A 72,089-nucleotide genomic window follows, 5' to 3' on the forward strand; every position below is an offset into this window, starting at 1 on the left:
TCATTTAACCATTGTTAAGTTAATCTTACATAAACTTCTTACCATTATGTTTTTTTTAACATACAATAGGAAATTTGGTTGAATGTGGCCTGTGAATTATTATTTATTAAATTATTTTCACATGTATTATAAATAGAACGAGAATTACCCAAATTAAAATGTAATAATGAAAAAAAAAAAAATTCAAAACATAGTGACAAATGTGATGCTCAGAATTTATTTTGCTTTATTTTTATTTTTGTATGTTTTCCCTTATTTTATTTTATTTTAATTGTGCAAATAATAATTTAGAAATATCAGAAAACTTCAAAATTTTCAGATACTGACATAAGCTTTGTGTTTACAGGCATTTTCTCTGTCTTGGAGATCTTTTGTTTCTTGGGGAATATCTTTGTTAGAAGTTCAGATGCACTTTGATTTTATGAACTATATATTATATTATATTATATAGGTGTGTATTGGCCAAAACAATGATGTTGAGAGCATTTGAACGTATATGCAAGCATAAGCTTCACATATTCTGTTTGGCCCACTCTGATAAAGACATTAGCTATTAAAGAAAATTAAAAAAAAAATCATATAATCAACAGCTAATTTTTATTATTTATATTTTTTATCGACCGTTTCGGACTGAGTATAATCTGAATAAGCCTTCGAAGCAAGTTTCATTTAGATTTCTTTCAAGGAATTTATATTAATTGAAAGAATTGTACTTGAGACCTAAAAGGAACATATAAGTCTTAAATCTCAAGCCACTAAACCAACCTCTTGAAGTTGACCCTGATCTGTCAAGGAGACTACTAAATAGTGAATAGAGCACCAAATATGGAAGACAAAAATACAATCAGAAGAAACACGGTGCGACAGATGAGAGGTAGATTAACTAACTACAATATAGATACACTTACCTGACTTCCTTTGAATCCAAAGTGAAAGACCTCTCCCAACTTACTACAATTATATGTAAAAACAAATTGTCACAGCCTATCTCATATTTTTCAACTAAAAATGTTTGAGATCTTTAAAAAAAAAGAAAAAAAAAAAATCAAATTGACCCACAATAATATAGTATAAACAATATTATTTTTTGATTTGTTACACATGATTATATAGACCTCACTCATTTATTCTCTACAAATTTAAACATCTAAATTGTTAATCTCTCTCTATATTTTTTTCAACAGACATGTTTGCTTGCATGATTATGAAGTCTGAAATTTGTTTCTGCTACTTAGGATTTGCATTTGGAGGTTTAACATGAATTCAAACTTTAATGTGACGTGGGTGAATGAATATGATCCGTATTTTTTCACATGAGAGGGTTCTTGTCGTGTTGTACCCATAAGGCACAATAGGTTGTGTTCGGCAATTTTCATTGTATTCGAAGAATGGATTAAAGAGAAGAGAGCCTGTTTAATTACAAAAATCAAAACAGTATATAAAAATAAATAAATAAAAACAAATTCTGATTTGTTACTAAAACAAAATCAGAATCTGAAAAAGAAAAAATAATTAAAATTGAAATTAAATTAATTACTTATCTTATTAATTTCTCGAACAAAATTTTTGATCAAGTCTAGTGTCTAATACTGTGTCCTTAAGACAGATTCGTCTTCTCTACGGTACTTTCAGATTGTGGACGTCTATCTCTCAGGATAAAATTATCAACCGTGAATAGTAACAGCACTACAAACTATTCACACAACGAACACACTTAGTGTTTACACTCTTTCTCACAAGGAAAATAATGCAGCAAAATACAAAGAGAACAACAACAGAATTAAGATGAAAATTCAGTGAAAAAATCAAATGAGAGCTTGCCTATTTCTAGATGACTTGGTTGCTGTTCGGTTTGAATCCAACAGGTAGCAAGCCTGTTTGAATAGATATAATACCTGTTCGACACTGTTTGAACATATACAACCTGTTCGATTTGAATTTTGAACAGATAATTGAATCTGTTCGGTTTATATTGGACCGATATGGACCTGTTTGGGTGTAGGAATAATCTGGACACCATTTTGGAATTATTTTCAAAATTTAAATTTAAAAAAAAAGAGGTAAGAATTTAATTTTAGAAAATTAAAAATCTAAAATGTTTTTGATCCAAAAAGATAAGCGGCGACGACTATATTTATTTTTGGGTCCAATGGGTTTAGTCCATAATCTCTCATTTCTACAAACTTGAGGTGCCCCTTGGGGCCCTCCACAAGTTACAAACTCAAGCCTTATAAACCCATAAAAAGTTTTTCCACCAAATCAATGTGAGATAAGCCTTTAATTCAAACCTTTAAGGAATTTCCACCAAAAACTCCATTTCTATGGAGCTCACTTTGGTTTCAATTTTTTATTTACCCGATAATGATTTTGAGCAACCAAATATACTACATAAATCACAATACGACATAGAATGCATTACCACTTAGATCCGCCAACTTTGGCGCATGGGTCCCACCTAAAAATTATACCAAAGTTGAGGAAAAGACAAATTTTTTTCCACAGTTGAGGAAAAAAATTGATTTTTCCAAAACCATTTCTAACAGGTTGTTGTGAGGCCTTAGGCAGATTCATTCCGATTCTATTTTAATGATTTAAATTGTTTACCTGTAAAATTTATCAAGTAAATTATTTATGTAAAAAATTAAGTTGAACATTAATAGCCACATTATCAGGTATTAATTCTTTTAAAAAATTGATTGGTCAATTATCAAAATCATGTTTGCCATTCGTTTTTTAAAAAATAAATGTGATCTAGTCATGTGACAACAGATATCTAATCAATCTAATTTTTTTTTCATAAATATTTTACTCGACAAGTCCTTTAAAATAAACAGTTTAGATTATAAAAATAAGCCCAAAATAAATCTACCCACCCTCCCAGTAGCTTGTTGTGCCCATAAAGACACGACAATGACTCCTTCCATTTTTAGAACATTTTTTAGTTATTTTTTTTAATAATTTTTTTTGAAAGTTTCAAGTGCCCATGAATTGTCTTTGATTATTAGTACCTGTCAAAGTGTGGGCACAACTAACATTAGTGATTGTTTTTGGTAGGATTGTGAGATTAGTTTAGAGTGTATTAATTATTTTTTGGGTCTCTTGTGCTTACCTCATTGAATAGTTTTTTCATGGTTGGCACCTTCATATCATGCTTATTATATTAGTTCAACTTCATTTTAAATTAGAAACGTGCATCAAAATATTTTTTTAATAGATCATTAATGATCCTTTTACTATTTTTTTCCCTTAACCCCATATTCTAACTTATAAACTAACGGGTGATACTACACGCATCAATTATTGTACATACTAATATATCAACTAGTGTTATGTAATTATCACTAACTCCCCTTATTATACAAATTATAAATATCCAAAACCTCTAAAATTATATCACATTATCTGTTAGTATACTAGTTAATATATTAATTAGTATATATAACATAATTCATAAACTAAAGAATCAAAAGAATTACTAAAGAATCAAAAGAAAAATATTAATTTCAATGATTACTCAAATCTTCATCAAAGTGCTCACAATCAACGATGTACGAGAGAAGATGACATTTACCAACCTTAAAGTTTTCCACCATCTTATATTTTCTAGTGACAGTCACAAAAAAAAAATAATAATAATAATAATTAAAGAACTGCGAGAGAGAGACAGAGAGAATTTTAGACCAATTAATAATATTTAGAAAACATTCATCTAATCAATTCGTGATATGATTAAATTTTCAATTTGTTTAAAAAATGAAATTACTTATAGAAATACATTTTAAAAAAAGTTGTTGAGAAATCTATTTTAAGGGGTGCATGATATTAGATCGAAGAATTGTTTTGCTTAGTTATAAGGACATAATTAATGAAGTTATCTAGTAAAAAGGAAAAATTACCAGTAAATTCCAATTGAGGGAATGTTGCTCCATTTAAAGTTGTGTTTTTTCTTATAAACCATTTGGTCCTATTTAGCTAGTAAGGAATATTTCCTTTTGATTTGTTCTAGTGAGGGTTTACCTATTTACCCTTTTGGTGGAATTACGGTGAATTCTACTTTGTTGATGTGTTGGATGTGTGTTTAGGAGAGGAGGGGGTAACGTTTTTACATTGTCACTTTTCTCTGTGTTTTTTATAGTGATTTACGGTGTAGGAAATTTCATTTGTTGATGTGGGTTTCTTGCAACATGAAAATCGTGTCTTACTGTCTGAAAGTCTGTGGTTTTGCTGTGGTTTTTTAGTACCGGCGGTGATCGGAGGCGATTTCTGACATTAGTCTGGGTTGTTGTGTTTAACAAGAGTGGCTATTTTTTGGTGGGGGTTTTTGGGTTGATGATTTTGTGGGATGTTGGCGTGTTGTGGTGTATTGTGTTTTTGTTTCATTTATTCTTTAATGGAGGATCTGGGAGGTGAAGGGGGGGAGGGAAGCCCTGTTTGTTTTTTTGTTTTTGTTTTGCAGGTATGAGGTCCAATTTTGTTGTTGTGTACCTATGGCCAAATGAATGTTGGGAGTGGAAACAACGTTCGAATTGGAAACAACGAATACGGGTTCAACATTACAACTTAAAAAAATTAGCACACACACCAATCCTCACCGGATTTACATTGCCATTCTAAATGTTACCGTGTTCATCTCTTCCATGAAGATCGCATAGGAGGAAAAAACAAAAAAAGCTATAGCACATTTTTTGGATACATTTGTCAATTTAACATTGCACAATCCCAATATTACCCCAGAACAAATGAGGCAACAAACGCTAACATCATGTCCAAAATTAGGGGTGAGCAGTGGATATACCGATCCGCCAAAACTGACCGAACCGAATCAATCTGCCGCATTTTGAACGGATGCGTGATGACGAGCGGACGGTTGCGGATTGATTTTCTCCAATCTGCCAATCTGGCAGACGGATGGGGGATTTGAGATTCTTTTGGCCGTAACCGAACCGCCAAACCGCGAGCACCCCTAATAATTTATAAGACTTTGTGTTTTCAATTTGTTTAAATATTCTGTTTGTGTTTTCAATTAAAAAAGGATTTAAATATTCTGTTGAAAAAAAGTTTTCAACTTGAATATATTTTTTGGTTTTTAAATCTATCTCTAAAAATAATAAATAGAAAATATGATATATGCTGGTTGATTTTTGTTTTCAAAAACAGATATAGATGTAATAATACAGAGACATACAATCTTTACTGCTGCTCTGTTCATGGTTTTGGTGGTTTGAATTGTTTTTATATTTTAAGAATCACAGATTGTAATACTTTATGTGGATTAGACATGCTGTGATTGTAGTATGTGGATGAGACATGTAGTGATTGTGATATTATAAAGTTTCAAAGTTTCTTACTTCGAATGAGACATGCAGTGATTGTAATATTTTTTTAAGTCATTAATTGTAATACTTTCTTCTTCTTTTTTTGAGGAAGTGCACAAGTTGAATTATATTGAAAATTTATAAAATTTTAAACCGCCAAACCGATTTGCATCCATCCGCCAAATTGCTCAATCCACATCCGCCGGATTGGCGGACGGATACTGATTGATTTTCTCCAATCCATCAATCTGGCGGATGGATGGCGGATTGGAGGTTCCGTGGCCGCAACCGACCCGCGCCCACCCCTATCTAAAACTGTCCTTACCTACCAAATGGGACTTATCGGTTCATAAGATTAAACATAGGACTAAATAGTGCAAAAGATTCTATTTTGGGATTTATTGGTGCATTACCCATAATTAAGTCTTAATTAAGATTTTTTAAACCTTTAAGTCCCATTAAATTTTTAATAGCCAGAATTGCCCTTGAAACAATGATTGTTCATCATTTATGATTATCTATAAAAGAATATAATGATTTGACATTTATTTTGATTTTCAAAATTTTAAAATATCAACTTTCAAATTGAAAAAACTAAAAAAAAAATAAAAGACCAATCAATGTGTCTGGTTTTAGTTTTCTGAAAACAGAATTTTTTGTTTTTTGTTTTTTATTTTTAGTGAATATTTTTAAAATTTCAAACAATTTTTAAAAAAATTTTAGATGCACCTTATTTGTGGAAAAAATATTTTAAAAAATTAATAAATATGTAAAAATACAAAAAATAGACTGAATTTTTGTATTTTTTTATATATTTTTGGAATTTAGTGATTTTTTTAAAGATTTTTTTTCACAAATATTATACTTTTTTAAGTGTATGTATGTTGGGTGTGTCTAAAAATGAAAAAAAAATGCTTAAAATATTAAAAAAATTCATTGAAAAAAAAATTACGAAAAAAAAGTAGAATTTTCTGAAAACCAAAATCATTTTTTTTTTTGAAAAAATTGAAAAAATTGAATTATTTTTTTGTGTAAAATAGCAAATTTTGTGTCTATAAAGGAGGATGATGATGGAACATTGATGTGCAAAACTGAAAAAAATAAATAAACGTTAAAAATGAAAAAACTGATAATATTCTCAGTTGTAAAACTGAAAAAAACTGATAATATTTTCGATTTTATTAAATAGTTGAATCAACCCAATAAGTAGAAGGGAAAAAAAATATTTAATCTCATGTTTTGTCTTTTTTTCATCAGTTAGTGAAACAATTGTCTGGAACATTAGTATACAAAATTTATAATGTTCTTAATTTTTAAAATTGGGAAAAACTAGTTTTACTAAATAGGACTTATTGGTTTAAAAAATCTTAAATAGGACCTAAATTACCATAACATTTGTAAGTACGGCTTTTAGGTAATTAACTCATTTTTAATATCATATAAATGTATTAGTAAGAGCATCTCCAACGCTTACTCAAATATTTCATCAAATTTAAATAAAAATTTGATCTAATATGATGCACTTTAATTGTGTCATTAAATCCTACTGCTCATCTGATAGGTTGTCTGGTCTAGAGTAAATTTTCCGAAAATCTTTCCAAATCCAATCATTTACCATGTGGTCGATCAACGATCCCCTCTAAAATTTGTTAAAATATTAAATACTCTTTTAATTTAATAAAATTTTTAATTTTACTTTTATTTAATATGAGTTTGATAATGCCGTTAAAGTCAAAAAAAATTTAAATTTTATAAAATAGCTAAATAAGAATTAAAGATGGTCTAACTGATCAAAAGTTATCTACATTTTGATAACAAAATTTATTGCATGTATTCGTTTTTTTTTTGTTTTTTTTTTTGTCTTGGTAGGTCACTAACTTTTTAAGACTTCCCCATGAAAATAAATAATAAATAAAGGATGCGGAATAGACGAAGTTGATTTGAGTGGGTCCACAACAAAATTTACATAAAAAAACTCCACAAGAATGTGTGAATGAATCTGACGGACCCTATTGCGGAGATTTGTCTTGAACAAACCAGACCGTGACAGCCGCAAGATGAGACCGTACGCTGTACACGTGCAGTTGTGGATTAGTTACACAAAACCGAATGAATTTTGACCAACCAAATCATTTTGGGATAAACTCCTTTCGATTTCTTTATTTCTCCATTTTTTCCTGATTAATTACATTTTATCCCCTTTAATTTAGTTCAAAAATACATTAAGCCCTTCAAGTTTAAAAATTTATACATTATCTCCTTGTATTTTGGAGTGAATTGTAAATTTAACTCCAATAATAATTTTGACAAAAAGTCAAATTTATCTTTATTTTTTTCTTCAATTTTCTTATGGCAATTGCAGCCATAAGTTTTTCCCTCTTAAATTGGGCCACCCATCCACTCCTAATGGCACTACATATTCTCTACATAGCCACTACGAGGCATTATTTCGCCACACAGCCACTACATCTTTTCCATGTAGCCCTTCCCATCCAAGGCATCCATTTCATGGCTGTCCAAAACAGCCATTACTACCTTTCTATACACAATCCCTTCAACAGCAAAGATAGTGAATTTGCCTTACAAGGCATTGTAAATGTTTGAAGAGGTTTATGTTGAACAATCTTCACTGTATTTAAAAAAAAAAATATATGTTTGTGTATTTAACAATAAACGAAATACAAAAGAAATAAAGGAAAAGAGAGAGATTGTTTGATTATAAGAATCAAACCAATATAAAAGATAAAATAAAATAAAAACTGATTTTTATTTTGTTACAAAACAAAATCAAAATCTGATATACATAAATAAATTGAAAGTAAATTAAATACCAACCTTATGTATTTATTGAACAAAATTCTGATCAAGTCCAGTGTTTAACACTGTATCCTTAAGACAGATTCGTCCTTTCCTTGGTGCTTTTAGAATACAGACGTCTATCTCCCAAGATAAAATGATCAACAACGAATAATTGCAGCACTACAAATTATTCGCACAACAAACACACTTTGTGTATACACTCTTTCTTACATAAAATTAATGCAGCAAAATGCGGAGATTGAAGCAGTAGAGAAGAACAAAATTTTTGAATGAAAAATCCAAATAAGGACTTGTCGTATTTATAGATGATTTTGTGGCTGTACAGATTTGAATGAATAGATACAAGACCTGTTTGGTTTTGAATCAAACCTATTCGGTTTGAATTTGCTAAATCTGTTCGGTTATAGAACATATAGGAACCTGTTGGGCTTTAAATTTTGAACAGATAAAAAATTGTATTGAACAGATTTGAATCTGTATAGAAATTCGGAAGAAGTGAAAACCAAATTTGAATTTTTCCCATCAAAATTTGAAATTAAAACTTTGGACAGATTTTATTTTACCAAAAAATAAAATAAAATTCAAATATTTTTGGGCCAAAAAGATAGATATTAGGTCGGACAAGCCCAGCCCAACCTCACACCACGCACCCGCCCCCGCCCTCGCCCCCAAGCCCAACCCACCCGACCGACCGGACAGGCGGCGGCGGCGGCGGCACGCGCATGCGTGTTTATTTTTGGGTCCAATAGGTTTAGCCTAATTTGCCCATAACCTCTTCCTTTTACAAACTTGGGGTGCCCCTTGAGGCCCTCCCCAAGTTACAAACCTACGCCTTATAAACCCACAAAAATTTGCCCATTAAACCAATGTAGGACAAGCCTTTATTCAAACCTTTAAGAAATTTTCACCAAAACTCTATTTCCATTGAGCTCACTTTGGCTTCAATTTCCCATTCACCTGATAATGGTTTTGAGTAACCAAATATACTACGTGAATCACAATGCGGCATAGAACGCGTTACCATTTAGACTCGCCAAATTTGGCATATGGGCCCCACCTAAAAATTTGACTAAAGTTTAGGAAAAATTTGATTTTTCAAAACCATTTCTAACAATCCCCCATATGAATGGAATTTGATGACAACGGAAATGCAACAATATGCAGAATTTGTCGAAAGGGTATAAATCGAAAATATCTTGCATCAGGATAGGTAGCTTTCGGCCTTGAATCTTCCCTAGTGATAACCTATCGGACTTACTAGCTAACCAATGGACAGGATGTCTTCAATTGTTCAGCCATTTGTGTAAGCCATGACAATAGATTTCACACAAAATATCTTCTAACACATCGTGGTTCTCACGATTGTGTTCATTTTGGCCTTGAACGCTCCTGGTTGTTCATGAGTGCTTCTAGAAAATTTAGCCTCTTTATTCTCATAGAATTGACCCTAGTTCGACACTCATATAGGTGATTCTTATTGTGAGTATCTCTTATACTCGTCTTGATTTTTATGCCTAAATCAAGATATAAGTAATCATTAAAAGCAAAGTTTATCCTTAAGCCCCTACATACAACACATGTTGCAAATATCACTCTCACCATAGGAATGGGTAGGGAATTTTAATCCCTTGGTAATTTCTAGTGAGCCACACATAACTTAGTTGTCCTTTTGAACTTAGATCTTGGGATTTTCAGTCATATAAGTAGGGTTATCATTATGATGACGCTTATGTAATAGGTTTTAATCACATTCCCTTTGATGAACTATACACTTGCTCTTTAGTCAAACATTTTGTTAATGGATCCACAATATTCTCTTTATATTTTATATAATCTATTGAGATTGTTCCATTTGAGAGCAATTGCCTTACAGTATTATGTCGACGACGAATATGTCGTGACTTACCATTATACATATGATTTTCTGCCCTGTCTATTGCAGATTGACTATCATAATGAATACAAATAGCTGGCATAGGTTTAGGCCACATTGGAATGTCTTCTAAGAAGTGGCGAAGCCATTCTGCTTCTTCTCCTGCTTTGTCTAAAGTAATGAACTCAGATTCCATTGTGGATCGTGCGATGCATGTTTGTTTCATGGATTTCCAAGAAACAACAGCGCCTCCCAGAGTAAAGGCATATCCACTAGTGGATTTTAAATCTTTAGTATCTGATATCCAATTGACATCACAATAACCTTCTAGTACTGTAGGATATCGAGTAAAGTTCAAACCATGATCACGGGTAAATCATAGATATCTGAGAATCCGAATAATCACTTTCCATTGGTCTTCTCCAGGATTACTAGTGTACTTACTCAATTTACTGACAGCATAAGCTATATCAGGATGAGTACAATTCATCAGGTACATTAGGCTTCTAATGATTTGAGAGTATTTTAACTGAGACACCGCATCACCTTTATTTTTCGATAAATGAAAACTGATATCTACAGGTGCTCTAGCTACATTCATATCATCCTTGATAAATATGCCAAGAATTTTCTCAATATAATGAAATTGAGATAATGCATACCCATCAGATGTTTTAGGAATTTTCATTCCTAATATAACATTTGTGACCTCCATATCTTTCATATCAAATCTTCTATTCAGCATTTGCTTAGTTGATTTGATCATATTTTGACTGCTTCCAATGATAAGCATGTCATCCACATAAAGACAAACTATGACATATCATTGGTTAGTGTTTTTAACATAGACACACTTGTCACATTCGTTTATCTTAAACCTATTAGTAAGCACAGTATGATCAAATTTTTTATGACATTGTTTAGGAGCTTGTTTTAATCCATAAAGAGATTTTACAAGCCAACAAACTTTTTTTTCTTGCCCTGGCACTACAATCCCTTCGGGTTGCTCCATATAGATCTCTTCATTTAGATCACCGTTTAAGAAAGTTATTTTAACATCCATTTGATGTATTTCTAAATTATATAACGCTGCTATAGCAATAAGCATGCGAATGGATATTATTCTTGTCACAAGGGAATATGTGTCAAAATAGTCTAGACCTTCCTTTTGTCTATAACCTTTTACCACAAGTCTTACTTTATACTTGGCTATTGAACCATCTGCTTTCATTTTTCTCTTGAATATCCATTTATATTCAAGAGGTTTAGAATCGGGTGGAAGATCTACCAATTCCCAACTATGATTTTGCATAATGGATTCAATTTCATTATTAACAACTTCTTTCCGTAAAGGTGCTTCAGGACCTGTCATTGCTTCCTTAAAGCTTTGAGGTTTATTTTCTAACAAGTATGCCAAAAAATCTGGACCAAAGGATTTTGATGTTCTAGCTCTCTTACTTCGTCTTGGTTCATCATTAGTTAAATCCTACTAGTCGAGACCATTACTAGTCTCTTGTGTTTGATTGTTATTAGTCTCTTGACTTTGTGTACAATTATAAGTTCTTTTATGTGAACTTAATTCTCGTCATTTCTTATAAGGAAAGACGTGTTCAGAAAACACAACATTCCTTGACTCTATAATAGTGTTCACATTTATATCAAGTATTTCTGATTTATAAGTCAGAAACCGATATGCACTACTATTCTGAGCATAACCAATAAACACACAATCCATTGTTTTTGGTTCTATCTTTGTCTTTTTTGGAATAGGAACTTCAACTTTTGGCAAACATCCCTACACTTTTAAGTATTTACAGGAAGGTGGTCGACCTTTCCATAATTCATAAGGAGTGCGGTTGGTTTTCTTGTGGAGTATTTTGTTAAGAACATAATAAGCAGACAATATTGCTTCCCCCCACAAGTTCAGCGGTAAGTTTGAACTTAGTAACATGGCATTCATCATTTCTTTAAGGGTTCTATTCTTACTTTCAGCAATTCTATTTTGTTGTGGAGAATAGGGTGCTGTAGTTTGGTGAATAATGTCATGTTGTGCACAAAATTCATTTAAAGGTACATCATATTGACCACTCCTATCACTTCCAACCATTTTAATGCCTTTACCAAGATGATTTTCAACTTTAGTTTTGTAGAATTTAAACATTTCTGAGACTTTATCCTTACTTCTAAGTAAATATACATAACAATATATTGTGCAATCATCGATAAATGTTATGAAATAATTTTTTGTCTCCTCTAGTTTGAACAAATTTAAGATCACATATATCAGTATGAATTAATTCTAGAGGTTCGATTTTTCTTTCAACCGATTTAAACGGAGCCTTAGTTAGTTTCGCTTCTACACAAATCTCACATTTGTGATTAGGATCAATTTCAAATTTTGGTATATAATCCAAACCAATTAATCTACGCAAAGTATTAAAATTTACATGTCCTAATCTACCATGTAATAAATTTGACTCAAGAATATAAGTAAAAGATATATTATTCTTATTAATAGCAAGTTTTGGTATAACCGTCATTACATTCAACTTAAAGAGACCATCACTTATGTATCCGTTACCAACATACATACCACTCTTTGTTAATATAAATTTATCAGACTCAAATACAAGCCTAAAACCATTTTTATTTAACAAAGAATCAGAAACTAAATTCTTCTGAATGTTTAGTGCATGCAGTATGTTGTTGAGGGTAAGTTCCTTCGCTAATGTCATCTTCAAGATCACCTTTCTTTATCTAACCACAGTAGAAGTAGAAGAATTTTCCATGAAAAGTTGTTCACCATTTGCAGCTTCATTGTAAGTAATAAACATCTTCTTGTCCGCACAAATGTGACGAGTTGCTCCAATGTCAACCCACCATTCCTTGGGATTTCCAACTAAATTAGCCTCAGACACTACAACAGAGAGATTGATGTCATCTATCCTATCAGAGATGTTATCAAGTTCTGTCACATTAGTTTGATTGGTGGTCTTCTTGTTTGTACTTCCGCGATCATTCTCAGGGCGGCGGCAATCAAAAGCTCGATGTCCGTTCTTGCCACAATTATAGCAGTTACCTTTGAACTTTTTATTGCCATTGTTGTCACCTTGTTTAGGACCATCTCCAGTAAACTTCCTCTTTTTGTTATGTGGTTTGTGCACTTGTTCAATCACATTAGCCTTGGACTCAATATAATTTTTACTATTCCTCTTTTCAACTTTTTGGTTATTTTTTTCAATTCTTAGTCTTACAATCAATTCATCTATGATCATCTCATTGCGTTTATATTTTAAATAATTTTTGAAATCTTTCCAAGTCGGTGGTAACTTTTCCACTGAAGCAGCGACTTAGAAAGACTCGCAAAGAGACATACCTTCAAAATAAATATGATGCAAAATTAATTGAAAATTTTGAACTTGAGAAACTACCGTTTGGGAGTCTACCATAACGAAGTCCAGAAATTTACCGACAACAAATTTCTTTGTGCCGGCATCCTCTGTCTTGTATTTTTTTTCCAAAGAATCCCACAATTATTTTACTGCTTTCGGAGAGCTGTAAACATTATATAGCATGTTGTCAAGGCTATTGAGGATATAGTTTCTGCACAGAAAATCAGAATGTTTCCAAGTGTCTACAGCGACAACAACTTGCCGATCACTTTCATCCTCTCAAAGTACTGGAGCCTCTTCATGGAGAAATCGGACCAAATTTAGAGTTGTAAGATAGAATAACATTTTCTGCTACCATCTCTAAAACTCAGTGCCATTAAATTTTTTCGATTTTTCTCCATGATTTATTGGAACTTGAACATGGTTCTTGATAGGGACCAGAGTCGTTGTAATGATCGGATTTGGAGTACTACTTTCAACAGCCATAATATCTGATTACAAAAAATCAGAAAAAACCAAAACCAAAACCAAAACCAAATTAATTTCTTAATTACTAAAACCAGAAAATAAATTATAATACAAAATAATTTTACTTTTCTTATTACTAAAACTAGAAAAATAAAATATCACAATAATTTTCTGTAACACAAATTAATATTCTGCAATTGTTAATGACACCAGTATATTGCTACTAGTTGTCAAAGAAAATAAATGGTATATTACTACTATTTGTATTTTTCAGTCAGAATATCACTTTGTGAAAGCACTAAAAAATAAATACAATGAAGACTCCAAAAAATAATCTGTCTTAAGATTGTTGGACAATCTTCACTATATTTAAAAAAAAAAAAAACTCTATTTGTGTACTTAACAACAAACGAAATACAAAAGAAATAAAGGAATGAGAGAGATTGTTTGATAACAAGAATCAAACTAATATAAAAGATACAATAAAATAAAAACAGATTTTTATTTTGTTACAAAAATAAAATTAAAATCTAATATACATAAATAAATTGAAAGTAAATTATATACTAACCTTATGTATTTATTGAAAAAAATTCTGATCAAGTCTAGTGTTTAACACTATATCCTTAAGACATATATTCGTCTTCTTCATGGTACTTTCAGAATATGGACGTCTATCTCTCAGGATAAAATGATCAACTATGAATTACAGCACTACAAATTATTCGCACAACAAATACATTTTGTATATACACTCTTTCTCACAAAAAATTAATGCAGCAAAATACAAAGATTGAAGCAGTAGAGGAGAACGAAATTTTGAATGAAAAATCCAAATGAGGACTTGTCATATTTATAGATGATTTTGTGACGGTACAGATTTGAATGAACAGCTACACGACTTATTTGGTTTTGAATCAAACCTGTTCGATTTGAATTTGTTGAATTTGTTCGGTTATAGAACAGATAGGAACTTGTTGGATTTTAAATTTTAAACAGATAAAAAATTGTTTTGAACATATTCGAACTTGTACAAAAATTCAGAAGAAGCGAAAACCAGATTTAAATTTTTTCCATCAAAATTTGAAATTAAAATTTTGAACAAATTTTATTTTATCAAAAAATAAAATTAAATTCAAATATTGGCCAAGACCTTAACAGGTTAATCAACATAAATATAACTCGATAAACAAATTACAACAATTCCATAAATAGAACGATGATAATTACAACTCGGTAAACAAAAGGAATGCTATTACGTCTTAAACAAAAACACAATCAAGTCCGAAAGGACCAAAACAAGACCTCAAAAGTACAAATAACAGAACTCCACTGCAGCAAACAACTGGATCTTCACAGAGGAGATCAGGGAGACTGAGGGAGAGGCTGCTGGCCATGGGAGATGGCCTGCCGGCCATCACCTCCCTAGCTATGGAGCTGAAGGAGGAAAAGAAAGCCCAAGCTGAACGTGAAAAGAGGTTGCAAGAGCAAGCTAAGAAGATTGAAAACTTGAGTTCAATGGTGTTGTACTCAAATAGGGATGAGAATCGTGATCAGCCCAAGAAGGTACTATGACAATGACTCACTCTCTCGCTTCCTGGTAAATAACTATTCATGTCAGTTGTCTAAATTACTTTTTGATTACGCTTTTTCTTAGATTTATTATGGTCGTAAACACGTCAAAGGTTACCTAAATCCAACATGATTAGATCAAATTATGAAACCAAAACAGTGGTTGGCCTAAAGAGTCTTCTTTATTAATTTTGTTACAATTCCATCTAGTTTGAATTTGCGTATATGAGATCCAATGACAACCTGGAATAGGTTCCATGAACCACCACTAAGCCTTATCTTAAGGAATTTTGGAAATAATCAGTATACTTTTGCCTCCTGAACATTGGAAAGCATACAATAAACTGAATTGTCAATGAATAACTTTGAGAGAAGACTTGTGCTAGAAGATAGGTCTGAAGTGGCTTTCATTTGTTTTAATTGCCTCATATCATCTGTTCCAGGCTATTTCTCTAACTTCTTGTCTTTTGTGTGGCTCTCTCTCTCTCTCTCTCTCTCTCTATATATATATATATATACATATATGTTTATTTATTATATTTATGTATCTATTGTGCTCAAATTGAATTTTTTTCCCTTGCTGCAGGGAAAGAGGCGTGATACCTGGTGCTTTGGTAATCTTTCAAGGGAGACTCTTGGGGAAGTAAGTGTTTATTTGTTACAAGCATATTGTATAGTTGGTTTTCAGGTGGTAGTGAGCCATCTTTGAACTAATTTTTGGAGTTTGTACAGAATTTTGAATACTTTTGATAAGTAGATGTTTTCCTCTTGTTTGTGTTTCTTGGTGCATTGGTGGCACTGGCACACCCTTGGTGCCTTTTTAATTTAATATACCCTTGTCAAAAAAAGAAAAAATACTATAACAGTGGCATGGCAGTGAGAAAAAATGATGGCTTATAATGGTATAGAAGAATGAGAACTGTTTCTCTAAAGGGATGGTATTCTTCTATTTTTGTTCTTTTAATTTAGAGAAGGAGGCGGGGGGCTTGTTCCATGAAAACTTATTTTTTCCCTAGAGCATCTAGCTTTAAATATAGATGAATGGTGGAAAAGATATGTTCACCTGACCTCAAGCTTGTTGGCATTTATTGCTTTGTCCAGATGAGCCAAGTTGTATTGTATGTCATTGTGATCTATTTGAACAAGAAAGATTTGTTTAAAGCTGATTCTTACATTTAGAAATTTCCATATGCTGATTTTTTTTTTTTATTTTAAATTTAAATTATATACATGCAATTATATTTTCATAAATATCTATGGGTATCTCTTTAATTTTTAACTTGGCTTGTTAGCCAACTCTTAAATATACTTTTAAAGTAAATGTGGCATTAAAATATTTGATTTTCCCAAATATGCAATAATTTAGTTTGTCATAGATATAATCTAACGTTCATGTCTTCATGGTGCTTTAGTTGAATTCAGTAGTCCATGCAAAGGCTTCTGCTGTGAAACCCATGAGATCTGAGCGTGATATGGGACCGCTTCTTCCTTTTGAAGAGCTAGTTGATGATGCCAGCATGGATAACCCCTGCAAACTGAAGGAAGAAGTCGAAGACTGTACTCTTCCAGATTCACGTGCTCTGTTACATGTTACTAACCGGAAAAAAGCACCACTCAGGAAGAAAAGTTTACTTGTGGTTTGTATAATATCTTCTCCCTCTTCATTTTCTTATTTGTCTTTTTCTCATCATTTTCTTGTTTAAGTTTTGGCACTTTATTAATTGTTTGTCTGACAGGAGAACACTGAGTTAGAAGAACTACAAGCAGAATATGAAGACTTGCTTTTAAAATTTGAAACTCAGGTTATTATCCTTGCTTCCTTGTTATTAATGTTTCTGTAAGACATTTACTTGCTGTGGTATCTGATTAGTTGCCCTTTCCAACTTGCAGAAGATTATGAGTGAGATAGAAGTTGATTCCTTAACAAGAAAGTTGGCCGAGGCTGATTTATGTCTGCATGAGAAATGTAATGCCTATTCTACATATCATCTTGATAAAAGTACTATTCACAGGGATGCAACCAAAAGTTTGAGGGAGTCAGAGGCTATTCTTGTGATAAGCAACTCCAAGAAAAGGTTTGTCAATTTCAGTCTATATCATCGCTTTGTTGCTGTTCTTTTATAAATTTCCATCTCATTGGTTTTTTATTATACGTCATTTTCAGTTTGTTGTCTATCCTGCAGATTAACATGTTAGAGGTGGAGAAGTCTTCAAGCCAACGAAATTTGGATTGTGTTGTTGAGTTAACAACAGAGCAGAACATATGCGCCACGGAGAGGTATGAAGAGGTAATCATGTGTCGATTGATTCATGCTTTGAGTGCTCTGCTATTTAAGTGTAAGAATGCAGAATAACTCATTGGTTCCTTAGTCAATTAATTTAAAAAAGGAGCTGTGAACAGAAATGCTCGATGTGAGTTGTATTGATCAATGCACTCCATCCACATATTAGAGTTATGTTCCATGTAATCAATTAGAGTTTTAGTACAGCTTATTTTCTATTGTCATTTTTGTCTAATGATGTCTTCCTCTCGCCTTATGTGGTTGCATATTTTATTGGATGCTGTATTAAAACTTCATCCTCTTTCTGTATTTTGATTTGTTATAAATCTGTCTTGCACTTGGGGTGTAGGTGGTGTAATTTTAGGAATTCGAGGTCATTAATTGTCTTGTCCTTTAGATTCCAAATACCCAGGGAAAGTTATAAATTTGTTTTCTTGTCTTGGTTTTGGTTGACTGGACTGAAGTTGTTCTATTGACTGCAAATTAAGAAAGGTTTATTGGTCTTCCTAAATATTTTTAAATTTTTATTTTTATTTTTATTTTTTATTGACTGAAATGGATTCGATGCAAGTGAATCTTCCTAAAAGAAAACACAAGCCTGCTTCACTTTTATTTTTAGGGAGATGTATGTGCATCTCAGCCTTCTCAGTTTGTGGTTGTAATGTGCCTGTGAGTGGTTGGTCTTAATGTTCTTTCTGTTTTCTTATGAATGCCTTATTTTTGCAGCTTTATGAAGAGCTTTTAAATGCACGGGAGGAGGCTAGAATTGCATGCGAACAACTTACTTCTGTGGAATCTGTCAGGACAATTGATGTATGCATCTTTTGCTTGTTTACAATTTTGCTGATGGTTCTTTTGGACTCATATTATAATATTATACTATTATTACAAGAAATTATGGTAGTTTTTTATCATATAAATGATTTTTTTCCCAAGCCTATGAAACTTATGTTGTGTTTGGTTGGGGGATTTGGGGAGGGATTTGGAAAGGGAAAGGGAAAAGGTGTGTGAAACTATGTGAAATATAGGCATGATTTATTCACATTTCACCTACCTTTTCCATTTCCCTTTCCAAATCCCTTCCCAAATCCCCCAACTAAACACAGCATTAATGTTTTGCAAGCATCATTTAGGAGGACAATTTGACTCCACGATCAAGCTATTACTTGAAGTGCAAGAAATAACATCAGAAGTACAGAACTCAAGAAATCTTGCTGAGAGAGTCTCTTTGATTGTGGATGAACTTTTCCAGAGTTTTTCTGCTATATTGAACCTTTTCACTGAGAGTAATCTTGAATACTTGGCCATTCAAAAAAATTTCATTTAGTTTGTGTAATAGTTATTTAACTATATGTCAAGTCTTCACCTTACAGAATTTGTTCATTCTGGTGCTATATTTGTAGATCATCTGTCAACTGAATCCTTGCATGACTATTCTATTCTTGTAATTATTGTGATGCAGGACTTCAAGTCTTTGGCATGCGATAACTCGATGCAACTAAAATCTATTATTAGTAACCAAGAGAGGTTGAACCACTGTATGAAGCACAAAGTCAATGAACTTGAAAATGAGAAGGTGCATGTCTACATTGAAATCTGTGAGATTATTCTCACTCTAACCATTTTTGAGAATTTTTTGTCTGGATGGTTGAATGCAGCTTCTTTTGCACAATCAATCTGTGGATCTCCACAGTCAGATTCAAGAATTAAGTCAAAAGGTTCAAGATTCTGACAAGGCATTATCTGTAAGTTACTTTCAGTTCTGTTTTATTTTTTTGGTATGTGCCTTTTATGACATGCTTAGTTTTCTTGCAGGAACTTTCCGAACAACATGATTTGGAAAAGTCTGAGCTCCCTTCTCAAATTTGAACTCTTGAAAAGGAAATATCGTGTTTATCATCTTCCTCCTTGGCTAGGGAAAAGGAAATTTTGAGAAAGGATCTCGAGAAAACAAAAACAAAGTTGAAAAAGCATTTTTTTTCTAATTTGTAGGGCGAAAAAGCATGCGCGGAGAGAGAATTAAAAAAATTGCATGCCCAAAAGTCTCTCCAGCGTGATATCAGCAAACGGGAGTCACTTGCTGGGAGGAAGCGTGATTCCATTATTGACAGGAGTTCAAATGTGTTTGATCCGAGAAGGGCAAAGGGTCTTTCTGTTTCCTATGACCAGACATTCCAGGTGAAGAAGTGGGCTTCAATTAGATACATTGAAACAAAGTATATCCATAAATGTTCTCTTACAATATTTTTGATGTAGAGAGCAAGGCAGGGGAAAATATGCAGAACAACTTCATATGGATCTAAATGGACTAATTAAGTGTTAGATGGCTTAGCTTTAGCCAACATGCCTAGGTGCAGACTTATCAATATATAAGTCAACTAATCTCACCGCTCAACCTAAATAGTGAAGGTCTGCACCTCACATATACCAATGCCAAAATGGAAAAGCATTTTGTGATTTATCCAAAAAAAATAAAATAAAAGAAGCTTGTGCTTAAATTTGATGGCTGAACCGACTTGACTCTGAACTACGATTCATATCAAGTCTTACCGAAATCGGATTTCCTTTTCGTGCCATATGCGCTTAGACTTAACTTTTCCCCCCCTTTTCTTCCCAGTCCAATATTTGTTCTCGAAGTGGGATCATTTTCCCACGAGAGGTAATGAGAAGAATTATAGAATGGATTTCTACCTATGCCTAGATCGCAGATAAGTGGAAATTTTATTGATAAGACCTTTTCAATTGTTGCCAATATCTTATTACGAATAATTCTGACGACTTCAAGAGAAAAAGAGGCATTTACCTATTTCAGAGATGGTGCGATTTGATACTTTTTTTTTTTTTTTACTGCTCTCAGTCTTACGAGAAAGACACATGATTCGGGATAAAAGAAAATTTTTAAATTTGCCTTTGTTAAGAAGTCTAGAACACGTTTACAGTTTAAAGTGAATGCAAAGAAAGCAAAGTTAGCATATTGGAGTTGCGATAATAGATTCCAAAGCTAGAATAATCATTTGAAGTGATTTTTTTGTCCTGCATATTGAATCATAAAAATTCAACATGTTTTGCTGATACTATGATTTCATTATCAGTCATTCGCAGTGAAGATATCTTTGTCTGGATTCTAAATATGAACATGAAGATTGGGATATCCATATATCTAGGAAATCTTATATATTCCTAATTTTATTTAATGAGCAAACAAATCATATTAATTTTACTTATATGAATTTAACTTGTCTACAAAAGAACTATTAATTTTATTTCTCTCTTTTCTTTTCTTTTTTTGTTGGGGGGGGGGGGGAGGATATTCTCTTTTCTTTTCTGTTCTTTTTATCTTTTTCCTTATATAATTGTTGGAATTCTGTCTGACGTTTGGCAATTTCGCTTAGCTAGGAAGAATTTTCTCCTTTTGCAGTTTTCTGAGAGTGTTATATTGTTCAGAACAAGTTGCATACTTGAGTTCTAAATTTTATTTCTGCTTTTTCCTGACGTTAAGGATGAATACAAGAAGCTAGAAGTTCTTGCATTTGAGATGGAGACAACTATTGCCTCTTTAGAAGAGGAATTAGCAACAGCAAATGAGGAAAAAGAAATGGCCATTTCTAGAAGTGAAAGTTTGGCTTCAGACCTGCAAGCTCTATCTGACAATTTGAACATGTCAAACTCAAAAATGAATACTTTAGAGGAAGAGATTTCAGACCTTGTAAGCTTTCCCATATATTCCTTTTCATTTCGTGATTTCCAAGTTCCTAATTTCTAGTTAGACTTTTATTTGTCATATTATTATGGTAGTGTGATTTCTTGTTTCAATCCTTTTAATCTGTCATCTTATATTTCTCTCTTATTCCAGAGATCACATTTAGAAAAATCAACATCCTACAATCAAGAACTAGAAAGCTCTAAAAACATGCTGGTCGAAGAAAAGGAAGAGTTGGCTATGGTAGTTGAATAGTAAAGATGATCTATTTTTAATCCTTTGTATCTAGCTGTAATGTTGTTTGTCTGATTCTATCTCATATTTTGCAGCAACTCACTGAAGCTCTTTTGGCAATGGAGGAGGAGAAGGCCATATGGTCTGCTAAGGAGAAAGCTTCCATTGAAGCCATAGAAGAGAAAGGAAGATTATATAATGCTGAGACTACGTTTTTATCAGAAGGAATATCAGAGGTAAAATTTAAAATTCAACCTCAGAATAAATGTAGAAGAATATGTCTGCATGTTTTGCAAAGTATTACTTGAGTCATATGTGACTTCCCAATTGCTTCATAAGGATGTCTGACATGAACTTTCATGTCTGCTAGGTGGGGAATTTTGTTTTGCGCGGGGGGGGGGGGGGGGGGGTGTTGTGGTGGTGGTGATCAATTTTACCCAACAAAGCACGTTAATGTGGATGTTAGCAATAGAATGTCTTGTATATGGTAGTTGAATGGTGTTAGGTTTTTATTCTTGGCAACCCCGTTTGACAAAACTCCTTTAAATTGTATTTGTTTTCGCACTTTTTATTTCAGTGAGGTTATGAATGTTTAGATGCGAATCCAACTCGAATTGTGCCTTGCAGAGAAGTTTGTGATGTTAATTCTTTCAAGATTGCCACTTCGTTGATTATGACGGGTCTGGGACAGCGCCGGTCAGCTCGCGAGGGTCCAGGGGGCAGCGCCCCTTGACGGGTCTAGGACAGCGCCCCCGAAGCAAAATGCAAATTTGCATTCAGAGTTGCATGTCCGCCCTTGCTCGCTCGAGCGAAGGCTACGTTTGTATAAAAATCTGAAAGAGATGAATGTACACTCGAGCGAAGGGTACGTGGCTCGAGCGAAGCCACTTATGGAAAACACACGTTTTTGGTTCCTCGCTCGAGCGAGAGACTCTTCGCTCGAGCGAGCCTCGCAGTTCCAGATTTCTATAAGTACGGGTTTCTGTCAGATTTTAGGATTACTTCTTCAGATCTAGGATTACTTCTCCAGATCTTCTTCTTGGGTTCTAAGATTTATATCTAGGGATATTTTGCTAGTTTTCTTTGATGTTTTGATTGAGTATTCAACTCATGGTTTAAAGAGTATACATCAAAGGATTGTTTTTTTTTTGTTCTACACAAAAGAAAGAGTTGTTCTTCGGTGGATTCTGAAGAATTTGAGCCTGAAGTTTTGGTAGATTCTGAAGTGGCTCATCGTCAAGACAATTCCGAGGTGAAGACGGGGTTGGAAGAGACATATAGAGGTTGGTTCAATTCGGGCGTGGATTCGCTAGGTAATTGAGAGTATACCTATGTAATTCCTTTATATCTTCTTAGTGGATTGTTTTGTGGCTATTGCCCGTAGTTTTTTTATCACAATTGGAGGTGTCCAATTGTGGTTTTTCCACGTAAAATCTTTGTGTCGATTTGCCTTGATTATTTGATTGGGATTGTTGTTTACTGCTTAAAATTGATACATAATCACAAATCAACATCTAGGGGATTTCTAGATTTTTCAATTGGTATCATAGCAGGTCGTTCTATTTTTTTTAAAAAAATATTCTTTTAGAACGAGATCTTGTTTGATTTGTGATAATGGATTCAATATGTGAGGGAAATTCTATGGTTCGACTACCCCTACTTGACGGATCTAATTATTCTTTTTGAAAAGCTCGGATGAGATCATTTTTGAAATCAATAGATGAAAAAGTTTGGCAATCTATCATGAATGGGTGGACCGAACCAACAATTACTGTTGATGGAGTAACTTTCCCCAAACAAATTGATAAGTGGGACCCAATTGATTACCAAAATAGTAGCTGGAATAGTAAAACTATCAATTCTCTCTTTTGCGCTATCACACCTGAAGAGTTTAGTCGTATTTGCAATTGTGAAGTCGCAAAAGAGGCTTGGGATATCTTACAAACTATTCATGAGGGCACTCTTTCTGTTAAACGCTCAAAACTTCAAAGGCTCACGTCTAGTTTCGAAAACTTTTCAATGAAAGATGGTGAGACCTTTGATGAATTTTATGCGAAGTTGAGTGACATTGTAAATTTTAGCTTCAATTTAGGTGAAAAAAATACCAGAATCCAAAGTTGTGGGAAAAATTTTGAGATTCTTGCCCGATCGGTTCCAACCAAAAGTTACGGCTATTGAGGAGGCTCAAGATGTTGACAACCTCAAGCTGGATCAGTTGGTTGGAAATCTCCAAACTTATGAAGAACATAGGAATTTCAAAAAGAAACAAAAAGATGCTATTGCTTTTAGTAGTGCTCATAGAGTTGGAGAGGATTCTGATGAGGATTGTGAGATAGATTCCAAGATTACGGCTGCTTTTGTTAAACAATTTAAAAAATCTTTTTTGAAAAAGAATCCTAATCTTTTAAAATCTACTCATACCCATAAATCTAAAGGCAAAGATAAACTCAAAATTAATTCTATAGCCAAGAAGGAGAAAGGAAAGATACAAGGGAACTCTGAAAGAGTCCAATGCTATGAATGTCAAGGATTTGGTCACTTTGCTCAAGAATGCCCCACTCGTTTGAGGAAGAAGAAAGCCCTCGCTATCACTTGGGATGATGAATCAGAATCTGATAAAGATGAAAGTGACAATGAAGATCAAGGTGAAGAGGGACATAAACAATTCATTGCTTTCATGGCGGCTTCTGAAACTGAAGGACGAACCAAGTATCCGAAGAGGTCGGTTGAGAATGCCATTGATGATGAATCTTCGGAGAGTGATGATGAAGAGCTTGAGCAAGCTTATGAAAAGTTGTATAAGGAATCTCTTAAGTTATCCAAATTGAATGACAAACTCACTATGAAACTCACAGCATGTGAAAGTGAGAATGTCAAACTAAATGAGGAGATTTTCGAGGCTAGGATCGATGCCATCAAGATAGCTAATGATCGACAAGCTCTTTATGCAAAACTCTTGACTTGTGAGACAGAGAGGAATGAGCTACAGCAAATCTATGCAACATATGAAGAAAAAATTGAAACTCTCGAGATGTCTCAAGTTGCTTTGGAAGAACTAATGATCAAGAAAGAAGAAGAACTCAAGTGTGCTATGGCTACCATTGGTCTTTGGAACAAAAGATCAAAGACTTTGGACAATATCATTGGGTCTCAACAAATTTGTTCTGACAAGAGTGGCATTGGCTTTGGTGATAACAAAGAGCAAAAACAGAGTGCATCTACATCTCATGAAACAAGAACTCAAGGAAAGGGAGAACAAAAAATTCAACATAAGGATGGACTTCTCAAACTTCCTAGAGTTGGTAAGGTAAAAGAAAAGAAGGTACACCCTGTACACCTTGTTTTTATTTGTCATCATTGTGGTATGCATGGTCATATTCGCCCTTATTGTTATAAGTTGCATGGGAGTGTCTCATAAAGATGAAAGAAATTCTAACATCTCATGGGGTAAGAGACACTTCATTGGTTGTAATGAGGTTAAGGGTCATATTAGACCTCGTTATTTTGATTTGCTTGAAACCAATCGTGAACAGAGGTTTTGTTTGTCTAGTCCTAGGAATAGGAAGTTGGAAACCAAGTCGAGACGGGTTCTCATTGAAAGCAAAGGGAACCACAATGTCAAGACACCACCCAAGAACCGCAATGCTCACAACTTTGTTTATACTAAAGCGGTTTGGGTGAGAAAACTTGACTTGTGTTAATTTGTTTTGTCGTTTTAGTTTTTGGGTTTCTGTGTGTTTTTTTTTGTCATTACATGTGTGCTTGTTCATTTTTTTGTCTTGCTTTATTTAAAAAAAAAAAAAATCCCAAAACGATTTTCTTAGTATGGTTTTGCAAGCTTGAAATTTTTGAGTAATCTTTGGTGCATATTGGAATTGATGAGAATATCCATTACATGTTGACATATGTGTGCTTTCTGTGGTCATTACTCATTTTGGAGTGTGTGTTTTTTGATCAGTATGTCTCATTCTGTACACACTCTTGGATTAGCAAATTTTGAAGTCTTCCGCCTTAGTGATTATTTTTTCTCTTTGGACTTCTGTCATTGATCTTTTGCGTTTCTAGAGGAATTGACCTATACAAGCATATCATGGGTGATGTTGAGTCTCTTAACCACCTTCCATCTTTTTGCATCTTTACAGCTTTCCCCTCTATTCTTTGTAGTCCAGCCATAAGGAAAAGGCTACCTCAGAGTCACCAACCAGGCCATCCTTATTATATTCATGTTTTTTTGGTTCGGTTTCCATACTCTTGAGCGTGTCACCCGCCAATGAGTATGCAAAAGAATAAGAAAAAGAAAAAGAAAAAGAAAAAAATGTGCAAAAGAAAGAAAGAAAAAGGATGTGCAAAAGAAAGAAAAGAAAAAGATGTGAAAAAAAAAGAAAAAAATAAAGGATTAATTGATTGAGGGGGAGCCTCCGTCTTTCCTCACCAAATACCCCTTGATTCCTAGTGGTTTGACTTTCCCTTGTTGTGCTTAGATTCTCTTGTCGGAGGTCCAACTTTCAGATCACCACTAGGATTGAATCTAGTGTTTGTCGAACTCCAAGAGTCACACACACACTTTTATCATGGGATCTATGCTTTTCACATAACGCATCACTTTCTTTCATAAGGAATCTTCTAAAGGCTGTGCACATTGTGTTTTCAAGTAATTGTGCTTCTTGGATAATCTTGTGTGTTTTAAGATACAACTCTGAAATTCCTTGCTTTCTCCACCATATTATTTTAGTTGGATTCTTTTTGTTCATTGTTTTATGTACAGTGTTTGTGGTTGCTTTGAGTGAAAGGGAGATTGACTTTAGTTGGTTTGCATGATGCTATGCACTGCTTCTTTATTATTTCCTTTTTGCATGCTCCTGATATTTACATAATCTTATCATTGCTTATGTGGTTTATGATCTTGCTTTAGTTGATTGAGCTTCCTTTGTCAATTCGTGACAAAAAGGGAGAGTAATGTTGTCCGGTGCATGTGTCTTAGGATTTCATGTATTGATGCCATATTCATGCCATGTGTCGGGTGCATGTGTCGTAGTTTTTAGGTTTTCATGCTACATGTTCTTATAATCTCCAAGTCGCATCTATTTATGTTTTCCATCTCATGCTTCAAGTTTTCCATCTCATGCTTCAAATGCTTCAAGATAATCTATCCATATGTTTATTGCTTTTTCATATACTCTTGTGGCATTAATAGGTGTTTTGCAGATCATGACCTTGAGAAATAAGTTTGTTTTTATTAGCTGTAAGGGTTGGGGTGTTTAGGATTTTATTTGTTAGGTGTGTTTTGTCACGGCATTGCCAAAGGGGAAGATTATTAGGTTTTTATTCTTGGCAACCCCGTTTGACAAAACTCCTTTAAGTTGTATTTGTTTTCGCACTTTTTATTTTAGTGAGGCTATGAATGTTTAGATGCGAATCCAACCCGAATTGTGCCTTGAAGAGAAGTTTGTGATGTTAATTCTTTCAAGATTGTCACTTCGCTGATTATGACGGGGATCGAGTTGCCTGGTCAGCTCGCGGGGGTCGAGGGGGCAGCGCCCCTTGGTGGGTCCGGGGCAGCACCACGGCGGGGTTGAGGGGCAGCGCCCCCGAAGCAAAATGTAAATTTGCATTTAGAGTTGCATGTCCGCCCTTGCTCGCTCGAGCGAAGGAGTGCATAATCGGAGGTTAGACGGTAGTGACAGTTTGCAGGCGTGTTTTATTTTCCCAGTGGATTGTCAATGCGAGTTAGTCTATTATAGGAATGGTTATTGTTCAATTAACGACAAACAGGTGCCATGGATGGTGAAGTATCGACTTGAAATTTTGAATATTAAAAGGGGGGTCCCTCTACCTCGAAGGACCCTCAAGAACAGGCAAAACTGCCTGGGCCAGAAGCCTCGGACGACACAATTACTTCTCCGGCAGAATAAGCTTCAAGGACTACGACCAAGACGCCGTCTACAACGTCATAGACGACATCAAATACTCAACAGTCCCTACCGAATTAATGAAGAATTTAGTAGGCTGCTAGAAAGATTTTCATGTATTTGTTAAGGTCCAACCAGATCTCACTATTAGATGAGGAATTCCTTGTATTTTATTAACAAATGGGGACAGTAGTTGGTTAGATGCAATGTCCCTAAAAATGAGAGAATGGTTTGATGTTAATGTAACCACTGTCATGATTAATGAAAAATTTTATTAATTGTATTTATGAAACTACTCAAAATTTTATTTCCTTACTACATTTCCCTTATCATCAACTATTACATCTTGAGTTACATCACTATTTTTTATACTGATGATTACATTTCGTACAACATTAGAAAATTCTGCTGCATCCATAACAACTGATCCTCTACGATCAACTTCCTCTTTGCTAACACCAACCTCTGAAATCGACAGACCAGGATCAACATCACTAGTGTCATCATGATTAAGGCCGAAATGTACATCATTGAGGCCGTTAATTAGAATCTCTTAATTTCACTTGTTGGCCAAACTGTATACTTTATGTGTGTTGAGTGTCAATCAAGTTGTACATCGTCGGAGCATAAAATGGGCAAAAAGACAGAATTTGGACAGCGTTGACTTTCCCGCACAAGCGTTAACTTTTTCTAGGAAAGTCAAACCAACGTTTTAAACCTGTTTGGACAAAATTGGAAGTATAAAAAGGCAAGTAAAAGGCTGGATTAGGGTTCTGAAGTTGTTTTGACCAAAAGGGAGAGGCTAGGGTTTGGAAAAGAGAAGGAAAAAAAAAGCTTCAAGGATGTCTCCAATGGCAGTTCCTTCTCCATCTACCTCCTTCCACTCCTCTATGAGTGGCTAGTCTTTTTTTCTAGGATTTTGATGAAACCCTAGCCATGTAATTATTTTGTTTTCTTTTTGATTTTAAATTATGTAAAGGTTTGAACATTTGTATGGTGATTTAGAAGTTTCTTTATTATATTTTTCATTATCTTTTCGAATATTTGACTTTCTGTGATTGTTGAATATTATCCATACATGAGTTTTCTATTCCTTCACATTCAAGGTATGGGACGAACCATGCTACGAGGAACGAGTCGTATCACTACCCTAGTTTAGAGTGAACGATTCGTATTACTTGAGATGGTTCGTGCTCGTACATTGAATGTGATGATCTTCTTGTTAAATGCTTTGAGCTTGTAGTTGCGAAGCATTAATCTGTTCAAACCATAACATAATTAATTTCAATTGGAAACCCTAATTATGTGGTTAGTGGTGAATTCTCTACCCTAGGATTTTTCCCCAAATTCAGTAAACCCAATTTCATTTATTATTGATAATTTAATTCCTTAGTTTAATTTATTCGTTATTAAATTAGGTTATAAACAACCAATCTTTTTATCAAAATTAATTTAGGAATTTGACAATTAAATTAGTTTAATTTCACAATAGTCCCTGTGGATCGATACCTGGATTTGCCATTATTCTGATTGAATTTGGTATAGTTTAGTGATTATATTTGGTGTGTTCAACGACCCACCAAATTTTGGCGCCGTTGCCGGGGACTTCTGGCGAAATTAGTTAATTTAAAGTTACATTCTTATTTTAATTTTTAGTTTAGGATTTTATGCTTTTGGTGTTGCTAAGTGTGCAGAGCGTTTGAAATTGGAGCTATCATTGAAGTGCAAGTGGAGCACAGCCGAGCTTAAAAAAAAAACAAACAGCAGCACTAAAGTGAGTAAACAGAAGTAAACACTCACAAGCAAAGAACTAAAGTGCTAAAACGAAAGTCAAAGCTCAATTGGGGGTTGGAGACAACGTCTACACGCCAAGCACCCGCAAGACGAGTAAAGCGTTTTCGTTAAACCGCTGTGAGTATTTCCTTTTTAGCATTCCACTTTCGTAACTTAGTGCACCGAGTTGAACTTATTGTGTGTGTGTGTGGGTAGTGTATGCACGGGCATCGTTCTTGTTGCCCTGAATTGTGGAGTTTGGACCTTGAACTAGAAAGGACCCTTAGGAGACTTAGGGCCTCTGCCCGTGTTCCTAGGCTTGAATATTCATATTCATACATTGAGCCATTAGAGATGGCAGATCCTAATGTCCCGAATGTGCCTAACCGGACACTCAAGGATTATTTTACACCCACTGCATATACATCACCATCATGCATCCAATTACCCAACACCACTGCCGCTCATTATGAGATTAAATCCAGCACCATACAAATGCTCTCATCATTCCATGGACTAGCTCATGATGATCCTTATAAGCATTTGAATGAATTTCTGGAAATTTGCTCGACAGTGAGGATTCAGAATTTCACAAATGAGGCCTTAATGTTGCAATTGTTTCCATTCTCATTAAAGGATAAAGCCAAACACTGGCTAAATTCTTTACCTGCTAATTCAATCACAACTTGGGACCAATTACAGCAACGGTTCTTGGAGAAGTACTTTTCCATAGGTAAAACCAACCAACTTAGGCGAGCCATCACAAACTTTGTTCAAATGGATGGCAAGCAATTCCATGAGACTTGGGAAAGACTTCGAGACCTTCTCCAACAATGTCCCCACCACCAAGTGCCTGATGGCAACTTGTTCAAACATTCTATTATGGCTTAACTGAGCCGCACCGCCAAATGGTGGATTCATCCTGTGGTGGGACATTCATGTCTAAAAATGATGCCGAGGCATGGCAATTGTTTGAGAACTTAAGTGATAATTCCCTTCACCATGCCTCCGCAGCCCGGCAAGTCCGGCAACCAGTAGTTGGAGCCCCGAAAAGAGGGGGCATTTATGAGGTTGGGCAAAACTTAGAGTTTGCCCAACAAGTAGAGGCACTGTCCCGCAAGATAGACCACTTATTAGCTACGGGACATGCCCCTACCCAGCAAGATCAGCCTCAATTCCGTGAGGCATGTGTTATATGTGCGAGCCCTGCTCATGACTTGAGTGAGTGCCCTTCGGCATCACAATTTCCGGAGTTAGTCCAAGAGCATATGAATGTGGCTCAAGGATTCTCCAACCCGGGTAATGACCCATACTCCAACACATATAATCCGGGATGGAGAAATCACCCTAATTTCCCATGGAGACCCCCTTCACAAGGCACTTCTTACAATCCTCCACCACCAAGGCAGAATTTCAATAATTTCGCTAACCAATTATCCTACCAACCACAGCAACCTTATCGACCCCCACAACCATACCGGCAACCACAACCACAACCCCCACCTGTTCCTCAGGGCAACTCTGCCTTTGAGACTCAGGTGTTGGAAGTTCTCTCAGAACTTAAGGGGTTAGCACCGATAGTTCACTCCCACACTCACTCTATTGCCAAGATAGAGACCCAATTGGGTCAAATGGCTAACAACATGAATCGGAGAGAGGAGGGAAAATTACCAAGTCAAACTGTGGCCAACCCTAAGGGACAATACGGGGCAGAGAGTTCAGGGGGGAATGGTAAGCAACATGAGCAAGTGTAGGCGGTGGTTGCTTTGAGAAGTGGTAGGGAGTTAGAGCCTCAGTCAGCTGCGTCTGATGCAACTAGAGTTAAGAAGGGTGACCACGGGGTACACATAATGAGAGCAAGGGTGAGGGGGAAACACTTAAGAGGGATGACTTAGTCCCTAGCACTCCATATGTGCCTAAGGCACCCTTTCCCCAATGCCTTGATACACCGTCCTCTTTTAATAAGAAGGCGACATCTATGGAGGTCTTTAAACAGGTGAAAATCAACCTCCCCCTGTTGGAGGCAATTAAGCAAGTACCATCATATGCCAAATTTTTGAAGGACCTTTGTACGCAAAAGCGTAAATCTAGGACACATGTGTCCCAAAAGGTCCTACTCACGGAGCAAGTAAGCTCCATCTTGTTGAATGACACACCTCCTAAGCTTAAGGACCTGGGTGCCCCAACCATTGCATGCATTATAGGGGACCATGTCATTGATAGGCCCTTATTGGTTTTAGGGGCTAGTGTCAACTTGTTGCCGTACTCTGTGTACGAGGAATTTGGGCTTGGCGAGTTGAAGCCCACTACTGTTACTCTTCAATTGGCTGACCGGTCCCTCAGAGTGCCACGTGGCATGATTGAGGATGTGCTAGTTAAGGTTGATAGGTTCTACTTCCCTGTTAACTTTTTGGTGTTAGATATGGAACTGGTAGCCAGTTCTAAGAAACAAATCTCGGTGATCTTAGGTTGACCTTTCTTGGCCACGGCCAATGCATGTATCAATTGTCGGACCGGGGTTATGGAAGTTTCATTTGGCAACATGCAAGTGAAACTTAATATTTTCCAAGCATCCCAACAACCTCATGAGAGAGAGGAGTGCTTATTAGTGGATGTTGTGGATGAGATTGTGGAGGAGGCTTTGCCCTCCATTCTTGTAGAGGACCCTTTAGAGGCTTGTCTAGCTCATTTTGGGTTTGAAAATTTTGATATTGCTGGGTCAGTTGAGGAGGTGAATGTCTTGCTTAATTCTTCTTCTACACCGGATTTTCTTCCGTGGAAAGCCCGGTTTGAGTCACTTCCTCCTCTATCGAGAGAGCCTGCCACACCATCTTTGGTCACACCACCTACACTTGAGTTGAAGCCACTTCCGGCCACACTCAAGTATGCATTTTTAGGGCCCTAGGAGACTTTACTAGTTATCATTGCATCTGACTTGACTGCGGAGCAGGAGAGTCAGTTAATGAGTGTTCTCGTGGCACATCGGAGTGCTATAGGGTGGTCAGTGGCTGATTTGAAAGGGATAGATCCCTCCGTGTGCATGCATTATATACACCTAGAGGAGGACACCAAACCTTTTCGCGAAATGCAACGGAGACTGAATCCTAACATGAAAGAGGTGGTGAAGAATGAGGTATTAAAATTGTTGGATGCGGGTATTATATACCCCATCTCAGATAGCAAGTGGGTGAGTCCCACACAAGTGATGCCCAAGAAATCGGGCATCACCGTTGTTGAGAATGAGGGAGGAGAGTTAGTCCCCACACGAACCACTACTGGTGGCGAGTGTGAATTGAGTATAGGAGACTAAATTCCTCGACTAGGAAGGATCATTTTCCTTTATCCAGGGGTTTGATGGACCCATTTTATTATGATTGATAGATTGATTCCTTATTCTCTTTTCTTTCCCTTCTTTGCTATTTTGTTTTTTTTTTTGTTCTCGTCATGCTTTATTTGCGTCTAAGAGACTTTAAATCCTCTAAAGGTGTAATTCCTTTGGTGTTAGCCGTGCCCGAACGGCATCTGACGGTCTGGTATAGCCACCTAACCGTGTTTGTAGTGAGTTCCTAGGAGACCAACTGAGACGGTGGAAACTAGAGTTTGAATGGCAAAGCCTAGAACACAAAGGTTTGGGATTTCCGAGACTAGAGTCTGGTTTAAATACCCGGGGGTGTGGAGATTACTTTGAAACTACCTCGGCTTGAACTCTGTATGGCAGCCTCATAGGTTGAGATAGCTTTATGCGCCTCGATTCTGGATACCGAATCAACCTAGTCTGTCACCTTGTTGGAGAATAGGGAAAGTTACAAACACAGTTAGGGAGAAAAGTAGTACCCGTGGTTTTCGCGTGAAGATTATACCTTTAGTGGGCATTTCGTTATGTTCTTATATGCTATATTTATTTCGGATGTCAATTGAAGGTAGAAATGGTTAAGTATATTTGGGTTGTACTAGCCCGAAGGCTATAAATTACGCTGGGTTTTATTACCTGGGGGATTCTGAAGTGCCAACTTTATGCCATAACTCTGGTGCCTTTTGTTAGGTGCTGAGAGTTAGTTAAAAAAAAAAAAAATGCTTTCATGTTTATTTTCTGTGTTTTAAAAAAAAAAAAATAGTTGTTATACTTGTTCAATTTAGAAATAAAATTTTTTTTTTTGTTATACATGTTCAATTGTAAACCAATACAAATTAAAAAAAAAAAAAAAAATTTCCCGCATGTGCGGCACTGTGCACGCCCATGGTGCAAAAAAAATTCTCACAAAACAAGTTGGCCCTGCTTAATAAGCACGTGCGGCGGGAGAACGTTGACCAAGCCGCACGTGCGGCTTAGGCTCCGCACGTGCGGGACGACGATTGATTTAAAAAAAAAAAAAAAAAATTTGCGCGAGATTGTGAAAGCCCGGCAGGTACGTGTTCGTGCATGAGTTGGTGCGGTTGTTTTGCTTTATTTTATTATTATTATTATTATTATTATTATTATTTTACTTTCATTTTTAATTTATTTAAGTAAATAAATTTTTACTAAATACATAAATAAATTTTAAAAATAAATAAATAAATATACAATTATTTTATTTATAATTTTCTATTTATATATTAAAAAAAATTGAATTTTATTTATTTATTTTATTTTTATTTTTCTATTTTCTATTTTCATTAAAAAAAAAAACCTCAGATATCATGGTGCTAACAATAATCCTAATTTAGTTTTTTTTTTTATTTGCTATACTTGTTTAGTTTAAATTGTTTCGTTACTGATTCTCATTAGTTTGTGAATTGTTTTATTTTTATTTTTAAATTTAATTTGTTTAGTTAGTGATGTTATTTTTATTTTATTTTTTTTATTCTATGATGTAATTGTTCATTTAATTATTAAGTAGTTTAGTTTTTATTTTATTTTATTTTCTTCTCTTCTATTAATTAAAAAAAAAAGAAAAAAGTTTAGTTTAGGTTATTTTATTCTATACTTTAGTCTCTTTTGTAGTTTAGTTATTTGTAATTTAGTTTAGTTTATTTTATTTTATAGTTTAGTTAATTTAATTTAATGTCATTTTTATTTATTTATTTATTTAATTCTTTCTTTTCTTCAAAAAAAAAAAAGAAAGTGTGAAGTGTGTATATGTTACTCTCTGCCTACCTGGATGTGCACCTATACTTCTGGCAATATTCTCTCATTTCTCTTTGCTTTTCCATTGAGGACAATGTCATATTCAAGTTGGGGGATGAGGGTTATATCTTCTTTTGTGCATTTCTATTTGGCTCATAATTCATGCTTATACCTGTTTCACGTGATTGCATTACTTCACTTGATGTGACTTTTTGCTAGTAGGGTGATGATATTTGCATATGTTTATTGGAGAGCATAGCAGACTTGTATGAAAAGGGTTTATTGGGTAGATACTTGCATGCGATGTTTGCACGAGAAGAGTTGTCTGTGTTTGTGGTTTTAGTACATTTGTCATGAGTATGCCTTAATTCACATGAACACACTATCATAGCGGTGATCTTTTTATTATAATCCCTGGTGTACATCATTGATAATAGCTAGAGTTGCAGAAAAGAATAAATGAGGAGCCAAGATTCTTAAAAAAAAAAAAAAAAAAAAAAAACACTTGACTTGTTTGAGTTCGTAGCCTTTTTAATTAACTCGAGTTATTAAGCCCGTAGGGGTGTCTTTACACCTAATGCCCTAAAACTGTCTGGTTTGGGAGTCATTGGCCCAAAACTTGCTACATGGGTTAATTAGAAAGCTTAAGGGACTTGGACATTGCACAGTTAAGAAAAAATAAGAAGAATGACTTGTTCGGATTCATAACCTTTTCAACTCGAGTTATTAAGCTCGTAGGGGTGTCTTTACACCTAGTGCCCTAAAATCATCTGGTTTGGGAGTCATTGGCCCAATGCTTGTTATATGGGTTGATTAGAAAGCTTAATGGATCAGGACAATGCACAATCATTTAAAAAAAAAAAAAACAACTTTTGAAAATCATGGCTGCAACAGGTTAGTTTTTCTGTATATGTTGGGTGTTATTATGAGTTACACTGGGCTATTATAGTGGATAGTTAACTAATATGGAGATTGCACTTTACACCAAGGGTACTCATGGCTTGTCTACTAGCATGCACAAGTACAGAGAACTTTACTTTTGTATTAACTGAATTGTGGTTTTGACTCAATAGGTTCCTTCGTGCTTGTCCACTGTGCCTTTAATGACTCATGATGTCGCAATATCACACTGTAGTGGCACATAAGTTGCTTGTTAGGTGGAGTAGTGTGGTCATTTGTTATTGAGTATATATGAATATGTTAATGTTTGTGGGTATCATTTCTGGAAACCCTCACGAGACTTTACTCGTCCACTTGGGGTAACCTTGTGGTTTAAAGGCTTGTTGCATATGCTAAATGCAACCATTTTCCCACGAAAGAGGAAATAGATAGATTTTGTTTAATTTTATTTTATTTTACTTGCTTGAGGACTAGCAAGTGGTAAGTTGGGGGATGTGATTAAAGCTGAAATGTACATCATTGAGGCCATTAATTAGAATCTTTTAACTTCACTTGTTGGTCAAACTGTATACTTTATGTGTGTTGAGTGTCAATCAGGTTGTACATTGTCGGAGCATAAAATGGGCAAAAAGACAGAATTTGGACAGAGTTGACTTTTTCGCACGTGCGTTGACTTTTTCTGGAAAAGTCAAACCGACGTTTTAAACCTGTTTGGACGAAATTGGAAGTATAAAAAGGCAAGTAAAATGCTGGATTAGGGTTCTGAAGTTGTTTTGACCAAAAGGGAGAGGCTAGGGTTTGGAAAAGAGGAGGAAAACAAAAGTTTCAAGGATGTCTCCAATGGCGGTTCCTTCTTCATCTACCTCCTTCCACTCCTCTATGAGTGGCTAGTCTCTTTTTCTAGGGTTTTGATGAAATCCTAGCCATGTAATTATTTTGTTTTCTTTTTGATTTTAAATTATGTAAAGGTTTGAACATTTGTATGGTGATTTAGAAGTTTCTTTATTATATTTTTCATTATCTCTTCGAATATTTGACTTTCTGTGATTGTTGAATATTATCCATACATGAGTTTTCTATTCCTTCACATTCAAGGTATGGGACAAACCATGCTACGAGGAACGAGTCGTATCACTACCCTAGTTTAGAGTAAACGATTCATATTACTTGAGATGGTTCGTGTTCGTACATTGAATGTGATGATCTTCTTGTTAAATGCTTTGAGCTTGTAGTTGCGAAGCATTAATCCGTTCAAATCATAGCATAATTAATTTCAATTGGAAACCCTAATTATGTGGTTAGTGGTGAATCCTCTACCCTAGGATTTTTCCCCCAATTCAGTAAACCCAATTTCATTTATTATTGATAATTTAATTCCTTAGTTTAATTTATTCGTTATTAAATTAGGTTATAAACAACCAATCTTTTTATCAAAATTAATTTAGGAATTTGACAATTAAATTAGTTTAATTTCACAATAGTCCCTGTGGATCGATACCTGGATTTGCCATTATTCTGATTGAATTTGGTATAGTTTAGTGATTATATTTGGTGTGTTCAACGACCCACCACATCACCACCTCTGCGTACATCAATCTCTGACAAACTCAGACGACCTTTGCGTTCATGAATAATTGAACCACTTTCCCCAAAACCTCCTAACAACAAATCTCTTCGCCTCTCCGGTAAACCAACAGACTTAGTCCGTGTCAGAATCGGAATGGCCTTCGTTGGAGGGCAATGCCAAACATCAACATTATCGTTAGTGTATTTTTTAGATAACACAACAATAGAGGGGGCCCTTATTTGCGAATCTTCTGGCATGTCACTCGTAGAATACTTCAGATACCCCTTTATTTTACAATACATAACCCCCATTTTAATATTCGAATTTTCAAGTAGATACTTCACCATCCATGGCACCTGTTTGTCGTTAATTGAACAATAACCATTCCCATAATAGACTAACTCGCATTGACAATCCACTGGGAAAATAAACCACGCCTGCAAACTGTCACTACCGTCTAACCTCCGATCATAAATATTTACTCTGACCAACCCACTAGCATTGGGTGTGCAAAGGGGGGAATATTTTATCAATGTTTTATCAACCTTAATACTTTTTTGTTTGTATCTTAATCTCAATTGAGAAAATAAATTAGGCAACGCAAGTTTAATACAACTGAAATCACTTGTTGAAACACCTTCAACAACTCCAGTTTTTATATCGTCCACCTCTATTAACCTGAACATTAGAAATAAAATACATAAAATTACAATTCTAAACAGTTTTAAATTACATTTGACTCCTTAAAGTAATTTTGCATTTCTTTCCACTAATAGTAGCAGCCACTAAATATATGGCATATTTTTGAATACTTCCAACATTTCCCAACTGTGTATCTTTGTAGTCCGTCCAAACATCAACTGGGAAGAACCAGTCTACAACTTCTATCCCGCCCGAGCGAAGGCTGCGTTTGTGTAAAAACCTGAAAGAGATGAATGTATGCTCGAGCGAAGGGTGCGTGGCTTGAGGGAAGCCACTTATGGAAAACACGTGTTTTTGGTTCCTTGCTCGAGCGAGAGAGTCTTCGCTCGAGCGAGCCTAGCAGTTCCAGATTTCTATAAGTACGGATTTCTGTTAGATTTTAGGATTACTTCTTCAGATCTTAGGATTACTTCTCCAGATTTTCTTCTTGGGTTCTAAGGTTTATATCTGGGGATATTTGATTGAGTATTCAACTCATGGTTTAAAGAGTATACATCAAATGATTGTTTTTTTTTGTTCTACACAAAAGAAAGAGTTGTTCTTCGGTGGATTCTGAAGAATTTGAGCCTGAAGCTTTGGTGGATTCTGAAGTGGCTCATCGTCAAGGCAATTCTGAGGTGAAGACGGGGTTGGAAGAGACACATAGAGATTGGTTTAATTCGGACGTGGATTCGCTAGGTAATTGAGAGTATACCTGTGTAATTCCTTTATATCTTCTTAGTGGATTGTTTCGTGGCTGTTGCCCGTGGTTTTTTATCACAACTAGAGGTGTCCAATTGTGATTTTTCCACGTAAAATCTTTGTGTCGATTTGTCTTGATTGTTTGATTGGGATTGTTATTTACTGCTTAAAATTGATACATAATCACAAATCAACATCTAAAGGATTTCTAGATTTTTCAAATGGGAAATTACCAACTCAGGATTTCAAGCATATGAATAATCCACCTTTTGATTTGTTTGAAATGGTTTCTTATCGGACTTCATAGAGTTGTTTCTGTTCCAGCTTCACATATATCTTTATACAATATTTACTCTTAGGACAACAAAAGTCTCAACTGTTTTGGGTTGTTAGTCAGTATCTACCTTTTTACAGCAGAAAATTAAACTTACAGTCCACAATTTTGTTTTTGTTGCTTACAAATTGGTGTCACGTGTTTTGACGATGAATATTTTTTAACTTGTAAGGTGAGAAATGAGTTAGCATCCTGTAGAGAAGAATGCAAGGTCCTTCGGGAAAGATTGACATGCTCTGAGGAAAATGTGAAATTGGAAAAGAACTGCAGGTTTGTTTAGCCTTTTTTTTTTTTTTCAGAAACTTGGTTCATTGGTATAATTTTAGTTATTATACTTCCTAGTGGTGCCAACTTACTGCACTTCTGGCTTTAAATAGCTTCTCAATTATATTTACAAAAACTTTTCTTTTAACATAAACACAAAAGCATCGACTAGGTTCAAAACCCAAAATACTTGAAAAAAAACCTCGGTTCAAGACCCAATGCATATCCCATGAGAAATTCCTGAATTGCCTTGCCCTTGTTTTTATCATACTCTCTGCACCAAGCTCTGACAGGCTGATAGCATATCAAGTGCACAGAATCTTCAACCTGTATTCCTTTTGGATCAACTTTATACAAATTATTTTTGGTACCAATTCAGAAAACAATAGCCTCATACTATTAACAATAGCCTCATACTATTAATTTTCCTGCAGTATGGAGAAATCCCTGGAGAATGATAGGCTAAGAAATGAGCTTAAAGTTGCTGATGAACAGTGTAAAAAGTCAGTAGAAGTAAGTGCCACTTTGCTATCACTTGTTTATAGAACTTCTTTTTATTGTGACTTGCTTGGTATGCATATTTAGCTAATTCTACCTTCAGGATTTGAAGTCAAAACTACAAATGCTTGCTTCAGAGCATCATCATGCTTGCGTGGAAGTAGAGAAGCTTCAGATGGAGTAAAGTGTGCTCAATGAAGAAAAGGAAGATTTGTTAAACGAAGTCAGAGATTTACATAAGGGTTCAGTTCTGATAGATGACTTCCAGGTTTCATCTTGGCTCTATACGAAGTACCAATAGGCTAGAGTTTTTTACACCACCCAGAAAAAAAAAAAAAAAATTGATTTCTACTTGCAAAAGAGGGGAAAACTATTTTGAGGATTCCTGGTACTGCTATGTTTAATTAATTGTGTATTTTCCATTGGCAGATTCTTAAAAACGAGCTTCTTATTATTACAAAGGGATAAGTTAATGGCTCAGATTGAAGAGCAGCAGAGCCCTGAGGTTGAAGTGGATTTGTGTGGGGAAAATTATCATGACAATGTAGGTTTTTGTTCTTATCTCTCTCACCTCAATTTATCGAGGGATAGCAAGTAATATGATGGTTGTTTACTGACAGTTACTGAAGGCAAAGTCTGAGGTGGAGGAGCTGACTGGTCGGCTTTCCAGACTGGAAGCGAAAATGCAGAGTGTAAGTGTCCATGTTACTATTTATTTATCGGTAAAAATTCTGTTTTGCATCTCTTACCTATAGAATAGGTGGTGCATCTTTTACCACCTTCACCACCAGCAATACAACCACTGACACATTAGTTTTTAAGATCGGCACCAGACATATGGAAAACATCTTTTGAAAAAAAAATTCATAAAAAGTTTTCTGCCAAAACAAATGGTACATGACTCCCAAGTGTGGGTTCTGTAGTAGCTTGACTGAACATATGATGTACACTTAGTAGGGATTGATAGCCTATATAATTAGAAGGGGAAAAAATGATCGTCATTGCCATCTAATCAGCCACAAGTTGTGCTTCAAGTATATGCAAACAAACTGAGCTTGGATTTGAACTGTTAATTTCATGATCTTTTTTACTTGGTTTGCTTCTGTATATGTAACGCTTCTTACATAAACAGGGTGAAGTCAGCAACTGTATGGAAAAGGCAAAGTTTAGGATGAGGCTGCGAGGGACACAAGCAAAGTCCGATGCCTTTCGAATTAGATACGAGGAGGTGGTGAAAGAGTTGGATGTCATGAACAGGAAATTTGAAGAGGCTTCCACAAAGCTCAAGGCTCAGTTGGCTTCCTATGCTCTGGAGGTCCTCAACCTTAAGAAGCAACTAGCTGCTGTAAGGAGTCAATAAATGAATCCCACTTTCTTCTTTTTATTTTTATTTTTGTGGTCTCCTGTATATTTGTAGGCCAGAATATTTATGGTGATCATGAAATGCATAGTATAGTGACACATGGTAACATGAGGAAGGGGAGGGGTGGCGAGTGGTAGGGAGAGTGGTAATAGTTAGGTTTGCAAATGAATTGAGCTACTTATGAGTTGGCTCAGCTCAGCTCGTTAAAGACATGATTTGGCTCGAATCATTTAGTAAAGGAGCCGAGCTTGAATTCGATTAAGCTCGACTTTCGACTTGTTGATTTTTATTTAAATTATATAATAAATATATTAGTTATATATTAAATAATATAGATATATATATATATATATATATATATATATAAAATAACATAAACACATTATTTATGTATTAAATGATATAAATAATAATAATAAAAATTTTATCAAGTTGAGTTGAGTCGATCAGAGCAAATGAGCTGAGTTTGAGCTCACCAAAGCTCAGTTTGGCTTGGCTTGTTTGCAGCCTTAGTAATAGTGATAGATGGTGGGGATTGGGTGAAGAGTGGACAAGGTAGACTAAGCATAAAAGGATTTTTATTTTCAAATTTTAAGATCTTTATAGTAATTTTACTTATGACTCATTTGGGAATTTGGTTATTTTAATTGACTTTTTAGTTATTTTAACCTGATTAAAAAAAATTAGGTTTGAGATGATAGTTGATTTGATGATTGTGAGAGAAAAAGTAAAATGATTATGATTTAAATGCAATACTTCATTTTATTAACTATTTTAATTTATTTTGTTTTTATTTGACTATTTTAGCCAAACTCATTTTCCCAAAATTTTTATTTTTATGTTTTTTATACAATGGAAAATAATACCCAAAACAGAGGACTAGACCTTCTCCCTACCCAACTCCAACATGTCTGCAACTAGCAGCTCCCTAATCTCAGCAGGAGGGTCATTAACAACTAAGATGTCTTCAGATTGAGCAGCTCCCAATTTGGGTAGAGCATCCGCGCAGAGATTTCCTTCACGATAAACATGTTGGGTAGTGCACTGGCAGCCATTGAATATGATCCTTGCATCTTCCACCAGACCTCTATAACGGTGTTTCTCTCTAGGGCCTTCTACAAGTAGTTTCACAACTTCTTGGGCATCAGTTTCCATATTCACTTTATTGAAGCCTTTTTGGGGAATGATTGCTAGGCCTTTATACACCGCCCATAGTTCAACTTCAAGACTGGTACAACTTTCCATCCTTCCATAGTAGCCGCAGATCCAAGCTCCCTTCTCATCCCGAATGAGACCTCCAAACCCATTGGTCCCTTGCTCCATTTGCTTCCTTCCGTGTTCAATTTCAGAGTACCTACAGGAGGGTGAGACCATTTAATTAGTCTAAATGGAGGTCTGGGATTAATAATAGATAAGTTGAAAGTAAGATCAATTTCATTGGAGTAATCAAGAATAAATTTCAAACTCTTAAATTGATTAGATAATTTGTTTTCAAAGACTTTGAGGTTCTTGTTCTTTCAAATTTTCCAAAGTGTGACCAAGAAGACAATGCTCCAAGCAGACTTGGCACCAAATTTAGCCTTCGTTTTGGGGTTAGAGATTAGCCAAAGCATCCAATTTTCATCGATCATCTGCAAGTACCAATGCTGGTTTTTGACAACAGTCTAGACTTTCTTAGCTTTGAAACATGCTCTAAATAGATGGTTAAGATACCCAGTTTCACTGCAAAATGGGCAACAAGAATTATCTGAAATCCCTCTTTTCAATCTCACGCTATTGGTCAGGAGTTTGCCATGTAAGATAGTCCAAAAGAAGCCTTTCAGCTTTTGTGAAATTTTCTTTTTCCATAACCACCGCCAATCCTCCTCTTTACCATCATAATTTGAAGCTAGCTTAAAGGCACTAGATGTGGAAAAAGTTGCATTGGGAGCCCCTTTCCAAACTAGAAGATCTAGGTTGGAATTGTATTTAGGAGGTTTCTCTTTAATAATAGAGGCAGCCACAATTGGGGAAAAGATTTGATTAATTAAATTTGCATCCCAATCACCTTCCTCATCAATGATATCCTTAATGGTATAGGAGAATTTGAGGTCATGACTTCCTCAATAGGTTTCTCCCCACATTACCAATCTTTCCAAATGTTAACAGTAGTGCCATTACCAATAGACCATTTAGCACATTTTCTTAAAATGATTCTAGAATGCAGCATTCCTCTCCACACATGAGAGGTTCTGTTATTCTTCTACCAGTTCAGAAAGTGGTTACCTTTCAAGTACTTAGCTTTTAATACCTCAATCCACATTCCTCCCTCATTGTTAATGAGTTTCCATCCCAATTTAGAAAGTAAAGCTAGATTTTGATCTCTAGCCTTCTTGATGCCAAGGTGTAGCTCGACTTTTCGTGCCCCCATTCGGAAGACGAATAAGCCCTACAGTTCGAACTCTACTTGTGGTTCTTAATCTGATTTCACAAGTGCAATGTGAAACAGTGAAAACACAAAAAGAGTCTAAATTCGGCAATTCTTTTTGGAAAATCGATGTTTTGAACAAAATGCCAAAAATAGACTGTTTTGCCAGATTTCATAGTCGCCACCTAAATATTTTTGAGAAATTTAGGAAACCCAAGACTCATGCCAAAGGCTATTAGTCCGTCATCACCAAAGTTGTCTCGGCTCGGGAACTTAGGTACAAGAGGGGAAGGTCATGAATTGAGCACCCCTCTTGCCCGATCAAAGATTGGCCTCTACTAATCATGATGCGATTTTTATTTACATTATATGCTCTTGTTTATTAGACTAACGTACTATGTGTTGCACACAAGTATAGACTAATTTGCAAAAATTGGAACACTTGATTCATGTTTGTTTTGAAAATTGTTTCGAATATGTACCACTTGAAAAAATGATCACATATGAACATTACCCAAATTATTCCAATTCAAGCAATTAGCCTTCATCCACAGGCATTCAAACAGTTTATCATTTAAACACTTAGCCACATGGTGAACATGCTTTGACATGACAACACTAACATACAAATGCAATATGCTAAAGCGAAATGCTCACCTAGCACTCCAAGCCAAAGAAAGATAAATGAGTTAGAACAATACATGATCCCAACTTATGCAATATGACTAATGCAATACATGCGATATGCAATTACTAAGCTCGGTTACTTAACATGGCATGTGAAACAATTTGATAGCATGCGGTCTAAGCACATTTTCAAAGAAGTATTTAACTAACAATGCAAGTTAGAATGGTGAACCGAGCCTCGGTGCATGCAATACAAGTGGATGCAAACATGGAGAATGCTAAACAAAACATGATGCCCTAATCTAACCATCATAAGTAGGTAAATAAAAGGGAGAAAGACGTGGGGTTGGAAGACATATACATTATTACAACATTGCGCACTCACACAGGAGGGTCCGAATGAATAAGCTAGCTAACTAATTAAAGCTAAGCTAATTAATTATTACAAACCCAAATGAATAATTTAGCTATACTACTTAACTAATTATTACAAACCGAATAAAATAATTAGTTAACTACTCTAGCTAATTAAATAATTACAATATGAAATGAATTAGCTTTTACAAAGTCACTACTTTAAGCACAACATTAATATTAACATCACTTCACGGATCCCGAGGATCGAGGGAGCGTTCATGTATGAATGCGTTTCTACCCGAAGAAGGCCACTGTTCTGCTACCAGATACCTTTGTTGCACAGTAGAACACTTACACTGTTTTTCACCTCAAAACCAACTCTGTTTTGTTATAAAAGGGCACGACTTGATTTTTGCACAGGTGGCTGGTGTAGCTCGACTTTTTTGAGCCCCCTTTCGGAAGTTCGAAATAAGCCTTACAATTCAGACTCCTGCGGTTCTGAATCTAATCTCACAAGTGCAATGTGAAATTGATAAACACCAAAGAGTCTAAATCTGACAAATCTTTTGGAAAATTGATTTTGAATCAAATTGCCAAAAATGGACTGCTTTGCCAGATACAGAGTCGCCACTTAAATATTTTATTTTGGAGAAATTTAGGAAACCCATGACTCAAGGGTTGTTTGCACAACTTACCCCTCCTTATCATTAGACAGCTCAAAGGAGTAGTAAATTTGATTCACAAACCATCAATGGATGCAATTTCATTGCATGATGGCCTATGAACCAAGAGTGTGCAAGTTCAATGAATGCAACAAAACAAGACTCTCAAAACCACCTCCTTATTGACAATGCATCTTGAGCCGTTTGCATCACTCATGAGTATGAAACAACTCAAGACTCAAGGGTTCAATTAACGTCCGATTGAACCCAAACCAAATTATTATCTTGCCCTTTTTTAGGCCTCGTTTGGGAACAGGCTAATTTAGTAACTTTTTGGCTATTTGGCTAAAAAAGTAGGTAAAAAAAACTTGTATGTTTGGGATGACTTTTTGGCTAATTACGAAAAGATGTGCAAAAAGTAAAGAGAAAAGAGAATCTTTGACTTTTTGATATGAGTTGTTGGCATTTTGGCTAAAAAGGTAACTTTTTGACTTTTTGGCTAAAAAGGTAAGTCCCCAAATAGGGCCTTAGTCTCCAATTTTATTACTCCATTTTAGTTACCTTTCAATTCTTTAATCAATTAAGTCCAAAAGTGAGTTTAAGTCCTCTAATGGAAAGAAGCATCAAACTAAGTGTTTGTTTTAAGCATGAGAGAAGTGTCATGCCATTGGTAATGAACCCCCAAAGAGATTAAACCATTAAGCATACGATCTCAATCTCATGCTTTAAACAAGCAACTAGTTTGAACCAACTTTCAAAGCAAAGCAAAAACCAAGAAATGAGGGAGGTTGTAGATATGATTAGGGGTGAAAACAAGTATGGAAAGCATAAAATAAATGCTATTAACTCAAATAAGATGGTGGCTAAGGCCTAAACCACCAAACCTTTGAGGACAATTGCACGACAAGCATACAACACAAAGCTCAAATGCAACAATGAACTAAAAAATAGTCCTAAAACAGTGCTAAATAAGTCCTAAAACATGCTGGAATTAAGACAGAAATAGCTAGAGCAATAAGCTAAAACATAGAGCTATGTAAACTAGTAAATAAGACACAAGGAAGAGAGGCTAACCCTTCTAATTTTGGACTTCAAAACATGTTTTTAGCCACTGAAATAACTCTGAAAATCAGTGTTTAAAAGCTTTAAAAAAAGATAGTGTAGATGTGGGAAACACAAAGGTAAAGGCTAGAGAAGCAAGATGGAAAGAGAGGTGAACCACCCCTCCACCATTTAAGGCCTTAAACTACAAATTTCAACCCAAAATTATAGAGTTTACACAACCCAAAAACAGTAGGAAAATAATAGGAAAATAGCAAACAAAACCAAGGAAAACAAGCTAAGCCTTATACCTCTTGAAGAGCAGAGCACTTCCAAGCAACAATACAACACAAACACACCCTCAAGAGTTCAAGTAAGGCTTAAAAGTACTTCAGCTCAAAGATGGTAAGGTTTGGTTAAGAGTGTGTAGGCAAAAGCTCAAGAAATTTCAAAATAGAGAGAGAGAATTGTAGAGAGAATTAATTTTGCTCCAATTTTTCTAGCCCTAAAAAATGGGAGAGGAGGTCCTATATTTATAGAAAAACAGGCCACTCCCTCAGAAACATCCATCCATACATGTGGGAGCAGATGCAAGCACCTGTGCAAACAGCCGGCATAACTGGCAGAAAATATCTGCAAAACACACTTGTGGCTGGCAGGCCACACTCTTGGCCGTCAAGGCACAAGGGTGGCTGGTAGCCAAAAGGGGGGGCTGACAACCTACAAAAATAGGCCTGCAGGTCCCAAGTTTTTCAAGTTTGAAAGGTTGAGGCTTTGGTGCAAAGACAAGGCACAAGGTTTGTAGGGTTCTAAGACTCAAAGCTGTGGTATTCCGCTGAGGACTTTCGAGCACTTGACAAGCATATACATTCATCATTGGGTGTGCAAGTGATGGTGCCCAAGTTGTAAGGGCGGTCAAAAATGAGGTGTCTACAGTTGTCCCTCTTTGGCAAAACTCGAAGTCATGAAATAACGCGAGTGAATGTCAAAGCCTAAAGACGACCTTTTGACGAGGCCGTAGAACTTGGGCAAAACAAACAAGACATAAAGTAAATGGTTGCGCTCGCAAGCTCCCTACGTATCCCTTTGGAAGGAATTAAACTAGCGTAGTTTAGGGGCAAGAAGCAAAACACATGTAGGAAAAATAACTTATGATTATGCAATGAAGCAAAGCAATGCAACATAAATTAAAGCAAAACAAATCAAGCCGTGTCTCGCACAGAAAGACGCAAAGAAATCAACACGTCTTATGCGATGGAGACAATCAAAAGCACAAACCAAACTACGTCACACGTAGAAAGGATGTAAGAAAATATAAGTCAAGCAACGTCTTACAGAGGGAGAACGAAAAAGGTTCCAAACCCAAATTATGCCTCACGCAGAGAGGGTGAAAAGATGGTATTCCAGGCGTACTGAAAGGAAACAATCCCAACTGGTTTCACGTGAAAGGAGGAAAGGTGATGTGAACACCGGCACACCTGATGTTTTTAACCAATTTGTAATCCTAACGAGTCGCAAGCGAGAGGAGGAAGGGTGGTGTGAACACTGGGCGTGCCCGATGTTTTTAACCGATTTGCAATCTTAACGCGTTGCACGCGAGAGAAAGAATGGTGGTGTGAACACCGGGCGCCCTGATGTTTTTAACCGATTTGCAATCCTAACGCGTCGCATGCGAGAGGAGAAAGGGTGGTGTGAACATTGGGCGCACCCGATGTTTTTAACCGATTTGTAATCCTAACGCGTTGTACGCGAGAGGAGAAAAGGTTGGATCAATAAAACGGGCAAACGATTCAAAACTAGACACAACAAGATTGAAAGGCCTCGGAAAACGAAACCCACGGAGATAATAAAACAAGGTATGAAGTGAACAGGTGCAATAGATGCACAAATTAAACAAGATGACAACTCAACATAATGATAAAGCATGTTCCATGCAGGACAGACAACCGATGCACAATGTTAATTGAAAGCATACTCAATGCGCATACTCAATTCATGAATCATGAATGATGCCGGGCATGCGTGCAGCATAAGTGTATGTGAAAATGCATATTCGATGCAACAAAAAAGAACTAATAACAGTAATGAAAGTAACGACCTCCGGTTTACCTCTCGGAGAGGTTGTGACATGCTTAAAAAGGATACGCCGCATTCATGTAGGCAAGCAGGGCGCATTCATCTTGGTAAATGGAGAACGTTTGCGTGCCCAAACTCAGTTTCGAGTTTCCCTAGAATCAATCTGAACTCAAAACAAGAACCTTCCATACACTACTCGGGAAACAAAGGCACAAAATAGCATCAGGACACAAGTGAGGACCACCGGCCACTTGCCGGCCACCATTTGTTCTTGCCGTCCACAAATATGGCCTACCGGCCACTTGTGGCAGTTTCAGGGTAATTTTGTCCTTTCACACATGGGTCTTTAAATATATACCTTCATACTTTATTTCCTCGCAAACCCTTGACCGAAAATCCTCCCTCTCTCTTTCTAGGTGCTTCCTCTCTCTAGATTTGCGCTTTATGCACGCTTTCCAACACCCCATGCAAACTTTTTTCATAAAACTCTCTTGATTCTCTACGTTTTGAACCAAATAGAATTTGATTTCGACATTTTTCTTGGATTTTTACCACTTTAGGCTTGTTTCTCTCTAGTTTCTCTCGGGTTTCAGGAGCTTTCCTGAGTTTTGACTTTTTCTTCCATTTTCTCTCTCCTAGGGTTGACTTTTTCAAGCTTTCTCTCTTTTCTCCATTTTTCTTCATTTTCACCCACTTTTCACCCATTTTCCCAGATGGTAAACGATATACCTCACGACGGAGCTCTTCTCGAGGTTCCACATGTGTTTCCACCTATAGCCGAGGTAGAGGAGCCAACAGTTGTCGAGGCTGCGCGGGGTGGCAGAGGACATTGAGGCTGACCTTGAGGCGGAGTTTGCGCCAGAGTTCGAGCCAGAGCCGTTACCACTGAGAGTGCGGCCATTCGATCCGGCGACATATCATCCTCGCATGCATATATTATTACCTGGAGGCATTAGGCATTTCAATGAATTTGCTCGTGGCATACCAGAGGATCTCCTTCTGAGGAAGCCATACTCCCACATTTCTTCCAGCGTTACTGAGGTATGAACTCTGTTTTCATGCATTCCTGCCTTTTCTTTAACTGCATTTCTTGCATTGCCTTTCATCTGATTGCTCTTTCATCACTGCCTGATTCACTCTTTTTCTCTGCCACAGGGAGACTCCCGTGTCTACAAGGGGTATAGAGCGACGACAGCGAGGGATTGGTATGATAAGCTCCTTGCCAGGGTTCGCCATATCGTCGATGAGACTGGCTTTGGCCTTTTCTGCTCTGGACTGTAACGCCTCATAGCGAGCCGGCCACTTCTCGGAGCGCCGGTGGAGAGGTGGTGGGATACCACCAACTCCTTCCACCTCTCTACTGTCGGGGAGATGTCGATGACTTCCTACGACTTTGTCATGATCACAAGCTTAGGAGTAGGGGGTGATCCGATCCCTTTCGACACGGATATGGACGAGTGGGAGGCCGCTTGGATCCACCTGTTGGTGGTGCGCCCACACTTATACCAACTGGCCATGGTGAGATACAGTTGGTTCGCCAATCGATTCTGCGGAAGCAAGCCCGAGATACAAGAGGAGATGGAGCAGTATGCCCAGGGTTTCCTGATGTTTCTCCTCGGTACCACCTTATTTTTGAACAGGTGGAACACCATAGGTTTATACCTACTAAGCACCCTGATGACCCTGCCCTGGGTGCGATTTTATGATTAGAGCAGAGCTGGCCTCGCCACCCTCTACGGCTATATAAGCTCTACTTCCTGAAGGAGGGGAGAGCGAGTTGGAGGCTACTAGAGAGCTTGGGAGGTATGTACCTCACTTTTTGATTTTGTACTTATGCTTTCTGTCCCACATTTCTTGCTTTATTTTTGCTCAATATCTGTTCAAAACTTGTGCTTTCTGCTTTGCACTTTCTGTATCTGCTCATGCCCTGTGCTTTCTGCTTTGCATTTTCTATATCTGTTGACACTGTTGATAACATCGCTGCCCTTTCCTTGTAATTATGGGTTTACGTGTATTTTTTGGCCCTCGCTCCAGAGCCTATAAAGAAAATCCCCCTTATTGTCTCTTTCTCACGACGGTACAACAGTCGGTGCCAGTGCCAGAGTCGTGAGACCTTCGCCTTCTTCCGCCGTTATTTCGATATAGTGGTCGCCGACGAGGTAACCCAAAATTTACAATCATTTTTGCTTTAATACTGCACTAATTCATACTTTGGCAACTGACGGCAACTAATAATCTTTATATTCTCTGTTTATAGATCACATGGCAATTATGGGCGACGATGTCGGCCGGGGTGAGGGACCAATATGCGGGAGCTTGGGGCACATCTCGCTTCTGGATTCTACTAGAGGGACCATTCTACCCTGCCTGGTTTCTAAGCAAGCGGTTTGTATGCCAGACCGCGGGTTCGCCCGATCCAGTTGTTCCGATGCCACCCCCAACATCTATAAGGATAGCGGATAGCCTATCAGTTGATGCGATCATACAGTTGATGGTAGGCCTAGACGCTGACTTCTTTAGAGGAGAGGGCGACTACACGACATTTATTCAGACCTATCTTATGCCTTCTCTGACGGGCGCTCACACAGGCAATAGAGTAGGAGCTCCTATGGCGGGTGAGGCGACTCAGGCGACCAGGGCCCATACTAGAGGAGCTCTCCCTGTTGGGCAGACCACTCATTGGCCAGAGCTTCCCACCGTGCTCACATGTTGGCGGCCGAATGGGACTGCTTACTAGATTTTGATCGAGCTAGCAGAGACAAGGCACGAGTATGTCGAAGTGCGGGGCGCGTCTCAGGTATAGACCACGCTTTACAATTTGCACCCCCACATTTCTATTGAAAATATGTTTGTTCCAGATGTTGATCGGACAAATGCACTTGCAGGCACCCATTGAGTATACAGAGAGCCTCCTCGCCCTGGTCGCTTCTTTGATGGGCATGGTGCAGAGGAAAGAGATGCTGCTTGGTCTCCACGGTATTCAAGTAATTTTCTCCATTTCAGTATGCATTTCACTATTAACTCTGTTGTGCACTACATTACCATATTCTCACTCATACACTGGCATCTCCATTGTAACCTTCCCCAAACTATACCGATACATTGCATTGGCACACTGTACTCATACACTATAACATTGTACTCACGCACTGTAATCATATTGCATCTGTTTTCTGTATGGCGCTCATTCTGCTATACTGTATCCTGTAACTATACATATTGTATTTAATATGACGACACTTGTGTTTTTCAAGGCCCAGCTGTACCGAGGGCACTAGTGGTAGCGACAGTATTAGCAGCAACAGCACCAGCAGTACCTCCTCTAGCAGCAGGGGGCGAGAGAGGCAGGCCCCAGGACGCAGCCGAGATAAGCGTCATGGTCGAGGTGGGGACAAGAGTGCCCGAGGCTGGAGCAGTCCTTCAGAACCCGTCCTGAGTGGCAATGATAATGACGAGGCTAGTGCCTCTAAGGAGACAGTGGGTGGACATTCTAAGTTTAAGGGCGGGGATGATGATGCCAGCTCGGGATCGGAGAGTAGAGATGACGCCGAGGCTGGCTCCGATGCAGGGTGTGGGGGCTCAAAGTCTGGTTCTGATAGCGGTGCCATTGGAGATAGTGCCTCTGAGTCCCCTCTGAGGAAGAGGACGAAAAGGGCCTCTCGAGCTTCAGATGATTGGCGCTGTTTTAGACCCTTTTTGCTTAGTTTCTTTTAGTTTTGGTAGTTCAACACATGTATAGCTTCAAATAGGTTTTACTTATGCTTTTGAAACTTGTACTTGTTTTTGTAAAATCTATGATCGGAATAAAACCTTTGCAGTTTTTTTATGAAAAGAGTTTTGGTTCGACAATATGAGCATTGCACCACGAGTAACTTTTGGTTCTTCAGCATGAACACGGCACCATGAATAATATATTTACATGAAACAGAACATGCAAATTGAAATCGAACATGCTTGCATTAGAATAATGTTCTTGATCGGATAATGAGCCGACCAACGACAAAAATACAACATAACTCAATAAATAAAGCAACAAGTCGATAAATAAAGCAACAAAACCAACTATACACACTTGCGAAAACCAAAAGACACAAAACAAGATCGAACAACACCAAGATCAAGACAAAAACCAGGTTGCCAACATTGCCCAACACACAAGTGGATGGCAGGCCAGAAAAGGGAGTTGCTGGCCACAAAAGGGAGGTTGCCGGCCAGGAGAAGTGGCCTGCCGGCCACCAATGTGAAAAACCATCAGAAAACTGACAATTGGCCCCCACTACAGCCTTGTCTTATACAAATGGTCCTCTTTCGTGATTTCTTCTCCAGAACTTCATTTTAGCTGTTGTTTTTTTCCACAAATGGAGCCATTTCTTGCTGAGAAACTCACGGATTGGATAGCCACTTTAGACGCTATGAAAAGGGTAAATTTTTGGGGTTTCAACAAAAATGCACTTTTTTTGTTGAGCTGTATTCCACTTTGTTTTCCGTTCCTTCATGTCGCGGTCCGATGCTGGGACCCAATTACGCATGTCTTTTGTTTCAGAGCACAAGAAATATGCCTAACTCTTGAAGAATTTCGGGCACTAATGGAATCCTGGCGCGATGAGGAAATCATACTTTAGTCCCGTTTTGGCCATGCCTTAGCCTTGGGACGGATGTGTGGGTTTACCTTACACAAAGCTTGATCCTTGGCCCACGATAGAGAGCTAGATATGCCCATCTTGATTGATCGATTTTCTAACATTGGTGACTGAGGCGACCTCCTCTAGCGAGGTTTTCGGCAACACACCCTGTGCTTATGTATGCTTGCACATGATCTTCTCGCCCCTAGTTTCGGTGAAGCCAATATCAAGTTGATTAAGGTAACCCAACACCTGAAAGAAGGTAAGAGTTGCATTGGTTTGGTCTTGGCCGAGACCTTGATGGGTTTGGACGCTTTTCACTAGCGAGAGACCACTAGGCTTGCGGGTAGTCCACTACTGCTCCAGGTATTGTTTTCCATCCTATCTCATATATATTTCTCACATCACTTGACATTCATACTCTATTTTCTCTCAAAGCCCTTTCCTTACTTTTCTCTCAACATATATCTCTCTATTCTTCAATCTCTCTTGTTTTTCATCCCTTCCCAGGTTTGGCTGATGGACAAACTGAAGGTGATGGACTCTTGCCCAGTTTACTCAGCTCGAGCGTATTTTTCTTGCCAATGCCCAGTGGACTTCCTAAATGAGGGATGGTGGTGCAACTGGATGTGCCACAGGTCTGCAGCCGACATAGCTTGGTGTTGCCCCTGGCTTGACTTAGCTGAGATGAGCTACAACATGACTTGACAATCGAGTATTCAGTTGATTGGCCTCATACATTGTGTATTCTATTTCCCCTTTTGGTTTAGATGCCAATTCAGGCATGATCAGACTTGCCCAGAAGAGGGGGTGGAATACCCGGTTTCATTCCCAATTCATGCTTCACACTTGGCTAGGTACCTCATTACTTGGAGGACGAGAGAGCTTCTGGCCCTGACCCTAGTTTCAGTTATGCCCTTTCTGGCGAATGCTTGGCTTGGCTCGAGGACGAGGCACAAGCTGGACCAACTTTAGTTGCAAGGACTTCTGCCAGTACGAACGGAGGACGTGGGAACACTTGACTCATGTGCCCTTAGTTTTATTGCTTTGATCTTTTTTTTTCACGTTTTTATGATGTAAAAGCAACTTCAACTTGTAGCAAAGAGTTGGAGAATGTACTAGATGTTGAAATCAATAAAATTAAAGTTGCGAGTATTGAAATTTTTTCTATTGGTCCCAAAATGGTCCAAGTTGTAAAAGGGTAAAATTTTGAGAAAAATCAACTTTTATTAAAACTTTTCAAAACTATTTTCAAAAATGATCACCACCTGACACGCATAGAATCGATTCTTGAGATGTACAACCCCAAATCGGAAGATTAGAACTGCCCTTGATTGAATACCACCTATGCTATACATTGTACAATGAGTTTTCTTCTCAAAACAAAGATCACAACCAAACTACGAAGATCATAACCAAGCTTATAAATAACGAACAAAGATGACCTAATCAAACAAATGGACAGGACAGTTGAGTTAGAGATGATTACGATCGAACTTTAGGACGAAGTTGCCTATGTATCCCAAAGATGGAAATCAGGCCTTACGTAGTTCGCTTCAGGTTCACTCAGGTTTTAACTCTCTCATTTTGCGCTCTAACTTTTGCCAAAGTCGCCCTTTATTTCAACCTTGCGAGCTCAGTTTTTCTTTATTTCTAATTTTTCATGCTCTAACTTTTGCCTAGGTCGCCTTTACAGGTTTTCGGCCTAGCGAGCCTCTCAGGGTTCTATAGCCCCAGAGCGCAAACGACAATTTATCTAGCTAGTCCTTGTAAGTCTCTACGATTTTCTGCAGAATTCTCTTGATATTTTTGTTTGCAGCCTCGACAGGTCCATTGGTTTATGGCCTGTAGGTTGATGACTTATGGAAAACCACGTTATATTTCTCAAGAAAATCTATCACCTCTTTCTTGAAATGTGTCCCATTATCAGAGATAATCTCATTGGGCACCCCATACCTATGGATGATGTTGTTCTTGATAAACTTAGCCACGTGCGACGCCTTCAGCACGGAGTAGAACTGGGCTTCTACCCATTTCGTGAAGTAGTCGATTGCTACCAGAATGAACTCATGCCTGTTTGACCTCTTTGGCGTAACTGCGTCGATAACATCTATTCCCCAAATAGAAAATGGTCATGGTGAAGTCATGTTGTAGAGTTTAGAAAGTGGTATGTTCATGCGATTGGCATGAATCTGGCACTTGTGGCAGCGCCGCAGAAAACCAATACAATCCTCTTCCATGGTTGACCAATAGTAGCCTTGCCTAAGGATTTTTCGGGCGAGCATAACACCGTTCATGTGGGCTTCGCACTCTCCTCTGTGGATGGCCTTCATAAGGTGCTCTGATTCCTCTTCCTCAACTCATAGCTTGTGCATTTCTAAATGGCCTTTTTTGTACAACTTGCCTTCACAGAAGATAAATTGAACGGACAGGCGCCATATTCCCTTTTTGTCCTTGGCATTTGCTCCTGTCAGATACACCTCATTTTCCAGGAAATTTCAGATATCATAGTACCAGGGGTTTTTGTCTGAAGCCTCATCTATCGCGACAATAGTTTCATAGGCCAGCGTGTACTTCTATTCAATAATGATCGAACGCATCCTGACTCCCAATGGAATGTCTACCATAGAAGATAGAGTTGCTAGTGCATCAGCGAATCGATTGTTCTATCTTAGCAAATGGGTAAACGTTAACTTCTTAAACCTCGGAATCAACATATCCAAGACCTGATGGTAAACCTTCATTTTCTCCTCTTTAACCTGCCAATCTCCATTGGCTTGAGATACAACCAAGTTCGAATCCCCGATGCGTCCAACCTTTTTGCCCTTAGTTCTAGGGTGGCTTCTAAACCAGCAATACACGCTTCATATTCTGCTTCGTTGTTGGATACTTTGAATCAGAGTTTGAAGGCTAAGGGTATATGAGAGTCATTGGGTGCGATCAACAACACACCAATCCCATAACCGTATTGATTGGCTACTCCGTAAAAGTACATCGTCCATGTTTTCTCTTTTATTTGTAGAATATCTTCATTTGGGAACAAGTACTCCACTACTTCATCCCCCTCTACTGGATGATCTGCTAGGAATTCTGCTACAGCTCTCTCTTTAACCGACTTGTGTGTAACATATGTAAGATCAAATTCGGAGAGAAGAAGCAACCAACAGGCTAGCCTACCCGTAAGCGCTGATTTCTCAAAGAGATATTTGATGGGATCTAATCTCGAAACCAGGATTACAGAGTGAGCTAACAGGTAGTGCCTTAACTTCCGGGTTGTCCATACCAAGGCTAGACAAGATTTCTCAAGGGAAGTGTAACGGGTTTCGTAATCTAGCATTTTCTTCATCAAGTAGTAAATGGCTCTCTCCACCTTGGCCTCTGACTCCTGAGCTAATATAGACCCCATGGTTGAATTTGTCACTGAAAAATACAAAATCAACAGTTTTCTCGGTTCTGGCGGTGATAATACAGGCGGATTCTGCGGATACTACTTAACGTGTTCAAAAGCGAACTGACAACGATCATCCCATTGGAATTTCTTTCCTTTCTTCAGGAGACCAAATAGTGGTTCACAAGTCAAGGTTAGTTTGGAAATAAATCGTCTTATGAATTGCACTTTACCCAGAAAGCCGCGCACCTCCTTTTCAGTCCTTGGTGGTGGTATTTCTAAGATGGCCTTGATTTTGAAAGGATCTACCTCAATTCCTCTTTATGTGATCAAGAATCCTAGTATTTTTCCTATTGTTACGCCGAAGGTGCATTTTTGCAGGTTCAACCTCAATCTATACTCCCTAATTCGCTGAAAGAATTTCTCTAAGGCGGTGTAGTGGCCTTCTCGGTCTTTTGGACTTGACAATTATATCGTCCACATACACCTCAACCTCTTTGTGGATCATGTCGTGCAGAATTTGCAGCCCTTTGATAAGTGGCCCCAGCATTCTTCAACCCAAATGGCATGACTCAGTAGCAATAGGTGCCCCACAGAGTAGTAAAAGCGGTCTTCTCCCTTTCCTCGAGTGCCATCAGAATTTGGTTATACTTGGAAAACCCATCCATGAATGAGAGCAATGCATGGCCCATGGTGAAGTCTACCAACTCATCAATATGCGGCAGTGGAAAATTATCCTTCGGACTAGCCTTATTCAGATCCTTGAAGTCGACACAAACTTTGATTCTGTCATCCTTCTTTGGGACTGGAACAATATTGGCTAACCATGTTGGATACTCAGATACCAGTAAGAACCCTACCTCAATCTGTTTGGTAACTTCTTCTTTGATCTTCAAAGCCCAATCTAGGCATACTTTGTGTAGCTTTTGCTTAACTGACCGGGCCTCCGGGTCAAGAGGAATCTAGTGTTGTACAATCTCAGGATTGATTCCAGGCATGTCTTCGTAGGACCACGCAAAAACATCTTTAAATTTTTTTAATAAAGCGATTAAATGCTCGCGTTCTTCTGAAGACAGCGTGGACCCAATGTGGACCAAGCAAGGATCTTCCTCAGTACCCACGGTAATTGATAGGATTTCATCTGTATAGGGCTTAACATGTCTCTTCTCCTCAAAATCAACCAAGTTTTTCAAAACTTGGGGAATTTCTTCCTCTTCATTTACGTCAAAATCTTGAAAATTAAGATCAATACAACAAACCAAAGGCACAAAGAAGTAGGCAACATTTACAGCATTCCCATTCAAAAAGTCTGGATCTTCAGTTACAGTGGACTCAAAAGAAAAAGAAAAAGAGGACTGGGACAGGACTTTGGCATCCGGGTTACCAGTCCCGGAGATGTCAGACTCTAAAGAACTCGAATCTAATTCCGACTCCACAGACTCAGTGGAATCAGACTTGAACTCACTATCCGATTTAAAATTGCCAACGGTGTCTTTCTCAAACTTGCAGATCAAACGCGGAGCCTCAGATGCATCCATGATGAGACTAGAAAAATCCTCTGCTGGTTTATCCCCGATCATTGAGATAGTAAAACTATCCCTAAGTTGGTGGACTCAACTCCAGCAGTAGAACTCGCTAGTAAGTCAGCCAATGCCTTTCCCAACAACTCCTTATCTTCAATAACAGTGCTTAGGTCTGCCTACTCATCATCCTCTTCTGGTAGCTGGTGCCCGAAGAAGATTTCGAACCCAGGATACCTAGTCTTCGTTTCCCAGTCATACCAAGGCTCTAAGAATCCACAAAAGGGGAAATCTTCCCCTTGGTGGACAAAGCGTCCGTTCATGGTTCCCCGTATAGGTTTGTGGACTAACTCATACTATTTCCCAGTCTTCTTTGCTTTGATTCTTCCCCTCAACTCCTCCCCCTTTCTTTGCCAGTATGTAGTGGTAGGTTTGTATCCCATCCCGAAAGCGTGGGCGTTATGACTCATCTCCTTTGCAACAAAACCTCCCTATCTGCCACTTCGGCCTAGTCCCGATCCGGGCACATGCCCTTGTTTGTTCATCATATAGATTAACTGGGCACTCATATAATTTCTCTCATTTTTTGCTATGATGTTCTGGACCAACCGAGCTTCTGCCAGAGAAAAGTCAGAGAGAAATACATCCTCTTCCTCGTGTATGATTCTTAGCACTGGTGTGGTAGTTCCTTGGGGAGGGTGAATTGCAGAATTGCCATACATAGTAGCAATCCCACCTTGAAAGGGGTACTTTACTAGTTGGTGAACGGTTGACAACACAGTCTTCATCTGGTGGAGCTGGGGCCTTCCCAGTAGCAAGTTAAAGGTTGCTGGAACATCCATGACATGGAATTCCACCTCATGTTTGGACAAGCTGATTAGGATATGGTTTTGGAATGTTCCCATAACATCCCGGCTTGTATTGTCATAAGCCCGGATAGCTTGGGTCATGGGTGTAAAGTCAATCAGCCTCAAACAGATGACATAGGAAGTTCTCACGGGATATGCATTAATTGCCGACCTGGTATCTACTAACACCACCGGAATCTATTTTTTTGGCTTTCCAGGGTTACATATAAAGGACGGTTTTGGTTGGTTCCCTCGGGAGGCAACTCTTTATCCGTAAAGGATATCACTGGCATAACGCCTCCAGAGGTGACTAACGACACCAATTGGTCAGCGGTGGTGTCAATGGGTAGTTTGGTTCGGTTCATGGCTTCGAGTGGGGCTTGTCTGTGCTCCCGAGACGCCATTATCAGTCTCTAGATGGATATGTCGGCCTGGATCTTCTTTAGCTATTTTAAGACTAGGTTTTCCTCAGCATCATTCTCATTTGCTTTCTCAGCCTCTTTGTTGGAAGATTCTGGCTGATCTAAAGTCAGGGGTTTAAAGTATCGACCATTGCGGGTCAGATGATCAATCTTATCAGTATACCATGTATCATCAGGGGTATCATCCTTCCACCCTTCATCCGTGTATGTGTGGCTTAGATCGTTATCTTCTCATCACTCCCCCGCGGTCATGACTGGGCTACTATCAGGTTTTATTCTGAACATGTTAACATCACGTGCCCCGTCATCATACCATTCTTCCTCTATTATAACTCAGGTTTTAGTATCCCTGTATTTTCTGAGTTTCTTTAACATTGCCTTCCGATCATTGGGTTCTCACTCAGTTTTCTTGGTATTTTGAACATTACTGGTTGTGGACTCAACCTTTTCTTTATCTTTTCCCCTTTTCTGTTCCAGAGCTATCTTCGCTTGGATCTCCTCTATTATTTCCCTTTGAAATTGTTCCAGTGCTTGTTCTTTCTCAGTCAAAGGGGCAGCCTTAGCCTTGCCCCTACCAATGATTTCCTCTTCTGTCCCAGTCTCTCTTGTTTGTTCCCTTACATCAAACTCTTCCTTACTCAACCATCTATTGTTTGTTTCTGGCTGGCTCGGGTCCCACTATCCTATCTGTACACAGCTCGTATCCTCTTCGTCATAGAAATAAAGATCCTCCAGATCCTCTTCTAAGTTTGCCAAGTCATTCAAGCCTTGCTCGGGCCACTCATTCTGATTCTGTGCCATTTGGTCTTCCCCGATAACATTAATGCTGAGAAAGTCCAGCAGTATGACTATCGATTTTGATTGGTCAATGGCCACAATATACAAACTGGGATCATACTCCTCTGCGAGCGAGACCTCCTTTTCTATGACACGGGTATCAGATGACCTTGTTTTCAGTGCATTCTTCTCTTTCTCCGTTTCTACTGCTATGGGCTTGGATTGGGTTTGTGGTGTTAGATCCAGCATGCACATGTCTGTGCTTTCTGGAATGACCATCTCCGGCTTTGGTAGGTGGGACGAGGTAATGTATGTGCTAGGATTGAAGGTGGGCGGTAGTGTATGGATGTGGTTAATTTTTCTGGATGGAGGGACTTGGTTGTGTGCAAGAAGTGGGTTGGTTGTTACGTTGGGTTTGGAAGGTGGAGCGATGACTTTGTTGTCAATAAGATCCTGGATCTCATGACGTAGACGGTAGCACATGTCTGTGGAATGGCCATGTTGTTGGTGGAAAATGCAATACTGGGTAGGGTCATGCTTGGGTGGCAATGGGTCTGGAAGTTACCGAGGATCGAGAGGCTTGAGATGCCCTTTCTGCATTAATAGCTTAAGGGCATGGGTTGGGCTCATATGGAGGGGAGTAAAACCTCTTTGATTCTGGGGTGGACCGGTGTTTTGTGAAGGTTGTGAGGTTGTGGCAGTAGCAAACAGATTAGCCATCTTGGCTGTTGTGACGACATTGTTAACATCTACATGCCGCGGAATAGTGCTACTGCTAGCATTGGTACTCCGGGAGAATGGCCTTTTTGTAGGTTCGCTTGTTCTGTGAATGATGCCCTGTTTGAATGCACTCTCAATCTGGACCCCTAGCTCATGTAAGGAAGCAAATGTGGATAAAGGTGCCACTATCATTCTTTGCAACATGTCTGGCTCAAGGTTCTGGACCACTAGTCGGACTTGTTCTCTTTCGGCAAGCCTATTTTTCATTCGGGCTGCCTTGGCTCTTCACCGGGCAACAAAGTCAATGAATGATTCTTTGGGGTTCTGGGTAGTAGCCTCCAGCTTACTAATGGTTACTTCTATCTGGGTGTTATATGAATACTGATTGACAAACACCTGAGATAACTCTTCCTAATTCCACTTTGTTGAGTCCTCCAACTTAATGTACCAGATGGCTGCCACATCAGACAAGGTTCTCCCAAACAACGAAAGCTTCTGTGCCTGAGACAAACCCATGGGACTTAATACATCCGAAATTAACCGGACATATACAATCGAATCCCCACTCCCATCGAATCTGTCGATTTGGGGCATCTTAAATTTCTCCGGTAATCTGACGAAAGCTTCTATGTACCCATCTTCAATATCTGGAATGGAGTTAAAACCTTGGGATTTCTTCAATGCTTTCTCCAATCTAGAAATCTTGACTAAGGCTGGATTAATTTCATTGATATCAAAAGGAAAAATCCTTGCAGGAGGTTGAACTGGAGGCCGATATGCTAGAGTTGGGGGAAACATGTCTTGAGGATTCGGGATTGGCAGATTTTCAACCGGTAAGGGTAGATCAAGGTTTGGCTAAGCAGCCGGGATTGGATGCAAGTTTGATACGGATGCCCCAGATGTACGTTGTAGATTAGCAATAATCTTATCTTGTGCAGCCATCCTCTGGTTTACAGTGTCCATGGTTCTTTGGAAAGTCGTCATCATGGCAGCGAATTCCTTGACGTTCTGTGCTGTGTTCTGTGCCGTGTTTTGTGCCATTGCTGGTCTAGGTGAACTAGATGCTGGCGAATTGATTGAGTGGGAACGGATAGGTGTTTGCGGAGTGCTCTATACTGACGCTCCTTATTGTCTGTTCCTTCTTCGTCAAGTGACCGACGGAAGCGAGACTAACACAGGCTGACCACCAACAAGGTCTTGAGCTTTACAAAGCCTGCCAAAGTGGGTCCACACAACTTGGGGAATATCATTTCTTTCTGAAGCTATGATGGTAAACTACCTAGCAAAAAGAAAGAAAGAAAAACACAATCAAAACTCGGACAACACTTCGGCCCCAATTCACAATAGTCAAACACATAGTTGAACTGTAATCCCCATTAAACTTCGTTCTCAAATTCATACTGATATGAACCACCCCATACAGTTTCACTGACAAGGCACATATCAAGTAAAAGAACCAAAACACCCCCATGAGGGGGTAGGGTTACCTTGTCCTAGATTTTTGGCATGATCTAGGCTGTACTATTTCAAACAAATGGGTTTCACAACATCCTGCAAATGGGTGGCATCCTGTCCTAAGTTGGAATAGTCACTATAGCTTTACTATATGCAACTAGGTCGAATGGTCAAAAAGGTACCTTGGCAATATTACCTAATATACCTCTCACACCTAACACCGAGAAGTGAAAGGAGGATCAAATGGTACATCGGTAGTCTAGACCCAAGGGTTGTGTTCCCATTATGGTAGAGCCCACGACCTGTCAGCCTTTTGACAAGCTTTTGGGCAAGCTTCCGGCAAACCGTCTAGGAATAGCAGATGGCAAAAACAGTGACTTAGGCGCACCAATGCAAATGTAATGCAAAGAAACATATAAATGTAGATAAAATTTCATATCATGAATTTCAAGTCAAGTTCTCTAAATCTCCCTAGTAGAGTCACCAGAAACTGTAGCTCGACTTTTCATGCCCCCATTCGGAAGACGAATAAGCCCTACAATTCAGAATTTACTTGTGGTTCAGAATCTGATTTCACAAGTGCAATGTGAAACAGTGAAAACACAAAAAAAGTCCAAATCCAGCAATTCTTTTTGGAAAATTGATGTTTTGAACAAAATGCCAAAAATGGACCGTTTTGCCAGATTTCAGAGTCGCCACCTAAATATTTTTGAAAAATTTAGGAAACCCAAGACTCGTGCCAAAGGTCATTAGTCCGTCATCACCAAAGTTGTCTCAACTCGGGAACTTAGGTACGAGAGGGAGAGGTCATGAATTGACCACCCCCTCGCCCGATCAAAGATTGGCCTCTATTAATCATGATGTGATTTTTATTTACATTATATTTTCTTGTTCTGGTTTATTACACTAACTTACTATGTGTTGTACACAAGTATAGACTAATTTGCAAAAATTGGAACACTTGATTCATGTTTGTTTTTAAAATTGTGTCGAATATGTACCACTTGAAAAAGTGATCGCACATGAACATTACCCAAATTATTCCAATTCCAACAATTAGCCTTCATCCACAGGCATTCAAACAGTTTATCATTTAAACACTTAGCAACATGGTGAACATGCTTTGACAAGACAACACTAACATACAAATGCAATATGCTAAAGCGAAAATGCTCACCTAGTACTCCAAGCCAAAGAAAGATAAATGAGTTAGAATAATACATGATCCTAACTTATGCAACATGACTAATGCAACACATGCGATATGCAATTACTAAGCTCGGCTACTTAACATGGCATGTGAAACAATTTGATAGCATGCGGTCTAAGCATGTTTTCAAAGAAGTATTTAACTAACAATGCAAGTTAGAATGATAAACCGAGCCTCGGTGCATGCAAAACAAGTGGATGCAATGGAACATCCTAAACAAAACATGAAGCCCTAATCTAACCATCATAAGTAGGTAAATAAAAGGGAGAAAGATGTGGAGTTGGAAGACATACACATTATTACAACATTGCGCCCTTACACAGGAGGGTCCGAATGAATAAACTAGCTAACTAATTAAAGCTAAGCTAATTAATTAACTTTTACAAACCCAAATGAATAATTTAGCTAAACTACTTAACTAATTATTACAAGCCAAATAAAATAATTAGTTAACTACTCTAGCTAATTAAATAATTACAATACGAAATGAATTAGGTATTGCAAAGCCACTACTTCAAGCACAACATTAATATTAACATCACTTCATAGATCCCGACGATCGAGGGAGGGTTCATGCATGAATGCATTTCTACCCGAAGAAGGACACTGTTTTGTTACTAGATACCTTTGTTGCATAGTAGAACGCTTACACTGTTTTTCACCTCAAAACCAACTCTGTTTTGTTATAAAAGGGCACTGCTTGATTTTGCATAGGTGGCCGGTGTAGCTCGACTTTTTCGCGCCCCCTTTTGGAAGTTCGAAATAAGCCCTACAGTTCGGACTCCCGTGGTTCTGAATCTAATCTCACAAATGCAATGTGAAATTGATAAACACTAAAGAGTCCAAATCTGGCAAATCTTTTGGAAAATCGATTTTGAATCAAATTGCCAAAAACGGACTGCTTTGCCAAATATAGAGTCGCCACCTAAATATTTTATTTTGAGGAAATTTAGGAAACCCATGACTTGTGCCAAAGGCCACGTATCCATTATCACCAAGATTGTCTCGGCTCAGAAACTTAGGTACGAGAGGGGAAGGTCATGAATGAATTTGAGCATCCCCGCTTGCCCGATCAAATATCGGCCTCTACTAATCATGATATGAATCTTATGTACATTATATGCTCTTGTTCCAGTTTTATTGGGCTAGCATTACTATGTGATGCGCACACACAAGTATAGACTAACTTGCAAGAATTAAAACATTTGATTCATGTCTGTTTTTTGAAAATTGTTTCGAAATATGTACCACTTGAAAAAGTGATCGCATATGAACGTTACGCAAATCATTCCAATTTAAGAAACAAGCCTTCATCCACAGGCATTCAAGAGTTATAGCATTTAAGCATTTAGCCTCATGGTAAGCATGCTAGACATGGCAACAATCACACACACGCGACATGTTAAAGCGAGTAAAGACTCACCTAGTACTCCAAGCCAAGATAAACAAAAGAGTTAGAAAAATGCATGATCCTAATTTTATGCAATACATATGGCACGCTTGTTTGTTTGGTGAGTGCTACATATGAACTTAATATTCATTTCATCAACTTTTTTCTATTATAATTTGAACTGACAAAATGATTACAGAGGTGTGACCCAAAATGATAAGCAAATAAGTCTCAAAAATTAAATTTATATATCATTCAATACTCAAGATCCAAGAATAATTAAAACAAAAAATAAAAATTTTTGCCAAGCGGGCCTTACGAAGTTGTAATCGAGACGTAATATAATTTTTTTTTTATCAATTTAAATAGAATGGTTCACGACACTACAACTATAACAAAACTGCACAATTCAAAGGATTTGTAAATTGATACCAACCCAACTCGAGTCAATGCCCGAACCCACAAACAAATTAAGAATATTATTTAACAGATACCCAAAAAAATAATAAATAAATAAATTCAATTTGATTCAACTCATTACAAATATATTATTAACATCACAGTTATAAGAAATATACTATACAATGGTATTATTAAATTTTCAAAAATATCCCATGGCTTTTACTCAACCACCTTACTATAGAGGCCAATAAATTGTGTGCATGACATTAGTAAGGCCAATCATCTAGCCACATAAGATCTTATGTCCCTATTTTTCCCTCCACATATTTCAAATTATTTATTTGTCATAGGATAAGTTTGACCGTATAAAAAGAAATGATTTGAGACAATGGGTCAAGCCCATTTTGCCCAATCGGTCAAGCCCGTGTGGTGATTTTTGGATCCAATGGGTCAACCCCATTTTGCCCATAACCTCCCTATTTACAAAGCTTGGGCACCTTTGGGGGCACACCCCAAGGTCCAATCCCATTCCTTATAAATCCACTCAAAACTTCCCACCAAATCAATGTGGGACAACACATTTTCCAACCTTAAGGAATTTTCACAAAAACTCCATTTCCATGGAGCTCACGTTGGCTTCAATTTCCCATTCATCCGATAATGGTTTTGAGCAACCAAATATACCACGTGAATTACAACGCGGCATAGAACGCATTACCGCTTAGACCCGCCAAAATAGACGCACGGGTCCCACCTATATAATAGACTAAAATTAGGAAAAAATTCTGTTTTTACCCAGAATTTTTCAACCATTTCCAACAAATTGTTATACAGTAAGGATTAGTTTTAGGTGTGAAAGTATTTTACAGAAAAACTTGAATGTTTGATTATGATGCTTGTATTTAGACACGACCCTGTGCATTGAGGTACATGAAATATTATTAGCCATTCAGATTTGCCAGCTCTAAGGTTGTGTTTTTCTATCCCGATCTAATCATGGTCGATTCTCATTATTGAATCTATTGATAACCTGACTAGTAAATCTATTTGTCCAAAAAAAAAAAAAGGGTCAAAAAATTTATTGAGAATTTGATTATGTGGGCTATCTTTTTTTAATAAAAAGGCGCTTCTATGATGAAGGAGGTATTGTGGACTATCTTGTACATTATTTGTAGCCCCGTCCGTTCATGTCGAACACATAGTCCAACTACCACCTTGAGACATGGACAACACATTGCCCAGCCAACACCTAGAAGTATTGTCCGCTTTGGCCTAAGCATGCTAGCTGGCAAGCCGCACGGATTTATTCCTTTGATTTTTCAAGGACGCCTCCACAATGGAAGTGTCCAATGCTATCTTATAAGTCTATTCTAAATATTATCTACAATCGATGTGGGATGGCAACACATATTTGAAACAAGATAATTGAGAATATTATCCGCAATCGATGTGGGATAGCAACTCGTATATTTGAAACAAATGATATAATAACAAATATATAGCTTGGACATGACCTTTGAATACATCATATTAATATTTTTCCAAACTGGTGTCGTTCAATGGTCAATTTTATTGAATTATTTTAGAAAATTTGAAGTTATTTTCAAAACTTTAATTTTTATTTCTTAATTTATCTTGGGGAAACTTTGTCCCACGTAAAAAAGATAGGATAAAAATAATGTATTAATAAATGAAGTTTTCAAAGTAATTTTTAAATCAAAGAGGCTTGATGATTTAAACCAAAAAAGCATGTCGACGTCGGAGGTATTGCTAATCAGGAGTGATAACAAAAATTTATTAAAAAAATTTACGTCAATAAATTTTTATTTTAACTTCACAAATGGTTGATATATATATTTTTAATAAACTTAAATAATTTGATAGGTATAGACTGTTAGTTTTTAAAATTTTAATCATATAATATAATCTTATGAAATCAAATAGAAATCTCGACATGATCGATCAAAATTCTAATATTTAGAGCTTGTTTGGCATGAGGGTTTTGATGAAAATAATCAAAATGTCAAAACATCCAATCACATCACTTTCTTTATTTTTCACATATCTTTTCTTAAAACATAAAAAAAATCAATTAAAATAATCAATTCCCAAATAACCCCTAATGTTTTTTTGCACCTCTTCGTTTATTTATATTAATCATAACTAATAGATTAAAATTTTACAATACATATGGCACATTTGTTTGGTTGGTGAGTGCTACATATGAACTTAATATTCATTTCATCAACTTTTTTCTATTATAATTTGAACTCACAAAATGATTACAGAGGTGTGAACCAAAATGATAAGCAAATAAGTCTAAAAAATTAAGGGTCCGTTTGGAAAGCCTCCCAAATTATGGTTCCACCCATTGATTTGAGTGTGTTGTTTGTTTGGAGCTTTCAAATCATAATTCTATACCCATTTCTCAAAGCTCAATTTAAAACATAATTATTTCTTTTCAAAACTCATAACCAAACACATAATTCAAAAACTCTTTTCAAAACTCAATTCAAATCAATATTTTAATTTTTTAAATATTTCAAATATTTAAATATTTTAATATTTAAATATGTTATGTTTTTTTAATTTTTTAATTTTTTTGAATATTTTTAAATATTTTAATTTCAAAGTATTACGATTCTCATTTTTTAAATTTTAAAATATTTTATAAAAATAAATTCAAACTCAATTTTATAAAAAAAAATTTAAATATTTTAATTTTTTTGTTATGTATTTGGTTACGATTTGGGTGTAGAGTTGTGAAAGTAGTATAGAGTTTCGAGTTATGCGTTTGATTATGAGTTTTAAAAATAATTTCTTAATTTCTTAATTGACTTTTGTTTTATGTGTTTGATTACGATTTGAGTGTAGAGTTGTTTTTAAATTCAAATATTAACATCTTAAATTATTTAAATTTTTACGATTTAAATTTTTTGAATATTTATTTTATTTTTTTACTTATTAGATTTTTTAGATTATTTAAATATTTATGATTTAAATTTTTTGAATATTTATTTTGAAAAAAAATTATTTCCTTTGCAGTATTTTCAATTAAAAAATTATTAATGTTATTTTCTATTAATAATAATTTTTTTTAATTAAATTTTAAAAAGTGTTTGGTTAGTAGTGTTGAAGAGAATTTTTAATAGTGTGAAAGTAGTATGTTTTGTTATGAGTTATAATAATTTGAATTAAGTTTTGAAAACTCTTTCCAAAACTCATAATCAAATAAATTTTCTTACTTCACATGTCAAATCAAACTTTCAAAACTCAATTCCACACTTAATTCAACAGTCAATTCAAAAACCATAACCAAATAAATTTTCTACACTCAAATCATAATTCCACAACTCACAAACTCAAAATACAACTCATACTTTCAAATCATATTTACAAAACTCTATCAAACGCAACCCCTGTTTGGAAAGCCTCTAAAAATATGGTTCCACCCATTGATTTGAGTGTGTTGTTTGTTTGGAGTTTTCAAATCATAATTCTACACCCGTTTCTCTAAACTCAATTTAAAGCATAATTACTACTTTTCAAAACTCATAACCAAACACATAATTCAAAACTCTTTTCAAAACTCAATCCAAATCAATATTTTAATTTTTTAAATATTTTAAAAATATTTTAATTTTGTTAAGATTTTAAATATTTTAATATTTAAATATGTTATGCTTTTTTTAATTTTTTAATTTTTTTGAATATTTTTAAATATTTTAATTTCAAAATATTACGATTCTCATTTTTTAAATTTTAAAATATTTTATAAAAATAAATTCCAACTCTATTTTATAAAAATATTTTTAAATATTTTAAATTTTTTGTTATGTATTTGGTTACGATTTGGGTGTAGAGTCGTGAAAGTAGTACGGAGTTTCGAGTTATGTGTTTGGTTATGAGTTTTAAAAATAATTTCTTAATTGACTTTTGTTTTATGTGTTTGGTTACGATTTGAAAGTGGAGTTGTTTTAAAATTTAAAATATTGACATTTTAAATTATTTAAATTTTTAACTTATTAAATTTTTTAGATTATTTAAATTATTTAAATATTTATGATTTAAATTTTTTGAGTATTTATTTTGAAAAAAAAAATTATTTCCTTTGTAGTATTTTCAATTAAAAAATTGATTAATGTTATTTTCTGTTGATAATAATTTTTTTTAATTGAATTTTAAAAAGAGTTTGGTTATTAGTGTTGATCAGAATTTTCAATAGTGTGAAAGTAGTATGTTTTGTTATGAGTTATAATAATTTGAATTAAGTTTTGAAAACACTTTCCAAAACCCATAACCAAACAAATTTTCTTACTTCACATGTCAAATCAAACTTTCAAAACTCAATTACACACTCAATTCAATACTCTATTCAAAAAGTATAACCAAACAAATTTTCTACACTAATATCATAATTCCACAACTCACAAACTCAAAATAAAACTCATACTTTCAAATCATATTTGCAAAACTCTACCAAACGCAACGTAAATTTATATATCATTCAATACTCAAGATCCGAGAATAATTAAAACAAAAAATAAAAAATTTTGCGAAACGGGCCATATGAAGTTGAAATAGAGGCGTAATATAATTTGTTTTTATCAATTTAAATAGAATGGTTCACGACACTACAACTATAATAAAACTACACAATTCAAAGGATTTGTAAATTCATACCAACTCAGCTTGAGTCAATGCCCGAACCCACAAACAAATTAAGAATATTATGTAACAGATACCCAAAAAAATAATAAATAAATAAATTCAATTTGATTCAACTCGTTTCAAATATATTATTAACATCACAATTATAAGAAGTATGCTATTTGAGACAATAGGTGAACCCCATTTTGCCCAATGGGTCAAGCCTGTGTGGTGATTTTTGGATCCAATGGGTCAACCCCATTTTGCCCATAACCTCCCTCTCTACAAAACTTGGGCACTCCTTGGGGCACACCCCAAGGTCCAATCCCATGCATTATAAGCCCACTCAAAACATCCCCCCAAATCAATGTGGGACAAGTCATTTTCCAACCTTATGGAATTTCCACCAAAACTCCATTTCCATGGAGCTTACTTTGGCTTCAATTTCCCATTCACCCGATAATGGTTTTGAGCAACCAAATATATCACGTGAATCACAACGCGGCATAGAACGCGTTACCACTTAGACCTGCCAAAATAGACACACGGGTCCCACCTAAATAATAGACTAAAGTTAGGAAAAAATTCTGTTTTTACCCAGAAATTTTCAACCATTTCCAACAAATTGTTATACAGTAAGGATTAGTTTTAGGTGTGAAAGTATTTTATGGAAAAACTTGAATGTTTGATTATGATGCTTGCATTTAGACACGACCCTGTGCATTGAGGTACATGAAATATTATTGGCCATTCAGATTTGCCAGCTCTAAGGTTGTGTTTTTCTATCCCGATCTAATCATGGTTGATTCTCATTATTGAATCTACTGATAACCTGACTAGTAAATCTATTTGTCCAAAAAAAAAAAGGGTCAAAAAATTTATTAAGAATTTGATTATGCGGGCTGTCTTTTTTAATAAAAAGGCGCTTCTATGATGAAGGAGGCATTGTGGACTATCTTGTACATTATTTGTAGCCGTCCGTTCATGTCGAACACATAGCCCAACTACCACCTTGAGGCATGGACAACACATTGCCCAGCCAACACCTAGAAGTATTGTCCGCTTTGGCCTAAGCATGATAGCTGGCAAGCTGCACGGATTTATTCCTTTGATTTTCCAAGGACGCCTCCACAATGGAAGTGTCCAATGCTATCTTATAAGTCTATTCTAAATATTATCTACAATCGATGTGGGATGGCAACACATATTTGAAACAAGATAATTGAGAATATTATCCGTAATCGATGTGGGATGGCAGCCCATATATTTGAAACAAATGATATAATAACAAATATATAGCTTGGGCATGAACTTTGAATACATCATATTAATATTTTTCCAAACTGGTGTCGTTCAATGGTCAATTCTATTGAATTATTTTAGAAAATTTGAAGTTATTTTCAAAACTTTAATTTATATTTATTTATTTATCTTGATGAAACTTTGTCCCACGTAAAAAAGAAAGGATACAAATAATGTATTAATAAATGAAGTTTTCAAAGTAATTTTTAAATCAAAGAGGCTTGATGATTTAAACCAAAAAAGCATTTCGACGGTGGAGGTTTTGTTAATCAAGAGTGATAAAAAAAAAATTAATAAAAAATCTACATCAATAAATTTTTATTTTAACTTCACAAATGGTTGATATATATATATTTTTAATAAACTTAAATAATTTGATAGGTATAGACTGCTAGTTTTTGAAATTTTAATCATATAATACAATCTTATGAAATCAAATAGAAATCTCGACATGATCGATCAAAATTCTAATATTTAGAGCTTGTTTGGCATGAGGGTTTTTGATGAAAATAGTCAAAATGTCAAAACATCCAATCACATCACTTTCTTTACTTTTTACACATCTTTTCTTAAAACATAAAAAAAAATCAATTAAAATAATCAATTCCCAAATAACCCCTAATGTCTATTTTCACCTCTCCATTTTTTTATATTAATCATAACTAATAGATTAAAATTTTACAATACATATGACACGTTTGTTTGTTTGGTGAGTGCTACATATGAACTTAATATTCATTTCATCAACTTTTTTCTATTATAATTTGAACTCACAAAATGATTACAGAGGTGTGAACCAAAATGATAAGCAAATAAGTCTCAAAAATTAAGGCTCCGTTTGGAAAGCCTCTCAAAATATGGTTCCAGTCGTTGATTTGAGTGTGTTGTTTGTATGGAGCTTTCAAATCATAATTCTACACTCATTTCTCAAAACTCAATTTAAAACAGAATTATTATTTTTCAAAACTCATAACCAAACACATAATTCAAAACTTTTTTCAAAACTCAATTCAAATCAATATTTTAATTTTTTAAATATTTTAAATATTTTAATATTTAAATATGTTATGCTTTTTAAAATTTTTTTTGAATATTTTTAAATATTTTAATTTCAAAATATTACGATTCTCATTTTTTAAATTTTAAAATATTTTATAAAAATAAATTCAAACTCTATTTTATAAAAATATTATTAAATATTTTAATTTTTTTGTTATGTATTTGGTTACGATTTGGGTGTAGAGTTGTGAAAGTAGTATGGAGTTTCGAGTTATGCGTTTGGTTATGAGTGTTAAAAATAATTTCTTAATTGACTTTTGATTTATGTGTTTGGTTACGTGTGACAACCCTCACCTTGCTCTTGCCATATTTGCGTACATTCTTGCATGGTCTTGCCGCTTATGTTAATTTAAAGGTTTTATCTTGGCTTGATTTGCTTAAGTTGCTTGCATGATTTTGT

At 36.4% G+C, this 72,089-nt stretch overlaps 1 protein-coding gene across 1 annotated transcript; it reads left to right on the plus strand.

The window, feature by feature from the left end:
• Positions 1-15,181: 15,181 nt before the first annotated feature.
• On the plus strand, positions 15,182-41,030 carry LOC114315917 (kinesin-like protein KIN-7O). The gene is given in 21 exon segments (XM_082924775.1): positions 15,182-15,434; positions 16,027-16,083; positions 16,853-17,077; positions 17,177-17,242; positions 17,331-17,493; positions 17,496-17,515; positions 17,624-17,728; positions 18,449-18,535; positions 18,846-19,001; positions 19,182-19,298; positions 19,381-19,467; positions 19,538-19,900; positions 21,222-21,428; positions 21,576-21,665; positions 21,752-21,892; positions 38,802-38,899; positions 39,328-39,406; positions 39,821-39,849; positions 39,851-39,935; positions 40,012-40,083; positions 40,524-41,030. Coding segments are annotated over 21 exon segments (2,646 nt in total). The 5' UTR covers positions 15,182-15,263; the 3' UTR covers positions 40,752-41,030.
• Positions 41,031-72,089: the final 31,059 nt, after the last annotated feature.

This window comes from Camellia sinensis, chromosome 1 (genome assembly GCF_055761805.1).
Source record: "Camellia sinensis isolate YWXY chromosome 1, ASM5576180v1, whole genome shotgun sequence".
In the NCBI taxonomy this organism is placed as follows: Eukaryota; Viridiplantae; Streptophyta; class Magnoliopsida; order Ericales; family Theaceae; genus Camellia; species Camellia sinensis.